Genomic DNA, 63464 nt, shown 5'->3' with positions numbered 1-63464 from the left:
CGGGTTGGCCGCGTGCAAGGCAAACGCCCTACCCACTGTGCTAGAGATAAGAAACAGCAGCCTAAAAGTAGGTCAAGGAAAATCATGCACAATGACCATTGAAGAACAAAAGAAGTGAGGCAGAGCTAGGAGAGAGCTCCATGGGCCATAGTATCTGCTGGGCTTGTTGAAGCCCCAGGTCCAGAGGCCAGTCAGAGCTCATTCAGTTGACTGAGTCTCTCAGGAGTTGTCCCAGGGCCCTCTGAGCGCTGTTTGAGAGCCTCCTCCCAATTTTTTAATAAAGCATCTTTTGTTTCATTTTTTTAAAAAAAGGGTAGACTCTCAACCCACCCCCGGTGCCATCTTGCCGCAGCCATGAGTGAAGAATCCGGGCCGGTGGGCACCACAAGCCAGAGAATGCACCAGACCCCAGTCCGGGCCAACAACACAGGGGTGCCAGACGGAGAAGTTGCAGCCACCCCTCCTTCTCCAGATGGAGTTTCAGTGACACTGAGCTTCTACTAACATGGCTCCAGTATGTGGGACTGGGACTATTTCTCCAAACCGCACGGCCGCTTATGTGGCTGCGCGACCTTTCCTGATATGCAAAAAGCTGCTCAGCTATGGCTCTCCCACCCCTGAGCAGCCATTATCCCAGAGGCACAGAAACCAATCTTGGAATGCAGTGGCTGCTGGCAGATATACTCCTCCACTGTGAACTAAGCTACGGACCAATGCAGACCCGGGAGTGGAAGGGTTTTTTTTTTCTCTCAGCCTTTTCCCCTTTGCAGCAGCAGGGTGACTGCCACATTTCAGAGTCAATTGGAAAGAGAAGTAGGAGCTTGCAGTGATGGGACACACGGGGAATCTCTCGGTGGGGGAGGAGGGACAGAACCGGCCCTGGTCCCCGCCCAAATGAAACGTCGAGCAGCCGCCCACGAACAGCTCCACCACTCCTAATAGTCATGATCCCAGAGGCACACAAACCAATCTAGGAACACAGTGGCCGTGGGCAGAAATACCTCTGGACTTAATTACTAAAATACCAGAATCCCAAAGCTGGGCAGCAGCTTTCGTGACTGTGCAACATCATATGCTCTCTGTTATCAGCAATAGAAAACATATGTTCTAATTATGCCACTTTGATATGTCTGATTGTTGGGAAAAAAACTCCAAATAATAATAGTGGGGTTTCTGTTGAAAATTGAACGTGCTCAAAGTAAAGAGAAAGTAAAGTGAAAATCATCTTCCACACAGACAGAGGGGGAATGGGATGGGGGTATACTGGGGTTCTTGGTGGTGGAACGTGTGCACTGGTGAAGAGATGGGTGTTTGATCACTGTGTGACTGAGACTTGATCCTGAAAGCCCTGTAACTGTTCTCACGGTGATTCAATTAAAAAAAAAAGAAGAAGAAGAACTACTGAAATTAAGCCAAAAGAGGTTTTCCTCCTGCTTAATAATAATTGATTCAAAAAATTAAAAAGGGCAGACTTAGATAAAAGCAAACAGAGCCTCAGAGAGCCGTGGAACAACAACAAACATGTCATTATTTTGTCTCTGGTTCTCAGAAGGCAAAGAGGAGTGTAAGGCTTCAAGTAATATTTGACCACAGAATAACTGAAAGTTTCTAAATTCCAGTGAAACACATTGCCAACATCAAACAGGAAGAGCCCAAGGAAACCCATGCCACCACCCACAACAACGCAACTTTTGGAAACTGAAAACAGCAGAGATGCTCCTGAGGCTTGAAGAACTGATAAAGCGCCTCCAGGATAATCAGAACTGGATGGCAGAAAGGGATTCTCCCCTGAAGCCCAGGAGGGCAGAGGAAGGCACACAGCAGCAAGTGGTAAAGGAACATTAATATTCACAGATGCCTCCACTGGCAATATTCTTCCAGAGTTAAGGAGAGGAGACATTCCCAAAGGAGGTTCAAGAACTTCTCATCATCAATGGACCCCCTCAGACATGCTACATATAAGTCCCCAAACAGAAAGAAAATGAACTCGGAAAGAGGCTTAGGTTCCCAGGAAGGAAAAATCACGGAATAGGGAGACTTTGGTGTAAATGTACTAGGCTATCCTCATGAGGTTTTCTTTTTTTCAATATTTCAGTAATTTTTAGAGCTCAAATAATGCACCTCAAATAATGCTCACTGTGTACAGGAAAAAAATGAGGTAAATTTCTTCATGAAAAACATTAAATGAAAGCTGATAAAAAGCCAAGTTTTTTTTACCCTATCCAAGTTCTAAAATATCAATGGTAGCAGACTAAACATTACAGGTGTATATTCCAGTACCCAGAATAGTCACTAACATGTTATAGATCACATCAAGCCAAAACTGAATTCCGCAAAGTATTAAGTAGCCCATATGCAAGGGGAAATGGAGGACAAGTCCAGACATTCTCACTGATCTGTGGTATATAGCATAACATGTCCAGGGAATGGAAGGTTTCAAAGATGGGAAAAACACTGGCTCTAGTACAGAAACAAACAATGCAGAAAAGGAGAGAGATGGGGGTGGGGAAGCAAGAAGAGGTGGTCTCCAGAAGTGTCATAGGGCAAAGGCCAGGGGCTTTGGGCTTCTCTGCAGTATACAGGCAAGTTATATATATATATATGTATATATATATACATACATATATATGTATATACATATATATAAACAATAAATCGATCAACAGAGTGTCTAGATAATAAAAATAAAGGCCAATGAAAAGGCAGAGATTGCTGGGAATGTGGCTCAGTGGAATCGAGCCTCCTTGCTTGCTTGCTTACTCGTGTGAAGCCCCGGGTGCAATAGCCAGCACTGGCCGGGGGAGAGTCGAGATGATGAAGATGCATTTAAAATAACCCAACTGAAATTATTAAAACTTTAAAGAAAAAAAACGACCTGACTATGTCTTTGAGTGATAATAGGGTGGGGTCAGATGCTTGTTTTGCATGCAGCCAACCTGGGTTTCCCAGCACCCCATATGTTCTCCTGGGCCCTGCTAGGAGTGATCCCTGAGCACAGAGTCTGAAGTAAGCCCTGAGCACCAGTGAGTGTGACCCCAAAATAAAACCAAACCTAAATTAAATAATTAATTTTAAATGCCCAACTACATGATGTCAGTAGGAAATATGCTTCACATATATCAAGAATTGGTATAAAGGTATGGTAAAAGAGTCAAAAATAATAAATCATACAAACTAAAGTTGTAAGGGTGGCATATTAATTTTAAGACAGTTAATTTTAAAACAGTTCTTTACCAGATACATATTTTGAAAATGTTATTTTCTGCTGGCTTCTGACATGACTTTTCTTTTTAATTATTTTACAATGTAATATTGAGGAAATAAATAAGAAAACAGACACAATTTTAAATAGATATTTCATTTAAAAAAGATATACAGATGAATAATAAGCCTGTGATTGTCATTTGTCACTTGTCATCCCATTGCTCATCAATTTGCTCGAGTGGGTGCCACTAACATTTCCATCTGTCCCTGTCGTGTGCTAGTGTAGCCCAATGGCATCTGCTCGCTCCAAGAACACGAAGAGCATCAAACTGTTCATTCAGGGTCTTGAAGAAGAAGTCTGACCATCTCGTAGGTGGGCGGCCAGGCATATGATTAAGGACATAAAAATGAAGCCTCTTGAAACAGCTTGGCAATTTCATAAAAAGTTAAATATAAATGTTTCATGTGACACAGCAACTTTATTCCTCATGTGTTTTTACTCCTTTTACACCCTTAACTCAGACGCACAGAAATGTTTACCACCATGTCAATGGACAATGACCATTGAGAGCTAGGTTAATTAGATATCTGTACACACAACAGTCCACATCACATAGAAAAATTAATCTAAAACCAATCATAGACTTAAATCACAGACCACAGACTTTTAGAAAAAATATGAGAAAATTCCTGGATTTTAGTATTAAGAAAAAAATGTTCTTAAATGTGACATTAAACACTCAGTCCAGAATAAAAATGAGACATTAAAATTGATTAAAATTGACTCTATTCTTTGAAAAACACTAAGAATGAGAAGCTATCATCCAGGAGGAAATATCTATAAACCATGTGTGTTATAATAATTTATATTCAGAATGCATAAAGAAATACCAAATCTCTAGAGAAACAAATAACCCTAGGTATACTCTGAGAACCAAGGGACAGACTGGTGTCTGTCATGTGTGGGATGATCTCTTTCATATGTGGGATATAAAGAAACATAGCAGGGGAATAACCAAGGGTCAAAGACAAAGAACCTGAGGACTGAGTTTAGAGAACTGAGCTTAACTGGGGTGAGGTCACGAGTAGCCCCCGGGGCAATGGTGGACAGAAGTGAACGCTTGGGTGGAGGGTTTGGTGTTGGAACATTGCAAGCCTGAGACTTTCTCATGCACAGTACTGTAAATCACAGTGTTTCGAGTTTTAAAAATTTCAAAACAGCTTCTATAGGATATTTGTTCAGTTTCTATCTGCCGATTGTGTCATTTGCACCACGTACCACTTTGCTTCTCTGAGACTAAAGGGAGAATGAGATGGTTGATGGGAAATGCTAAAGACTTCAAGGTCTATTCCTGCCTATTCAAAAAGGTCATATATCAGTGTCCTGTCCTTAGGGACTAAAGAGAAGATTCAGGAGCAGAGAAACATCTCCCTACAGTTAATCTCTTTGAGGTAACAAAAGCGTCTCCTAAAATAAAACCCCGGTTATACTCAAAATAGCCTACTCTCCTTCCACAAACTCAACAGGCTTTCAAAAGAGGTTCCTCCACCCAGCCCCATGAATGAATGAATGACTAAATCTAAGTTCACCAAAACTGATACAGCCATGAAAAAACTTTAAAGAAACTTCAGACCTGCCTAAATCAAAACTACTACAATCTTACCACTTTGGGATGGGTCCAAATTTGAGGATGCCATTAATTATTCCTACTTAAAACCTTATAATCTCTAACAATGAGCTATCATCTTACACCACAAAGATTGACCCACATCCAAAAGAACAAAAGCAATCGGTGTTGGCGCGGATGTGGGGAGAAAGGGACTCCCCTTCACTGCTAGTGGGAATGCCGACTTGTTCAGCCCTTTTGGAAAACAGTATGGACGCTTCTCAAAAAATTAGAAATTGAGCTCCCATTTTACCAGCAATACCACTTTTGGAAATATATCCTGGAGAGGCAAAAGAGTATAGTAGAAATAACGTATGCACTTCATTGCATTTAACTGCACTTCATATGTTCATTGCTGCACTGTTTACAATAGCCAGAATCTGGAAAAACCCCGAGTACCCGAAAACAGATGACTAGTTAAAGAAATTTTGGTACATCTACACCACAATGGAATACTATGTAGCTGTTAGAAAAGATGAAGTCATGAAATTTGCATATAAATGGATCAAAATGGAAAGTATCATGTTAAGTGAAATGAGTCAGAAAGAAAGGGAGAGACACAGAAAGATTGCACTCATTTGTGGAATATAAAGTAACAGAATGGGAGACTAACACCCAAGAATAGTAGAGATAAAGACCAGAGGTTTAATCCATGGCTTGGAAGCTGGCCTCAAATGTTGGGGGGAAAGGCAGCTTAGATAGAGAAGAGAACACCAAGTAAAGGGTATTTGGAGGACCAACTTGGGTAGGGAGATGCGAACTGAATGTAGACTATAGATCGAACACAATGGCCACTCAATGCCTCTAGTGCAAACTACAACACCCAAAAAGAAAGAGAGAACAAAAGGGAATGTCCTGCCACAGAGGCAGGGTGGGGTGGGGGGAAGAGGTTGGGGATGGTGGGAGGGATACTGGGATCATTGGTGGTAGAGAATGGGCACTGGTGGAGGGATGGGTACTCAACCATTGTATGACTGAAACACAAGCACGAAAGTTTGTAAATCTGTAACTGAACCCCCGGTGATTCACTAATAAAAAAAAATTTTTAAACTTTATAATCTCTGAAAATCAGCAGAAAATACCAAATGAACATTTCCCCTACATTCTGTGACAGGAGGGGGGACTGAGGCTAGTCTTTTCTTGAAAAATTATTGATGCAATTACCTCAACTCCCTTATTCTTGAAATAATTTGCATTTCCATATAGATTTCTTTCTGATCTCTCCATGGTTCTATACACCATAGGCTCCCTTATCAGAATCTGGAATCTGACACTGACAATACTCCTATTTAGGAGAACACCCTTTTCTTCAAAGTCCTACTCAATGCCATTTGGACATCCTTGTTCCTCAAGCTATAGATGAAGGGATTCAGCATTGGCCCCACAATGGTATAAAAAACTGTGGCTATTTTCTCTTGACCAACAGACCCAGCTGGAGAAGGCTTAAGGTACATGAACGCAGATGATCCAAAAAAAAGAAAGACTGCAATTATATGGGAGCTGCAGGTACTAAAGGCTTTGGATCTGCCCTCCGTAGAACGGATGTGGAGGATGTTGGAGAGGATCAAAGTGTAAGACAGAGAGATGGTGATACTGGGCACTATGATATTGATGCCCACCACAATGAAGACTACCAGCTCATTGACATGCGTGCTGGTACAGGAGAGACGAAGGAGAGGAGGGATGTCACACATGTAGTGGTTGATGATGTTGCCATCACAGAAGTAGACTCTTAGCATGGACACTGTGTGGGCCATGGCACCCAGAAAGCCCATTATATACGTACCTGCCATCAGCATGAGACAGACCTGACTGGACATGGTAACCCTATAAAGCAGCGGCTTGCAGATGGCCACGTACCGGTCATAAGCCATGGATGTCAAGAGATAGCACTCATCGATAACAAAGAAGCAGAAAAAAAAGAGCTGAGCCATGCACTCGCCGTACGGGATGGAGTTTACTGTTAGGAAACTAACCAGCATTTTGGGAGTTATGACTGAGGAGTAGCAGAGGTCAATCAAGGAAAGGTTGAAGAGGAAATAGTACATGGGGGTGTGCAGGTGGGGGTTGAGCCCAATGAGGACAACTAAGCCCAGATTCCCCACCATCGTCACCACATAGATTCCTAAGAAAATGAAGAAGAGAGGCAGCTGCAGTTCTGGCTGTTGTGTAAGACCCAGGAGGATAAACTCAGTCACTGAGGAGTCATTTGCTGAGGCCATTCTACTCTAGGATTTATCTGTTGAGAAAAGACAAGAGGTTAACGCTCCAATGAGTGCCCGGCTCTAACAGTGAGACTGAGTTACTCAATGAGAAGGAAATTTAGCCCAGCCTTGCTCTGCTAAATAAAAGCCTGAGGAAGCTTTTACAGGTATTTATCAGGACACTAAAGAGCAAGTTCTGTCAAAATCAAGTTCAAGAGCCCCACGACCGCCCCTGACTCTACCAGCATCTCAGTTCCTCTTCTGTGTGGATGGTCCAAAAGGCCAGCAATGGGCAATGACTAATGGCCATGTCCGTAGAGAGGAGATGAGGCATTTCAAGGAGTCCTTGGCTCTCACAGATGAGTTCTGGAAGAAGGAAAGAAGACACAAGTATTCCACACTCACCCTTCTGCAATTAGTTCAATGATGGATTGTGTGAGTCTTCACCTTGGCCCCCGCTCACCAAGTGGCAGTTTTAGAGGTGAGTTGTCCCAAACAAAGAGGACTCTTCCTGATGTGCGTGAGGTTTGCGTGAGATCTGGACTGAGTCAGAACTCAAAGCTTAGTGCCCCAGGTTCCAGGAAGTCATGAGTGACAGAGTATGATTTCTGGTAGTGGCCCAGCATGTTCCTCTCCAGCCTTGCACAGAAGAACTAGCTTCTGCCAGTGCTAAAAGACCCGTTTGCTAGGCTGGCCCAAGGGGTTTTATGAACTGGGAAATCCTGGCGCCTGATTAGAGCTGTGAAATTAGACATGTTTACCCTCTGTTTTCCCCAGAGAACAGACATTAAAGCAAAAAGGAATCATTTGCCCTGAGGCACTTATGGTCTCAAATATAACAACATTGATTTATAGAAAGTTCACTGGTTGGCACTCACCCTGGTTTGTTGCCAAATAGCAAATCAGGTGAACCTTCCTATGTCATAACCTATTCATTTGTTTCTCTTCACACAACATAGATACACTGAGTCATGCACCCACATACATGAACATCTAAATTCTGAACTAGTGTAGAATTTTGCCTGTTTCCTGAAGTCCTCTCTCTCTCCCCCTCTCTCTCTCCTTCCCTCTTTTCTCCCCTGCCCTTCTGCAACATGGTAACTAATACCTGCCAGACATAGTAGGTACTCAATAAATATTTGTCTTATATAAAAAAGGGGGACTGGGAATTCCAATCCTCCATCTTTCCTTGGACTATACTGGATTAAATAATTCTTGTCCCCTAAGCAAAGGCACAAGTAGTGTCAATGTTTTCCTCAGTACACCTGAGTGTGGACTAAGAACATCACGTAAGGTAGGTAAAGGCCGTATTTGAACTCATTAGTCCACCTAAGTGCAATCTAGAGCAAAGTAACTGAGCTCAGAGAAAGAATATCCCCTACTGATAACAACTCCCACTGAGAAAGCCCCCCCACCCAGCTAGCAGAAAGGTTCCAATATCCCTCTTAGGGACTATAGTGAAGACTTGGGTTTAGAGATAGATCTGGGTCAATACAGGAAGCACTCAAAAGCAAAATTCAAGGTGAAGTCACCATGAGAGACCATTAAGAGCCATTTAAGACTTATTTTAAGTAAAATTTTAAAATAAAGTGCAGACTTAAATGGATTAACATTGATGCCAGCAGGATGGACTGGAGCCTCGAGGTGTCTTCTCCTTTGGGAGGCATTAAAATAGTCAAAAATGGGCTCTAAATATTTTCATTAATAGTGCTACTATTTCCAGGTAATGCATATGCAAAAGATATTGTAAGGACCCCAAAGTTCTAAACAATACTAGCTTAGGTCTCTGCATAAATTATGATGTTATGGCAAACGAACACAGAGTAAAAACATTCATAGAACTGTAAACTGACTAACAAGATAATACAGCAAGTAGGGCACTTTCCTTGCACACAACTAACCTGGGTTCAATCCCTGGCATAGCATGTGGTCCCCCAAGCATAGCCAGAAGGGATTCCTGAGCACAGAGCCAGAAGTAAGCCCTGAACACAATCAGGTGGAGCAACAGGAAGGTGGGGAGAGGGGAGAAGAGGGAAGGGACAGGAGTGCACATTTTATTTTGCATTGCCAGATATACCTCCAAATAGAAATGTACTTGTCCAGTGCAGCTTCATAAATGAAGGAGAAAAAATTGCACTGGAGAGGCAAATGTCATTGCCATTGGCTCAGTCAAATGCAGAATATTCCAAACCCCACAAGACATGGACAGACAACAGCTGGCAAAAATTGGTACAAGCTGAGGCTGGCATAGATTTAACAGGCTGGCACAGATTGGCATGGACTGGCACTAAGTGGCACATGTTGGCTGGCACTGACAGGTAGTTTGGCACCAATTTGGCACATGCTGACACACGCCAGCACTGGTGACATGAATTGAAACCGAGTAGCTTGAGATTTCATGCACCGCACAGGAGGGCATTGACTGACATGGGTGGCAAAGGATAGCACAGATCCGGTGTAGACTAGTACTGACTGGCACAAGATGATGCAGTCTCACATGAGCTGGCATTACCTTGCACTGATCAGCAGTTTGGTATTGATTGGCATAGTCTGGTGCTGCACTGACTCACGTGAACACAGACTGGTATAAGCTGGTATGTATTGACATGGACCGGCATGAGCTGGAATTGACAAGCACAGGTTGGCATTCGCTGGCAATGACTGGCATGGGTTGTCATGACTTGCATGGACTTGTATGGGCTATCTCTAGCATGGGCTGGCAAGGATAGCATAAATGAGCACTGACAGGGGTTGGCATTGACTGGAACAGGCTGCCATCAACTCATATGAACTAGAATAGTATAGACTGGCACTGGTTGGTATGGGTTGGAACTGACTGACATGTGCCCATGTTAACTGGCACCAGCTGGCAGGGCTAACATTGACACATGTTGGTGTGGTTTGGTTGGTACAAGCTGGTACAATTTGGCAAAGACTGGCACTGGTTGATACAGGCTTGCTTCATGTTGAAACTGATGAAAATCAGCTGGATACTGGAGTCAGATGGCATATGATAGCACCATTGGCATGGAATGGCATCAGCTGATACAGGTTGACAGACTAACATGGCTTGGTAGTGACTGACATGACCCATGAGTTGGTATCAACTTGCATGAGTTATAGCAACTGGCATTGATTGGCACTTACTAGAACTGACTATCACTGACTGGCATCCCCCAGCATGCACTGGCACTAGTTGGCATGTGTTGTCATGGACTAGCATGCTCTAGTGTTTCCTGGCATGGAGTGGCACTGCCTGCTGTAGGTTTTTGCTGACTAACCCAGGACAGCAAGGGCTGGCTAAGCATAAGCTGGTATGGGTTGGAATTGACTGGCATAAACTGACACTGACAGGTTAGGATAAACATGCAGAGATTGGCACCAACTGGCATGGATTGGTATGGGTTGCTATAAGTTGGTACTGGGTGGCAGACTGGCACAAGTTTTCCTAAGCTGGCTTGGGTTGGCATAGACTAGAATAGTTGGCAAATGATGGCAGTGATTTTCATAGGTTGGTGCATACTGGCACAGGCTGAAATGTAGCATAAATTGCTATGGGCTAATACAGGCTAGCTTGGGCTAGCACTGGAACAAGTTGGCACCAACTAACAGTTTGCCATCAGCTGGTATCTGTTGACATAGACTGATACAGACTGGTATTGTTTGTACGGATTGGTAGTGATACTGGTTGGCACCCAGTGGCACAGGTTCACACAGACCAACACAAGATGGCACTGGATTAGTTTGTATTTGTATTAATTTGCATTATCTATCACACTGGCACAAACTGGTATCAAAAGGCATATGTATATGTGAACTGAAATGGCAATGCTGGCATGGGTTACCTCAACTGGCATGAGCTGGAATGGGTGGGTATTGACTGGCACTGGCCACCAGAGATTGCATTGATTATGATGGGTTTTCAGTTACCAAAGATTGGTATGGACTGAGAAGTTGGCACTGACTGGCACTGGCTGGCATGAGCTACCATAGGTCTCATCTGAGGAACTGCTATAGCTGGCATGGCCAACAAAAGAAACCAAAGTACCACCTAAGTATGTAAGTCATGTGGTTGGGATTTGGGATAAATGCTCTTGAAAGAAGAGTTGAATGTACAGACAAGACTCTCTTTTATTAAAGATCAGTAAATACAATTCTCAGAATATGACTGTAGCACTGAAACTGTAGCTGGGGTGAGAGGTAAGGGTGAATAAGGAGAACATTCTAGAGGCAGCAAGGAGTGCATACAGACTTCAGGATGAGAATGCCCGTGTAAGCAGGTGGCACAGGAAGGAGAGGAATGAGGGGCTGGGCTAACCAATGCAGGCTGTGTGGCTCACTCTTCCTTAGTCAATAAAATGACATCGCCAGGGGGATGAAACAAGAGCGTGATCAGATCTTATTTGTTTTGTATTTGTTTTGGTTTATTGGGGGCCTCTCAAGCAGTACTCAGGAGATCCAGGGGCCCCACTGCAAGTTTTAACCCAACAATGAGTATAAGTTGGCATATGCCAGGGATACCCTGGCCAGCATGGGAAAGATGAGTAACCACCTGTTTCAGGCCAGCCAGTTGAGAAAAAGAAGATCCTGAAATCACTGACTTCGAATTCACATAGAATAGATGACCTGGAAATAGGTTTAACACTTCCAGGTCAATCACTTGTTCTAATTTCCAGCTGACACCAGTTCCCACTGGATCACCTGAATCCCTCTCAATGATCACTGTGAGGAAGTAAGGATTCTTGAGGAACAATATGAAGAAAGTGACGATCGTTTGCTCACTGCTCTCCCTATTTTGCTGTCCACCAAGTGACCACAGCACTGTTTCTCAAAGGACAGCAGCCAGGCAGGCTGCTACCTGAACATCTCACCTTTTCCACCAGCCTCAACCTCACTGGATGTCTCAGCCTCTTTGAATCCCAATACCCACAGGGGTGACATGAGTCCTGGTTCAGAAAGTCACTCTCTCCTGGGCGCCTCTCTTCTCGTACAAGACCTTGTGCTCTTCTGCTCACACACACTGACTTCACAGCTCACAAGAACCATTCGGTCACACAGAAGAAACAACTGCAAACAATAAGTTGTGGGCCGGAGCAATAGTACAACGGGGAGAGCATTTGCCTTGCATGCGGCTAACCCTGGGCTCAATCCCCAGCATCCCATATGGTCCCCTGGGCACTGCCAGGAGTAATTCCTGAGTGCAAAGTCAGGAGCAACCTTTGAGCATCATTGGGTGTGACCCAAAAAGGGGAAAAAAAACCAATAAATCATTAAATGTTCTCCTTAAAACATGCATTGATTAAGCTTTATATTCCAAAGGTTTTACTGCAAGAATCATAAGCACACATTGAAATCAGATAAGAATTTTGTATTTTGAGCCTCTGACCTCTTGAGCATCACCAGCATGAAATCTGGTAGGTAAGAGAAAGAAATTTCTAGCTTCCCTCTATGCTCCTTTCTCACACCCGAGTCTAGGCCTGAACACAGAATGTCACCTGAGGAACACTCTTGTCAGAGAGGGAGAAGGGAGAAACCACAAGCAGAAATAAAGGAGCAGGAGGCAGAGGCCCACGACACCCCCGAGAGCAGGGAGACAGAGGGAGGGCCTTGGTGGATGGGGGCCTCTCCCTGCTCCTCCTGGGTGCCTCACCAACAAGCTGCCCTCTGGGGTGTCCTGGAACCACTGGCCACAGTAACGCCCAAGAGGACAGGACAGAGGCAGAGGGTGAGCTGAGGCGGCCTTCCTAGCTCCTCAGTTTCCTCGGAATAGGGATGAACCCAAGAGCGTCTGCTCTCAGGAGGGGCAGACAGCGCTGGGGCTGACATGATGAATCTCTGTGAGGTGAAGAAGCTGGTCAGGGAGAATATGAAAGGGATGCCACAGGGTGGTCTACACTCCAGACAATATGCCAGGTGGTCTACACGCCAAGCCTTTGACCCAGGGGGTAGGCCCTCAGAGACACTTAGGGGCAGACTCACTCATGTGCCCAGTCCCCCGGGCAGAACACAGCTGGAGTCAACCATGCGGCAGTGAGCAGTGCCCCGGAGCCCTCAGCTGCTGCTTCTCCGTGCCACAGCCCACTGTAGGGGAGACCTCGGACCTCTGAAGGGCGTGCTGTTGTCTGAAAACAATGACCATTAACCCACGTAAAGAGACTGTTTGAAGGGGCCGGCGCAATAGTACAGCAGCAAGGGCATTTGCCTTACCTGCGATTGACCTGGGTTAGATCCCCAGCATCCCATATGGTTCCCTGAGCACCACCAGGAGTGATTCCTAAGTGCAGAGCCATTAGTGATCCCCGAGCACTGCCAGGTATGACCTCATCTCAAAAATGAGAGACTATATACAGGAAACAAAGCATACTTCGGCACCCCTAAACTTTAGCTATCCTCCCTACTATTCAGCAGGTTAATACTTGTGAAGAAAATCTTATGGGTTATCAAAAAAAAAATAAAGAGGCTTTGCTGTATCTGCACAGCTGACTTTACATCAACATGTGGTCCCGGGACAAGTTCGGGGCATGAGGAAAGACAAGGAGACTCATCTTTAGACTCTGATTCCAAAACCCTCTTCCCACCCCAGCAGCCACTCTAAATACCTCGGGTTTGCTCTAACCCCATCTCTTGGCTCCTCCCCTAAGCCTCTCCCCTCTTTGAGTCTGACTCATGCTCCAAGTGCCTCACCAGCACTTCGGTAAAGTTCAAGTTCAAGTTCATTTCCGTTTCTAGTTCGGGACACCAGAACCGTGCAGAGGTCAAGAACAGCAGAGCAGCCGCTCAGGTCTCCTGACAGAGGTAGGCATCCGGCAGCACCTCTCCTGTTGCCCTCTCACGACACCTCCTGTGCCCACGGCAGCCGCTGCTCAGTGCTCCAGGGATGTGAGCGTGTCCTTCTGCCTCCTCCACAGCCTCTTCATGGCCATGATCACATCCTTGTTCCGCAGGGTGTAGATGGCCGGGTTCAGCATGGGCGTGACCATCGTGTAGAGCACAGACACAGCCTTGTCCATAGGGAAAGTCCGAAAAGGCCGTGCATAGATGTAGATGCAAGGCACGAAGATGATGGTGACCACGGCCAGGTGGGAGGCACAGGTGGAGAGGGCCTTGCTGCGGGCTTCCCACGAGTGGCTACGGAGCATGAGCAGAAGGGCCGTGTAGGAGCCCAGCAGCACCAGGAAGCACATGAGTGTCACCAGGCCGTTGTTGGACACCATCAGGAGCTCCAGGGCGAAGGTGTCCGTGCAGGCCAACTTGATCAGCTGGGGCACGTCGCAGTAGAAATTGTCCAGCTTGTCTGGTCCACAGAAGGGCAAGTGGACTGTAAGTCCAATCTGCACGATGGAGTGGATGAACCCCCCAACCCAGGAGGCTGCCATGAGGATCCCACAGACGGTCCGGTTCATGATAAGCATGTAGCGCAGGGGCTGGGAGATGGCCACGTAGCGGTCATACGCCATGACGGTCAGCAGGAAGATCTTGATGCCACCAATGAAGTGGAAGAAGAAGAGCTGGGTGAGACAGCCCCCAAAGGAAATGATGGGGCTGCCCGACAGCAAGTCCGCCAGCATCCGAGGTGCCGTGATGGTGGAGTAGCAGAAGTCCAGGAAGGAGAGGTTGCCCAGGAGGAAGTACATGGTGGTGTGCAGGCGTGGCTCAGATGCGACAATGGCCACGATGAGGAGATTTCCCGTGACCGTCATAAGATAGACAATGGAGAAGAGAACAAAGAAGAGCAGCCGAAGCTCCCATACCTGAGACAGCCCAAGGAGGACAAAGCCAGTGACCTGTGAAGTATTCACCGGGTTCATCTGCCTGGTGTGAACCTGCTGGGGAAGTGGACACACTCGTCACGGCTCCACAAGCCTCTCGGAAACCAACCAGCTTTCCTTCTCTCCACGCCAGGCAAAGTCTCTCCTACCTCACTTACCAGGAGAGAAAGTGGCGCATGGCTCCTTGGGAGCTCAGAACTAGGCACCAATGCCCTTCAGAGCTGAGTTAGCCCAGCGGAGAGCACTGTCACTTAGGAAAATAATGTCAGGGCTGGAGCAATAGCACAGCAGGGAGGGCTTTTGCCCTGCATCAGTCGACCTGGGTTTGATCCCCAGCATCCCATATGGTTCCCCGAGTACCGCCAGGAGTGATTCTTAAGCGCAGAGCCAGGATTAACCCCTCAGTATCACTGGGTGTGACCCCCCCCCCAATAAAGGGGGAAAAAAGAAAGAAAGAAAAATAATGTTGTGGAAAAGTTCTGCTTGCTGGCACATTATTTTAGGTGAAAAGAGGAGGCAAGAACTGCTTTGTAAATTAAGGATAAACTTAAATGGGATAGGGGTCTCTAAAAGAGAGAGAGGGCTATGGAGGTCGGGGTAGCAGTGGGGTCCTGCTTAGAAGACTGAGGAGACAGGAGACCTTAGGGCCTGGCTGGCCTTTTCTCTCAGGGTCTCCCTTGGTAGACTCAAGAACCACAGGAGGTGCCCAACAACTGTAACTGGTACTAACATGATAGAAAAGGGCACTGGTGCTGAGGCCAGCATGGGTGGGCCCAGCAGTCCCACACACCCCTGGGCCTTGGCACACATGCAAAGTCAACATGTGATATGAATTGCTTAGTTGTTCTGAACCCAATCTGTACAATGTGGGCAAATGATGCCTTCTCTGAGGTTTTTTTTTTTCATCGCAAAATTAAAATTAAAACATCTTGGAGGGTTGGTTTAGGTTAAATTGTAGGAGCCCAGAGTGATAGTAAAAGGGTAGGGTGTTTGCCTTGCACGCAGCCAACCTGGGTTCAATCTCTGGCATTCCATATGGTCCCCCAAGCACCGCCAGGAGAAATTCCTGAGTGCAGGGCCAGGAGTAACCCCCGAGCATTGCTGGGTGTGACCCCAAGAAAAATAAATTGCAGAGAGAATGATGTCGGCCTAATGCCTAGAAAAGCACCAGAGAACATGTGAGATTAATGCCTGCTGTATCTTGAATGGCAAATCATAGCTTACCCATCAGAAATAGGGTAGGATGGGAAGAACAGATTAAGAAATATATGTGGAGATGTGAAAAGGAAGCAAAACCTTGGTAGGGTCACCATGTCTGCTTGAAACAGAAATGATGGCAAGAGAACATACTGGAAAAGCACTTCAAGGGCAAATAGTGACCTCAGCTCCAGATAACGTCAGGTGAATAGTTCCAATTTCCTATCACCTCTATCCTATCCTATCTATCCTCTCTATCCTATCCTATCTATCCTCTCTTAGAAAAGCCGCAGATTTATTCCTGTTAACTTTTCCGAGTAACTAACAATTACTCATTCATTTTATTGGGATAAACGTAGGCTTTATAAGGCTATGAATATTTTATGGGCACAATGCCACACCTCCTAAGAATATATGCTCCAACTATAGAGCTTGGGGCAGGGTGTGAGAGAATCAGACAGTCACACAGCTTGGTTGTGGCACTTGACCATTCCAATGGAGATAGCTCAATGGGCTAGAGGAAAACTGCAAATTTCCCTAGGTTATTAGTATGACATATATTTAAACTTATTATTTAATTACTCTATCTCTATTGAAATGAAGGTGTATGTTTAAAAAAAAAAGTCAGAGGGACCAGAGCGATAGTACAGCAGGTAGAGTGTTTGCCTTGTAGGAAGCCAACATGAGCTTGATCCTCGGCATCTCATAGGGTCCCTGAAACAGTGCTAGAACTAATTCCTGAATGCAGAGCCAGGAGTCACCCCTGAGCATCACTGGGTGTGACCTCAAAACCAAAAACTTAAAAATTGAAAAACGAAAAGCCATAATCTAACCATTACTCTGATTCCTCATCCCAGAAGTGCAGGCACCCCCCAGAAAGAAAGATCTTGGGCCCTACCAGAGTCCCCCAGACAGAGCAGAGCTGCAGAGTTGAGCATGGAGTCTAGCTAGAACTAGTCCAGCCCAGTCCCAGCTCTCCACCACATGCATCCTGTGGGTCAGTTCACGGTCAAACAACCCAAGCAAGTGAGGAAAACCCTAAGAAATGCATGAAACAGATTTTGGTTTACTTACCAGGAATGTCCCCTTCAAGACTCCACAACAGTCTGAAGATATATACATTCGGGTCAACATATTTACGACAGCAAAACCTTCCAGGAGCCCCTGGGAGGAATGGGGGGAATAGGAGGAAGCTAGTTTTAGTGCAAAGGGATTACAGACAGAGCCAGAGGAAAACAACGGTTTGGGGCAGGCAAACACTCTCCAAGTCAGATGTCTGCAGGGACCATGCCCAGGACCAGACACAGAAGGGCAACGCAAAAGAGCCATCCCCAAAGGATAAATTAACAGCTCTCCCTTTAGTTGGGAGCGTCTCTGTACCATACCCCCACCCAGGAATTCAAACAGTTAGCACTATTTACCTCCAAAGTTCTGTTTTCCTACCTGTATGCCACAGCCCCCTACAGCCTAAGTTATTATGCAGATCAAAGATTTTAAATCAAGAAATACATCCGTGGGAAGATCGGATGTATTTGGTATCAGGCAAGAGAGTTCAAGTCAACTACTTCCAACCAGCACCTCAATTATTCTTGTTAAGGATGTAAAGGACTTTGGTACCTATGACAATTCATATGCACAGTAGTTAAGTAAAATTATATCTGGCACAAAATCCTCAAAAGCGTGTAAATTTGCTGAATGATCATTGCATAGTAATATTAGAAAAATTATTCTGAGATATTATGAGGTATCTAAAATAACCACAATCTAACCTCCAAACTATTCATTTTAACCCATTTCAGTTAACCCATTTCAGTTAAATTTTCTAAAAATCTAATTTTAGTGTATTTTAACTATTGACAATAATCCTCTCTTAAAAATTGTTCTATGGGGGCCGGAGCGATAGCACAGCGGGTAGGGCGTTTGCCTTGCACGCGGCCAACCCAGGTTCGATCCCCGGCATCCCATATGGTTCCCCAAGCACTGCCAAGAGTAATTCCTGAGTGCAAAGCCAGGAGTAACCCCTAAGCATCGCTGAGTGTGACCCAAAAAGCAAAAAAAAAAATTCTTCTATGACTTTTCATAGTGATCCTGGTGTCCTGTTTTTAGTTCACATTCACTGTGTGTTTTTTATCTTTTATTTGTGTGTGTGTGAGTCATCATTTGTGAGTCATTATTTTTAAACAAAAGTTTCTATGTAGAGCAGCACATTTATATGTATATATTCATCTGTATATGCAAATATACCATCAGCAGACATACATTTAAGCATATCTATGTGTTAATATGTTACGAATTTTAGTGTTCTTGGGTGTGTTAAAACCACTTTTTTTGTTTTTTGTTTTTGTTCTGTGGGTTTTTTTTTTTTTTGCTTTCTGGGTCACACCCAGCAATGCACAGGGGTTACCTCCTGGTTCTGCACTCAGGAACTACTCTTGGCAGTGCTTAGGGGACCATATGGGATGTTGGGAATCGAACGCTGGTTGGCCGCATGCAAGGCAAACGCCCTACCCGCTGTGCTATTGCTCCAGCCCCCACGACCACTTTTTTTTTGAAAATTTTTTCCATTGTTATTTCTTCTTTTAGAAAGATCTTTCCCATTTCAAAATTCTACATCATTTAGATTGTATCCTAATTTTTTTTTCTTTTTGGGTCACACCCGGCAATGCACAGGGGTTACCTCCTGGGTCTGCGCTCAGGAATTACTCCTGGCAGTGTTCAGGGGACCATATGGGATGCTGAGAATTGAACCCGGGTCAGCCGCTTGCAAAGCAAACACCCTAGCCGCTGTGCTATTGCGCCAGCCCCCAAGACCATTTTCTCTTTGAAAAAATATTTCATTGTTATTTCTTCTTTTAGAAAGATCTCTCCTACTTCAAAATTCTACATCACTTAGATTGTATTCTAATTTTTGTTAATTCATTTACTTTCCACCATTTAGATATGTAGTCTGGAATTTTCTTGTGTCAATATTTTTGAATCTTAAAATGATTTCCAAACTCTACAATGTGACTTACCCATTTGTGGTTGGTTTGTAATATTTCATCACATGATGTATGGGGTGTGTGTTGACTTGCTACAAAAGTGATCACTTGAATCTATTGAAAGTGCTGTCAATTCAGCACTTTTTTTTACTTCATTTGCTTAAAATAATTTATGGGGGCTGGAGTAGGTAGGGCATTTGCCTTGCACGTGACCAACAGGGTTCGATCCCCAGCACCCCATTTGGTCCCCTTAGCCTGCCAGGAGTAAGCCCTGAGCACTGCCAGGAATGACCCCTCAAAAAATAAAATAATTTGTGTATATTTTACCTATGTGGAATTAGCCATAAATCCATAAAAATATTATACAATTGTGACAGTATGCATCTGTTTTTTATTTTAACTGTACATGTAGCTTTTCTCTTTGTTTTGTTCACTTTATTATTAGATTACTAAATATTCTTTATGGTTTGTGGGGTATTTCACTTCATTTTCTTGAAATCACTGGAATGTTCTAATTAGATCAAGTATATAAAATAAATTCTTTCATACAAATACTCTCATATTCTTGGATAAAATTCTCTGTGCTATTGTTGAGGTTCTTTGGTGCAACTTTAAGAATTTCACACCTACATTTGTGAGTGATGTCAGTTTTTAAAGTTTTCTTTTCATGCTGCCTTGGTAAGCTTTGATATCAGGATTATTCCTAAAGAATCAGAACCATGGTCTGGGAAATTTATCGCATGATTCATTTTATAGAACTCACTAGGGTTGGGAACTGTTTGGGGAAATTTTCCTTACAACTTTCATCCTTAAAATGGGGTTTTGAATTCCCCTGATTTGATACTGATTTTTTTTCTTTTTTTTACTAAACTTGGTCCACTTCACTAAGTTTCTCAAGATTACAAAACTCTGGGCTGGAGTGATAGTACAGTGGGTAGGGCATTTGTCTTGCATGTGGCTGCACAGGTTCAATCCCTGGCATCCCATATGGTCCTCCAAGCACAGCCAGAAGTAATTCCTGAGTGGAGAGCCAGTAGTAACCCCTGAGCATTGCTGGATGTGACCCAAAAAGCAAATAAATAAATAAAACAAAGTAGCTACTCTTAAAAAAAAAAAAGATTACAACGCTGTTTTAATACTTTTGAAATCAGTACTTTTTAAATTTAAATGAACCATTTAAAATCGGGAGCATCTGTTAGAAAAAATGAGGTCATGATGTTTGCATATAAGTGGATCAACATGGAAAGTATCATGCTAAGTGAAATGAGTCAGAAAGAGAGAGACAGACATAAATAGATTGCACTCATCTGTGGAATATAGAATAATAGACTATAAGACTAACGCCCAAGAATAGTAGAAATAAGTACCAGGAGATTGTTTCCATGGCTTGGAGGCTGGTCTCTCATTCTGGGTAACTCAGGGAAGGGACCACCAAGCAAAATGTGGTTGGAGGTCATGTGGGGGAAGGGTGAGGCGGGCGGAATACAGACTAGAGACTGAACACAATGGCCACTCAACACCTCTTTTGCAAACCACAACACCTAATCAGAGAGAGAGAGAACAAAAGGGAATTCCCTGCCATAGTGGCAGGGTGGGGTGGGGGGAGACGGGTCTGGGGAGGGGGGGAGGGATGTTGGGTTTACGGGTGGTGGAGAATGGGCACTGGTGAAGGGATGGGTTATTGAACTTTGTATGGGGGAAGCATGAGCATAAAGATGTATGGATCTGTAACTGTACCCTCACGATGACTCTCTAATTAAAAATAAACTAATAAAATTTAAAAAAAAATTAAAAAAAATAAAAAAAATAAAATAAAATCGGAGCATCTGGGGTGGCTCCTGGCAATGGCTGGCCCAGAGGTACAATAGAGCAATGCTGGGGTGATGCAGGGTTGGGCACAGAATTCAGGCCATCCAGTGGCAGCTCTATCATTGAGTCCTATCCCTGGCTTCTCTTTTTTTTTAATAGCTTACTTTTTTGTTACTTTTTCATATTAAAAGGATGAAGATCCTCCGCCCCCGGACACATATTTTTGACTCCACCATTCTTCCTGCACTACCATATGCCTCAGAAACCCGGGCCCTAAGAAAGCAGGATGAGAACGATATTCGGGTCTCCTAAAGAGGAATAGAAAGAGCTATGCTTGGAGTATCACGTTTCACTCAAGTGAGAGAAGGAATCCTGAGTTCGACCTCCATCGACGATCGAGGATCAGGGACACTGCCTCCTTTGCCAAGGCGTCGAAAATCAGATGGACATGTAATGCGATTTGGAGATGACCACTGGACTAGAGCCATTACCGACTGGATTCCACGGGACGTAAAAAGAACACCTGGCCGCCCACCTATGAGATGGTCAGACTTCTTCGTCAAAATCCTGAACGAACGGTTTGAGGCTCTTCCTGTTCCTGGAGCGAGCAGATACCATTGGGCCACACTAGCAGGCGACAGGGATGAGTGGAGACGTTACTGGCGTCCCCTCGAGAAATCAATGAGTAAGGGGATGACAAGTGATACAAGTGATACTTTTTCGTTATCAGAGCCTGGCAGGAGGGAGGAATAGTGAATCAATGTGACTTTATAAAGAAATATAGTAGGGGAATAACAAATGTCCAAAGACACCAGAAACTGAGAACTGGTCTTCTTCAGTAAGAAGCTCCCACTGGGAAATGAGCCAGAAAGAGAGGGATAGACATAGAAAGATTGCACTCATCTGTGGAATATAGAACAACAGAGTAGGAGACTAATACCCAAGAATAGTAGTATATAATACCAGGAGGTTGGCTCCATAGCTTGAAAGCTGGCCTCACACGCTGGGGGAAAGTCATCCCAGATAGAGAGGGGAACACCAAGTAATATGTGATTGGGGATCCTGCGCGGGAAGGGAGATGCGTGCTGAAAGTAGACTAGAGACTGAACAGGATGACCACTCAATACCCTTATTTGGAACCACAAAGGAACCCCCAAAAAAAAAGATGTCAAATTGGAATGCCCCGCTACAGAGGCGCGGTGGGGTGGGGGCATGGGACTGGGGGGTGGGAGGGATACTCTCTGCCTTAAATATTAGCATATTAAAAAGATTTAATTATCTTAAGAAATTCCACAGAATGATGCAAAAAAAATGTAATGTATAAAGGAAAAGTGTGGGGTTAAAGCAAAATACACTCAAAAGATTTTCAAGTGAATATATACCTCAAGCCAACTTACAAAGGTGATTCTGGAAGAAATAATGGTGCCTGAGGCCCGTGTTGGTTGGGTGTAGCAGACCAGTGCTCTGGGTTCCAAGGCTCCTCCTTAGATGCTGCCCACCTGAGCTTTGTGAGGATCTCCCATGAGGACCCAATTTTCTCCTCACACCCCGAATTCCATGTGCTCATCCCATACTAGCACTCTGGCTGCTGACTGCTCACGTCCCCGAGCTTGACTCCTGCTCTTCCCTGATCCCCACCTGGCATCAAAGACTTCCAGGACATGGAAGTGCCCCCACTAGCTCCTGGGGTCAAAGGTCATGGATTCCATGACAGTTGGCAGACCTGCAAGCAGGTTGTCCTCTGCCTATGCGCCATGGCGAGTGGGTCTGATCTCGGTTCCTAGGGTGACCTCAGATTCGGCCACCGCCACCGAGTCCGTCGGAGAAGGGAGTGACTCACTGAGTCAGAGGGGGAAAGAGAGAGCTCGGGATGTGCTCGGCAAGCCGGCCCTCCTCAGTGATGGGAAACCAACAACAATGCAGAAACATCCACGCCATCAACTTGTTTTTCTCCTCCTGGGTCTTAAGCTTTCTGACAATAGGAATTGTCGTGGAAGACTGGGTTCACCTGAAGACAGAGAATACGCCAATCAGTCACAGTCCCTGGAAAAGCGGCAATGATCTGTGGCAAGGAGGTCAGAAACCTGAGATGGAAAGAGATGGCTTGGGAGGGCGGGGGGTGCCTCTCCTCTCTCCTGCTGACCCGTGAATTCTCAGGCAGGTCTTCTCTTAGGGCCCCCATTGCATCCCCCCACCCCCACCACCACCCTCCCACACCCTCTCCTGGCAGAGTACAAAACCTCTCTGTGTGGGGCTGGAGTGGGTAGGGCGTTTGCCTTGCATGCGGCCAATCTGGGTTCAATTCCCAGTATCCCATATGGGGTCTACCGAGCATCGCCAGGAGTAATTTCTGAGTGCATGAGCCAGGAGTAACCCCTGTGCAACGCCAAGTGTGACCCAAAAAGAAAAAAACATTTTCTCTGTGTGCTTGTTTTAGGGAAAGACTTAGAAGGTCACAACTCAGGGCTGGAGCACAGCAGGTAAGGCATTTGCCTTGCATGCAGTCGACCCAGGTTCAATTCCTAACATCCCATATGGTCCCCTGAGAACCGCCAGGAGTGATTTCTGAGTGCATGACCAAGGAGTTACCCCTGTGCATCGCCAGGTGTGACCCAAAAAGCAAAAAAAAAAAAAAAAAAAAAAACAAAGGTCACAGACTCAAAACTGAGCACTCAGGGAGCCTTTGGCCACAGCAGGTCTGGGGTGTGAGGGAGTCAGAGCAAGGTCACCCACAAAGGGGGAAATGGGCCACACCACCAACTGCAGGAATACAGCGGGCGAGGAGGGTTTTTCTAGCTCCATAGCCCTAAGGATAATGTCTAGGGCCTTCAGGGGCTGGAGAGGTACCACAGCAGGGAGGGCATTTAAAGCCTTGCATGCAGCCAACCCAAGTTCGATCCCTCACACCCCATGTGGTCCCTTGAGTCCGCAGGGAGTAATCACTGCATGCAGAGCCAGGAGTCCAACCTGAGCATCACCAGGTATGACCCTAAAACAGCAGCAATAAATCCTGGGCGTCACAGGTACAAGGCAGGCATGCTCCCACTAAGCTAGATCTTTGGCCCCTAACTTAAAGAATTTAAGGAAAGGAGGGCTTCAGGGCCCTAAATTGAAGAAATGCATCTTTAGATTCTTTTTTTCCCCACTCATTTAGGGCTCCTGGGCCCTTAATTATTTAATCCAATCTCCCACCCCTTCCCCAATTTTACCCAGACATTTGTGGTCCTCAGACAGAAATGAGCCTCCCCAAAGCAAGCTGTCTCTCTGCACCCTGGCCTCTGCTTCCCACCAGATAACACCGAAAACATCAGGATCATGATGGCCGCCATCCTCAGCCTCACCTTCTTCCACAACTTCTTCCTGGGCTTGGGGTTCACTCATATGATACCTCAGAATGAATATTCCTGCTTCACCTCTATTGCCTTCAGTTTCCTCACAGGTAACTGCCTGGGCCCCCCGAAACAAGCCTGTCTGTCTACTTCCTTAGCCTAGAGGTCCAGGCCGAAGTTGCTGGCCAACTCAGCCCTTCCTCGGCCTTAGCCTCAGACATGCAGCTTTACCAGCTCTACTGATCTGAGACCGAGTTGAGGAAAAGGAGCTGTGGTACAGATCCTGGGCGGGACAGGCATCTACGAGCCAAAGCTCGTCAGCAGGTCCTGTTCTCTCCTTCTGTCTGGACTTCAGGTATGTTCTTGCTCATCGCACTCCTGGCGTACCACTACAATATAAAGCAAGGCCACTACAGGTACTCTAATTACAACTTGACCTGGATAACTTTCATCAACTACCTGAATGTGATCATGCTCATCACCTCAGGTGAGTCTCCATGGCGCCTCCTCCCAAGAGCGTGGAGTGTGAAAGGACGGGAACAGGCCTGAGCCCATGTGCTAAAGGGTTCACGGTCCCAGGGCCAGGGTCTTCAAGACAGTCCCTGCAAGGAGCAGTGGGAGACAGGGCTGTGGAGGATGTGCTTGTCCCTGGGAGCAGCTCCTGGCTTCCCCCTCCAGTCTTCCGGGCCTCTCCACCGCAAAAGCCCAAACTCAGGGCCAGAAAGATAACCCAGTGTGCTGAGCTCGGGCGTTGTGTGCGGGAGGTCCTGCACTGCAAGATCGCCCAAACACTTCCAGGAGGAAACCCTGAGAACCACTACGTGTGGCCCTTAAGAACAGGGTGGGGTATCCTGGCTGAACGACCACCCACCCACTCCTACCAGTTGAAGCCGCCATGTGGGGTTGTGCTCCTGAGCTCAGGAGCACGCCCTCTTGCAAAATCTCTGTGGAGCTACCCAGCACTTGAGTTATTCGGCATGTACTACTGCCAGTTCCTTCCACTACAAAGTTCCTCTCCTGTGTGGATGCCGGCAGGTGCAAGGGACACCCAGGGCTTCCGGTCAGAGACTCCCCACCACTGCAGAGGGAAAGGTCTGCAGTTCTCTCAGACTCCTTCACCGCCTCCCCCGGCTTCTCTCTCCCCAGGAATCCTCTCTCTCCTGATGTACTCCAGTGGCCCTCTCTGCCTGAACGCCATCCACGTATGCTCCGAACACAAACCAAAAGAAGTGGAAGTCAAGGAGATAAGCACACCAGAGCAGAAGATCCCGCGTAGTATCGTCCACAGGCCCTCAACTGACCAGACTGAACACCAGCCACAAGTCCAAGGGCGCCGGGTAACCTGGGCTCTGTGACTGACAAGCTTGTCTTTGAGTAAAATCTCAGTTTAATGGAAACCAATGTGTGTGTGTGAGCTCTGTCTGTCTTCAAGCGTGCTATCCGCCATCTGCATTCTGCAAATATGGGGTCTAGAAGCAGATCCAGGAGATCTGGAGGGGAATCTTATTTGAGGGGGCTGGGGGGTGGGGAAGTCCTCTTCTACAATAGTCATCGTTAAGAAAATACTATCATATTACTTATTATTGCTATACTATTGACTCTCTACCTTACAAAGACTTCATATGCCTTTTATTTTATTGTGATAGACTTGGATTATTCGGAAAGTACACAAGACAATATAACACCACTATCCATTATTTGAACCACATGTCCTATTTATTTCAGATGTAAAGTATACCTATAAGTGATATTCCTCTAAAATATCCCCTAATCTCATTTTGTGCCTTTGTTTCATATAATATGCTTTCAATGAACATTAGTAATCAGTGCTCGTTTTACTATAATAATTAGTAACAGAATTATTAATATAGTAATATGTTGGTAATATAGTAGTATAGTATTAGTAATATAGTAATTAGTAATTATAGTAATTTTACTATAGTAACTAGTAATTGGTGCTCATTTACTACATGTCTGCATCTACAAACATGTCTTTAGTCTTTATAGGCTTCCTAATTTATAACTAGCTTTTCAATTATCCAACAATAATTCAGTGCCATATTATAGAATTGTGTCGTTGTTGTTGCAAACCACTTTGTTCATGACTCTTATTTTGTGATTTATTGATAAATTTTGTTCCACTTCATAAGAACTACGATTAAGCATTCTTCTGTAGGATCATAAAAGTTAGTACAGGGGTTCAAGTGCTTGCTTTGCCATGGCTGATCCAGATTAGATCCCCATAACACACATGGTCCCTTAACACTACCTGGAGTGGTCCCTGAGCACAGAGTCAAGAGGATTAAGACCCTGAGCACTATTGGGTGTGGCACAAATAGTCAAACACAAAGGCTACTGTAGTGGAGCTGTCATAAAATACTCTTTCTCCGGTTGATGAAAATGTAGCTGTTTCTAAGTGAAATGAGTCAGAAAGAGAGGGACAGACATAGAATACTGCACTCATTTGTGGAGTATAAAATAACATCGCATGAGGCTGACACCCAAGGACAGTAGATACAAGGGCCAGGAGGATTGCCCCATAGCTGGAAGCCTGCTTCATGAGTGGAGGGGAGAAGGCAGATGGAACAGAGAAGGGATCACTAAGAAAATGATGGCTGGAGGAACCAGTTGGGATGGGAGATGCATGCCGAAAGTAGATAATGGGCCAAACATGATGACCTCTCAGTGTCTGTGTTGCAAGCCATAATGCCCAAAAGTAGAGAGAGAGTAGGGGGAAAATAGTCTGCCATGGAGGTAGGGGAAGGGTGGAAAAGGGGGGTATACCCGGGATATTGGTGGTGGGGAACCTGTAACTATCTCACGGTGATTCAATAACATTAAGAAAAAAAAGAAAATGTAGCTGGGGGCGATAGCACAGCTGGTAGGGCATTTGTCTTGCATGCAGCCAACCCGGGTTCGATCCCCGGCATCCCATATGGTCCCCCAAGCACTGCCATGAGCAATTCCTGAGTGCAAAGCCAGGAGTAACCCCTGAGCATCGCTGGGTGTGACCCAAAAAGAAAAAAAATGTAGCTGTTTCCTCTTCTTCTGTTCTAAACAATGCCATAAACATTCTTATGCATACGCACAGCTCCTTCCACACATGGGCAGGAGTTTCTCTACAGTATACATCTAGAACTAGAATAACTATTATCAGAAGTCATGTTCATTTTGAAGTTACTTCAACACTGACAAATGAGCTAAAACATGGCTGTACAACATACTCCTGCCAGTGGTTTATGAGAGTTCTAGTTTCTTTGAGCCTTGTCAACACTTGTGTAATTGGTCTTCGTTGGGGGGTTGGAGAGAGGCACACCCAGTGGTACTCAGGGGTTACTCCTGACTCTGAACTCAGTAATTACTCCCGGTGGTGCTCAGGGGACTAAATGGGATGCCAGGAATCCAACACAGGTCAGCTGCATGTAAGGCAAGCACTTTACCCTCTGTACTATCTCTTCAGTCTGAATAGGTCTTTATTATTATAAGGAACCTTTGAGGTGAAGGGCTGGTGATTCTGGTTGCCACCAAGGCTGCGCCTAGCAGTGCCCAGGGGGCCGTGCAGGGCAGAACGAGCTGATCACCCCAGCCTTACCTCCCACCATCAGTCTTCTCAATCTCTACTGAACAGTCACTGCATTTGTGCACCTTTCCATTTCACCACTAAGGTCTGGGTTTCCTCTTCTATAAATTACCTGCTGATTATTTTCCTTATATATCATTTCTTGGTTTGTAGTTTTTTGGGTTTTTTGGCTTATTATAAGCCGATACTAATTATTTGGTGTCTTGGCCTTAACTTTGATGTCTTTTTGTTCTTACAGATATTCAATTCAACGTACCTGAAAGGTAGTGATCTTATCCTTTTAGTTTGTGCCTATCTATAGATCCCAAATTTAAAAAATACTATCTCCTGAGAGCACCAGGTTAATGGGTAGGGGGAGGTCTCAAATACAACTGGGGGGTGATTTCTGCTTGGTCAGTTAAAGATGGGAGGGGAGGTATGGGGGCAAGGGAAGGACACTGAGTAATTTTCTTCTAAGAAGGAAGCAGCAGACCATGTAGAATATGTGTGCACATACACAGAAAAAGGCCCCTCCTAGGGGAATGACCAACATGATTTTTTTCTGTGTATATGCATATATATTCTTATGCACACACAACTGCAAGTGCCTGTGTTTTGGATTTTTAATTTACCATACTTGGAGAAATAAAATTTATTCTTCACTATATTTTAGTTTCAAAATACTAAAATATAATCAGGATTTCATCATATTTGATAAAAGAATTTCAACCCTTTTGCACTTGTATTTATCATTATTAGATGACAATTTTGTTTTGATTGTAATTTAACTTGACTTTGCCTACTGTTAAGACAGACAGATGCATTTAAAAGTTATCCAACAAATATTCACTTCTATTCCAGACACTTAGGCTATTAAACAAATATTGAAAACAAGGAACCCTTTGTCTTGGGCTTACTAATGTTATTTTTGTTGTTATTAGATTTATAAATTACTCTGAATACATGAAAAATTATTTCTTATATTATCAAAAACTTTCCTTCTTATACACTATTCTTTTTAATATGAAATGTTATCAAAATAACATTGCTTTCAAACATAAATAAGCTCTGAGTGTACAGTATGATCACCCTCGAAAGTCTAACTTCCGTTCTGTACCAAAAATAATTCACTTCGGGGCTGGAGCAATAGCACAGAGGGTAGGGCGTTTGCCTTGCACACGGTTGACCCGGGTTCGAATCCCAGCATCCCATATGGTCCCCTGAGCACTGCCAGTAGTAATTCCTGAGTGAAGAGCCAGGAGTAACCCCTGTGCATCACCAGGTGTGACCCAAAAAGCAAAATAATAATAATAATAATAATAATTCACCTCCTTTCCCCTCTGGTAACCAACACTTGCTCTTCTTCTTATTTTTTTTTTTTGCTTTTGGGTCACACCCTGCAATACACAGAGGTTACTCCTGGCTCTGCACTCAGGAATTACTCCTGGTGACGCCCAGGGGATTATATGGGATGCTGGGAATCGAACCCGGGCTGGCCGAATGCAAGGCAAACGCCCTACCCGCTGTGCTATCGCTCCAGCCCCCCAACATTTGCTCTTATAAGCTCGTGTTTGTTTTTTCCTGTTCAGATGTTTTAATTGCCTTGCACATATTAGCAAAGCCATTCTCTTCTGTGTATTTAGCACTGTTTTAAATATATTCCTAAGGTCAAGTTGTAGTAATTATATTATTTTGGAAATGTGACCACATGACAAGGTGATATTGCCTTATGTTAAAAAAAATAGTTAAGTATGATAAGCCAGAAAACTGTCAGTTCTTCCAAATATACAGACTGCTAAGTAAATACATGCATAAGCCCTAGAGAGAAGAATCCCTGGGGAATTACTGGTCTTTAAAATTCCTGACGGAAAATGCTCGTACTTCAAATCCAAGTCACAGGTTTACTTGAACCCTTCTTGGTAGCTGTGGTTGTGGAGACTGCAGATGATGCCATTTAATTAACCCACCCTCACTGATGAAGTGACTGAGCGGAGGCGAGCCGCCCAGCTGGAGTCTTCGGAGGAGAAAGGTGGGTCTCAGACTCAGGCAGTCCTGTAGCAGGTGTGTTAAAATGGGCTGAAAACCATCCCCTGATTGTCCACACAAGCACCAGCACTGGTGCATGTCTGCAGAGTCACCCGGCCAGGTCTCTGGGCAACAAGCAAGGATGTCCACTGTGTACCCCACTGTGTGTGAGCCACAGACCTGAGCTAAGGACCCGAGTGATCTTCTGAGTTAGTATGAGGTCATTAGTCCCTAAGGAAGAGTTACAGTAGTGCAAGTAAACTTCACAAAACGTGTTCACCCTTACTGTCTTCCTCAATCCGAACAGTAACCTTTTGAAGTAGTTGTATGCTTTATTTAACAGGTTAAAACATGAAACTCAGATTCTCTGATGAGTCAAATGTCACACTGTGTGTCTCAAGGTCGGTGTTGAAATTAAACAGAATAATTCATAGCTCAGGTTCCTGCCACCTTTGTTCTAATGGGAATCCTTCAAGGAAAGGGAGTACAAAGATTAAGGTGCTGACCATGCACAAATCCTGGTTTGATCCCCAGCACCGTATCTGACTTACTGAGCACAATCAAGGGCAATCCCTGGAGTCAGCGTGATAGTACAGTGTAGGGCATTTGCCTTGCATGCAGCCAACCTGGGTTCAATCCCCGGCATCCCATAGGGTCCCTTCAGCACTGCCAGGAGTAATTCCTGAGTGCAGAGCAAGAAGTAACCCCTGACCATCACCAGGTGTGACCAAAAAAACCCAGAAAAAAAAAATCCTTGTGGGGCTGGAGAGATAGCACAGCAGGTAGGGCGTTTGCCTTGCACTCGGCCAACCCGGGTTCAAATCCCAGCATCCCATATGGTCCCCTGAGCACGGCCAGGGGTAATTCCTGAGTGCAGAACCAAGAGTAACCCCTGTGCATCACCAGGTGTGACCCAAAAAGCAAAAAAATAATAATAATAATAATCCTTGAGCACAGAGCCAGGAGTAAGACCTAAGCACCCCCTGCTAGGTGCTCTAAAAAAACAACACAATGAAACAAAGAGAATCTGAGTCAGTCAGAGTTAGAAAAATCTTCTACCCCCCACTGCCCTGAGCTGCAATCTCTATGTACCTGTGGCAACTGGGCTCTGAAGTGAGGTTTATTTGATTTGAGAAGTATAAAATATAAAACGTCAACAACTACAAGCATAAAAAATTTCTAATAATATTATTAGCACTGTAGCACTGTCATCCTGTTGTTCATTGATTTGCTCGAGCGGGCACCAGTAACGTCTCCACTCTGAGACTTGTTGTTACTGGTTTTGGCATATCAAATACACCATGGGTAGCTTGCCAGGCTCTGCCACGCGTGTGGGATACTCTCAGTAGCTTGCTGGGCTATCCGTGGGGGACGGAGGAATCAAACCCAGGTTGGCCATGTGCAAGGCAAACACTCTACCCACTGTGCTATCACTTGGCCTTTTGGCTAAGATCAAGTGTGTAATGATATTATTAGAATACATAAATAATATTAAGTTACTATATGCTGAAAAAATACATTTTTCAAGAGTTGAATAAAATATTTAAGTTGATTCCTTTTATTTTTCACAAAATAATCATATAGAACATATTAAGCTGCTTATATCTCTACATTATATTTCTTCATTATATTTTTACTAAGCAAAGTTGAACTAGACAACTTTGTACAATACTGAAAACTATTATCTTAATAATACTGTGAAATGCACTGAATTGTTTTTTAAAAAAACTTTTACATTGCCTACTTTTGAATTCTTACAATTACAGAGCACGTTAGGTATAGATTATTTTAGAGGGTAGTCAAATATGCAACCAAATAAAATGTTAGCCCTACACTTGTAGAAATAAAGTGTTTATTTGTTGTTTAGATAAAGCATTTAGATAGTGCTGCTCAGCACTTTTTATATGGATTAACTTAACATAACTTACATAACATTTCTTCCAATAAACACAAAAATCTATAATTCAAAGGTCATGCAAAAGGTTTATCTCAGAAATTTCCAAAAATGGGCCTGACAGGATCGATGGCTTCTTTCCAGCACAGAGAAACAGAGGTGGTCCCAAGGAGACATTAAGAGTGAAGACAAACGATTTTAACCCCAGGTAAAAACACCCACCAGCGCCTCTCCAATTAGATGCGCACATGCCTTCGGGGGTCTTAGAATTAAAGAACCTGATTCATTTGGGGGGTGGGGGTGGAGCCCAGGATGCACATATTGACAAATTTTCAGCTGGTGTTTTCACTCATCTTTGGACCAGAACTGAGAACTAAGGAGCAACAGGCACCTTGGGGGAGTCGAAGAAAGAGGAAAGAGAAATCAGACTGGCTTAAAGAGAAGACAAACAGGTTCAGGACACAAAATGCAAGAGAACTCAGATAGTTGGGAAGACACGCTACTTTAGAAGAGCAGGAAGGGGCCGGATTCTTAGGGAGAGTCAGACTACTGATGAGAGCAGTTACTATGGCTGTGACATAGGTGACACAGGACAGCATAAAGGGATGCAGGAGAGCAGTTACTATGTCAGGACAGAGTCGAGCTTCGCATGGCAGCAGTTACTACGGCTGTGACACTCAGCACAGGCTGGTGGTATGCATAAAGAGAAAGGGAAAACAATACGTTGATAGTAGTTCTTAAGCACTTCTGCGCTATTTCTTTCTGCGGTGTCTTGGTGATGAGTCTTCCCTGCGGCCTGGTGATAAGGAGAAAGGATGACCGGGGGCACTGCCATCACCAGGGGAGGGCAACTAAACCATCTCTGACTCCTTTAAAACAATTCCCCCAAGTGTTCCCACAAGAGCAGTTCCAGGAGAAGAGCGTGCTGCAGATTCAGAGCCCATCTGAGAAAGCAGCCGCCTTTCCAGGGCTCACAACAAAGACGCATGGGAGGGCAGGAGGTCTGAGACCCCCTGAACTCAGGGCCCGTGCCCAGCAATACCACGCTCCAGGGTGGGGGGACCCGTGGGCCCTGCCAGTCTGCTTCTATCCTCTCATCTCCACAGGTTCTCAGGAGACGATGGGCATACGGAATCATTCCACCGTGACCGAGTTCCTGATCCTCGGACTCACAGACCAACCGGAGCTGCAGCTGCCCCTTTTCTTCCTCTTCTTGGGGATCTACCTCGTGACGGTGCTGGGGAACCTCGGCATGATCGCCATCATCGGGCTGAGTTCGCAGCTGCACACCCCCATGTACTACTTCCTCAGCAGCCTCTCCATGTTAGACTTCTGCTACTCGTCAGTCATCACCCCCAAAATGCTGGCGGGCTTCCTGTTCCGAGACAAGTCCATCTCCTACTCTGGCTGCATGGCACAGCTCTTCTTCTTCTGCATCTTCGTCATCGCCGAGTGCTACATGTTGGCGGCCATGGCCTACGACCGCTACGTGGCCATCTGCAGTCCCCTGCTCTACAACGCCATCATGTCCCCCCGGGTCTGCGCCCTGCTGGTGGCCGCGGTGTTCTCGGTGGGCCTCACCGACGCCACGATTCACAGCGGGTGCATATTCAGGCTGGACTTCTGCGGCCCGAACGTCATCAAGCATTACTTCTGCGACATTGTTCCTCTGATTACCCTCTCCTGCTCCAGCACAAAGGTGGATGAGCTTCTGATTTTCATCATTGGCGGCTTTAACATGGTAGCCACCAGCCTGACCATTGTCATCTCCTACGCCTTCATCCTCGCCAGCATCCTCCGCATCCGCTCCAGAGAGGGCAGGGCCAAGGCCTTTGGCACCTGCAGCTCCCACCTGATGGCCGTGCTCATATTTTATGGCTCTCTCATGTCTATGTATCTCAAACCTGCTTCCAGCAGTTCGGTGACCCAAGAGAAAGTGACTTCTGTGTTTTATACCACAGTCATTCCCATGCTGAACCCCCTGATTTACAGTCTGAGGAACAAGGAAGTGAAGAACGCACTGATGAAACTCTTTAAAAGAAAAATCGATTCGTGATGAGTGTGCTACTCAGTAGATTCATGCAATGCGATTATGCATGTATATGTATCTTTCTATACTGATTCTCAAAACGTAATTTGAATGTGAAATTATATGTATATATGAATAATATGTATATTCATATTGTCAAAATATGCTGGCATAGTAAGACCCATAAAATAGAAAAGGCCTAGCAAACATTTAAAAGTTAAAATTAAATACACATGCTGAGGTTGCTTATTAATTTTTACCTTTAGTTTCCTAAAACTAAGCCAAAAAAGGAAGGTAAAATCACTGGGTAACAACACAGTTATATGAGAGAAAATCATACAAAATTATTTTGATGAATCAATTTTTATCTCACTCAAAACCAGATTTCTCTGAATGGAAACATCAAAGGAAATATTAAGGTATGGGTAAAAGTCACAATGACAACATATAATAAATCTGAGAGAATTTTTTTGTCTTCTTTCTTTTAAAGGGTTTTTTAAAAGGTCAATGTCAGGTCAAAGCAGTAACCATGAAAACAACCCAGTGAATAGAAGATGACACAGCCCTGGTACTTGGTATCTGGAAGTAAAAATTTGAGACCTACGCCTAGGCAAAGAAATCATATTCATATGTTGGATCTATATATTATATCTTGGGTTTTTTTCCCCTCTGAGACCAGATGGTCTCACAGGTGCCACAGGTGCTGATCTTTAAAAAAAACATAGTTTTTGCAACTTTTTATCCAGAAAGTGATAATATCATCTCTAGGTGTAATTTTAGGGGTTTTTTTTTTCATTCTTACATGTTTTGAACTAAAAGATTTAAAATTATGGTTTTAAAGAATAAATGTTCACACTATATACTAAAAATGCTGCACTGTTTGTGGGCGTCTCCTGACCAGAGACACATTCACGAAGCAGAGAAGACGGAGGGCTGAGGAGACGTGAGAGAGGAGGAGGAGGAGAAGCGAAAGGGGCAGGAGAAGGAGATGCCACGTGGTGTGGGAGCTGAGTCTTTATTCTCGGTACCCAAAGAAGCCACTGGAATGTTTAGAAGCAGAGTGATGCCATCCACCATCTTATATTTGAAAACTGTCTTTCTATTACTAGCAAGAACATATATAGATGTTTGTTTTGTGTTTGGGGAGGGGGCTTTATAGGAGATGTAATTAATCAAGCAGTAGGGAAACAAAGGACATGTTTTAATCTATTTAGATGGTCTCTGGAGCAGAGCCAGGAGTAAACCCTGTGCATCGTCTGGTGTGGCCCAAACCCTCTCCGCACCCCACAAAAAAAATTCAGAAACTAGGGAAGTATAAATATTAAAATGACTTCATCCTAGCCAAAGGAAAAAAATAACAGCACAGCTAAAACCCTTGGTCATCAGTGATAATATCACTGTATCGTTCCTAATTAGTTCAAACAAAGAGAATAGCAGCTATGTGATTCTTATTATTAAAAAAACACTAGTGCAATTATTCATGGTGACAGTTTTTTTTAAGTTCCTCTAATATCTTTCATTACCAAAAGAGTTTGGGAAACTTAGAGAATTTCTACAGGGGTTATGACAAGTTTCCATTAAATAGAGCTTTTGGAAGAAGATAAAATGTGGTGTTTTTACGTTATTTATATCTTTGGACTGAACTGATCTTCTGGAATGCCTCACCCATATCACTGAGTTGCTAAGGTGAATCTTCTCCTATTTGAGACACAGTTTACTTGCAGTAGAAAATCACTTTGGAAGACCACAAGAGAGGGGCTGGAGCGATAGTACAGTGGGTAGGGTGTTTGCCTTGCACGCAGCTGACCCGGGTTTGATTCCCAGCATCCCATATGGTCCCCTGAGCACTGCCAGGGGTGATTCCTGAGTGCAGAGCCAGGAGTAACCCCTGTGCATCGCCAGATGTGACCCAAAAGAAAAAAAAAAAGACCATAAGAGGGGCTGGAGCTATACTATAGTACAGCGCCTAGGGCATTTGCCTTGCATGCAGCCAACCCAGGTTTGATCCCCAGCATCCCAAATGGTTCTCTGAGCACCTCCAGGAGTAATTCCTGAGTGCAGAGCCAGGAGTAACCCCTGAAAATCACTAGGTGTGACCCAAAAAGCAAAATAAAAAGTAGAAGACCACAAGAGGAGGCGGTCAGTGGCTGAGCCAGAGACAGGCACAGGAGATATTCATGTCCTCCCTCTCTCACCAAGGAAGGGGCTTTAGGGCAAACACCGAGCTCTGCAGCTGGACTCCTCAGACTAAATTCACCTGTGTTTGATATTTCTACAGCTTACACTGTTCCACTTTGGATGACAACGAATCTAGATGTAGTCTCAGAATTCTTTCAAACCCTGTATTCTGGGCTGTTACTGTCACTGGAGCAAACAGGAAGCTAGGAAAATAATTCCCTCAGAGCCTTTACTAACTTTTATTGATTTTATTTGCAGCTGTTACGCAGAATGGCAGAGTTCACCAGGTTGAGCCTAACAGAAATTTGAACACAATATCCTAGTTCAAACTCAAAAGTCTGTGTGTGTACCTTGAATATTCTCTTTGCATACATGTGAATTAAATTGGGGGGCTTGAGAGGGGCAGGTTGAAAGAAATAGAGAGCTCCTGGGTCAGACCCTCTCACATTTTATTAATAACTATGATTAATGATGATTTTAAATACAAATAATATCACTGTATCACTGCCATCCCATTGCTCATCGAATTGCTCGAGCGGGCACCAGTAACATCTCCATGTGAGACTTGTTGTTATTGTTTTTGGCATATCGAATATACCACAGGTAGCTTGCCAGGCTCTGCAATGGAGGACAAATAATATGCTTGTATTAAAAGTTGTACTCTTCTGAAAATAACATTTTATTTCTATCTTTGATGTTTCAAAATGATTTACATCAGTTTCTGGGGAAAAGAAGTTAATTCACAACAGCAGAAATGTCACTCTGCACATGATAAAATGTCGTATCATGAGGTGCAGCTAAAGGATGACAGACTTCATATTTTATTTATTTATTTCGGGGTCACATCCGGTGATGCTCAGGGCTTGCTCCTGGCTCTGCTCAGGGACTGCTATGGCAGTACTTGGGGGCCATATGGAACACTGGAAACCAAACCCAGGTCAGCCATGTGCAAGGCAAGTGCCGTTCCTGCTGTCCTACCACTCTGGGCCCCCATCTTATATTTTAGACATTTTATAAAACAAAGTCAGACTGGGAAAGTAGCTCAGGGATAGAACATAGGCCCTGTGTTTAACTCTGGCCCTGACAACAAAAACAAAAGCCTCCTCTGCACAGCTGCTGAATCAAAATAATGAAGAACACACACAAATAGTCTTTAATATCAGTATTCTAGAGTAATTGGAACTAGATTCAGTTTCTACCGTAAGCATATGATACCCTGAGCACAAACAGAGGAGCAAGTTCTGAGCATTGCTGGATATGCCTCCCTAAAAACTAAAAGTTTTATATTTAGGGTTTTGTAATTATTCTCAAATATTTGTACATCTCAAATATATAATATTTATATATTATATAAATAATACTTATATATCTCAAATCAAAAGTATAAAGAAAAGACAAAGTGAAATTAATTAAAGTTGATTTTTTTCACCAAAGGACATTACCTTTGTCTTAAAGAACAACCTTAAGGGCCGAGGGTGATAGTACAGCGGGTAGGATGCTGGAGTGATAGTACAGCGGGCAGGACGTTTGCTTGCACAAGACTAACCTGGGTGTAATTCCCAGTACCCTAATATGGTTCCCTGAGTACCAGCAGGAATGATCCCTAAGCACAGAGCCAGGAGTAACCCTGAGGACCTCTAAGTGTGGCCCAAAAACAAACAAACAAAACCCCCTAGAAAACAAGATAAAATACTGCAAATAGTATAACTGGTAAGTATTTCATATTCAATATGAAATCACACTCAACCAAAACACAATACTCATTTTTTTAAATGGTCTAGAGGCTAGGAATATGGTTCAAGTGTAGAACACATACCTTACACCTGTGAGGCCTGGATTTAATCCCTAATGTCATGTAGTGTCCTTGAGCACCACCAGGAGTGGCCCTGGGCCCCATGTACTGCCAGCAGTAACCCCCCACAAAACCAACAACCAAGTGTGTCTTGATGTAAATACCCATCGTTCCAATGAAGACAAATAACTATATGATAAGCAAGAAACATGAGCACCATCATCAGTGATTAGGAAAATGTGAGCTAGACCCACAATGAGAAACCATCTTACAACCATTTGGAGAGCTATCATTTTTAAATTAGATAATATAAGTTTCGGTGAGGGTGTGAGGAAAATTAAACCCTCAAACATTGTTCATGAAAATGTAAATCAGTTCAACTGTCATAGAAAACAGTTGGCAATTAAAAAATAATAAAATTACCAAGTAATGCAGCAATTGCACAACTATATGTATACCCCCAGAAAATTGCAAACAGGTATGCAAACCAAATCCCTGTACACATACATGATACTATGCTGTTCATAACACGGAAGGTAGAACCAAACAAGTGGACATCAAGAGCTAAAGTTTTAAACCGACTTGGGCTAAGTCCCTCAGTCCCTCAGCACTTAATTGTTTTGCACAGCCATGCACCACACAACCAAGGTTCCAAATGCACAGTGATGCTATAACTGCTCTGCTCTCTTACCTCAGCCCAGCATCAAGCATGCTGTATGCAGGACATCTCTTGAAAGTATCAGGCTGGAACTTGTGGTGTCTCATTCATCATGGCACCTCGCAAACAAAAGCCACTGCCATGAGTTGCCAGGAAGACACCCTCTTCAAGTTGAGAGGGAATGAAGATGATTAAGGATGACCACTATATCACTGCCATCCCGTTGTTCATCGATTTGCTTGAGCGGGCACCAGTAATGTCTCCACTGGGAGACTTGTTGTTACTGTTTTTGGCATATTGAATATGCCATGGGTAGCTTGCCAGGCAGGCAAGATACTCTCGGTAGCTTGCCAGACTCTCTGAGAGGGACGGAGGAATCAAACACAGGCCGGTCGCATGCAAGGCAAATACCCACTGTGCTATCACTCAAGCCTGACTAAGGATGATACAAGCTGAAAATCTGAATCAAACATCTCCATTCCTGCAGACCTACCATCCCAAGAAATAAGAACAAAGTGATGGAAGACAGGCAGGAGTACATCTCACTGGAAGACAGAAATTTCAGGAGGCCTGAATCTGATAGATATAGAGAAATGTCTAAGGATCTGGCTTAAAAACTGAAGCTTCTCCCTCTCAGCACCAAAAGGAGCATAACCAAAGCAAGAAGTCTGTCCACAATGTTGAAAGAAAAGGCTAGACACCTCACCACAACCTGGATTCACTGCTGGGTCTGGGCGGTTGGAATGCTTCGAGAATAGCTATGTATGACAAAAGCAAACATGAGTGTTGAAGATACGCACGCAGAAAAATTGAGATAAATAGATTATGGAGGGAAATTTTTTCTCTGGAAAATCTTTAATATGGATGAAAATTCCTTTTCTGGAAATGGATCTCTGAAGGACCTTTCATCCGGAAGGAGGCCTCCCACGCCAAGGGGGCAAACTACATTAACTGATAATAAGTCGTGGGCACACTGGATTACAGAACGACAAATTCCAGTTTGGGTGGATGGGTGAGGCATGAAGGATAGACTTGAAGTAATTCAAGGGCATTAGTGAAGAGTCTTGGGCACTTTTGTGATGATATTACACAAAAGCATGAATGCCAACACTGGCATGAACTTACACATAAGCTAAGCTATAATTATTATTTTTAGTTTCGGAGGTGGAGAAACAGAGGTGCTGTGATAGTGATCTGTGTACATCAGAACTAAAATCACCAGTAATTTCATAAATAATTTTAATTAAATGAAAATCTATAATCTGAATTGAAATATTCTCTAAATCAAGTCAGTAATATGTCAGACCAGGGTTTCTGAAACGGATGCTATCACCCCCACCTGGGGCACTGGAACAATTCATGGGGGTGGGTGCCTAACTGGGTGCAAAGGGGGTTACTTTTTGGGCGGATAATTGAGCAAATTCTTTTTTTTTTTTTCTGAAGAGGGGTCAGTAGACCAAATAAGTTTGAGAACCTCTGTAGTAAATGCTACATAAGACACAGTAACAGAAATTTTGGGGGGAAGTGTGAATAGATAAAAGACAGTTTCATGGTATAATATTAAGCAATATACATGGAAATGGAGGTCTAGGAGGGAGGGTGCAATAAATATTTGTAGAAAGATAGTTGGAAATGATCACTCTGGATAATAACTGTGTGCTGAAAATAGGTAAAGGAACAAACATGATAACCTCTCGGTATCAGTACTACAAACCCCAAAAGGAGAGAGAGAGAGAGAGAGAGAGAGAGAGAGTGCCTGCCATAGAGACAGACTGGGGAGGGGAGAGGGAAACTGGGGACATTAGTCATTAGTGTGGGAAATGTACAGTGGTAGAGGGTTGAGTGATGGAATATTGTATGACTGAAATGCAACCATGAACAGCTTTGTAATTGTGTGTCTCATGGTGATTCAATGAAAGAAAGAAAGAAAGAAAGAAAGAAAGAAAGAAAGAAAGAAAGAAAGAAAGAAAGAAAGAAAGAAAGAAAGAAAGAAAGAAAGAAAGAAAGAAAGAAAGAAAGAAAGAAAGAAAGAAAGAAAGAAAGAGAGAAAGAAAGAGAGAGAGAGAGAGAGAGGGAGGGAGGGAGGGAGGGAGGGAGGGAGGGAGGGAGGGAGGGAGGAAGGAAGGAAGGAAGGAAGGAAGGAAGGAAGGAAGGAAGGAAGGAAGGAAGGAAGGAAGGAAGGAAGGAAGGAAGGAAGGAAGGAAGGAAGGGAGGAAGGGAGGAAGGGAGGAAGGGAAGAAAGAAAGAAAGAAAGAAAGAAAGAAAGAAAGAAAGAAAGAAAGAAAGAAAGAAAGAAAGAAAGAAAGAAAGAAAGAAAGAAAGAAAGAAAGAAAGAAAGAAAGAAAGAAAGAAAGAAAGAAAGAAAGAAGAGAGAAAGAGAGGAAGAAAGAAAGTTGATGTTGACATCAACACTAAGCCTCTGTGGAACTGATCCCCAGGAAGACAGAGCAGCTGGCCTTCCTTGAAGCGGAATATGCAGTGGGGACACTAAGGTCAGTTTAGTTACCCCGGTGACTTCTGGACCTGACCCACGGAAGGGGGGAGGGGGTGGTCATCCGAAGCAAGCCTGTGACTAAGGCTGAGTCTCTCCCAGAGATTCTGGCAGTCCAAGGCAGCTACTGAAGTGTTTCAGAGAATTTCTCTTAGGCATATGAACAGATGGGAAGAAAGCAGGTAGGACAGAAAACTAATAGTTTCCTATTAGTTTTTAACTAATGGTTCATTGTGAACCATCCTTTATAAGCAAAGAGGTCAAAATATTCCACTAAAAAAATCCTACCTTCATAGATAATGGTATCTATGAAGGTAGGATTTTATATATATAAATATATATACGGGTGTATATGTGTGTATGTATGTATACATATACACACATTTTATGTATGTATGTATGTATGTATACATATATACACATTATATATATACATTATATATAATTTATATTTATAGTAAGGCTTTATTTGATTGAATCTGAAATATCCAGCACCAAACTCAATTGTTTCCACATTGGGGAAAAAAGAAATGCCTAAACCCAGAGCTGGGAGTGGTCCCTGAGAACTGCCAAGTGCAAGCCACACCTTGCATGTCGCAAACCCAGGTTCTATTCCTGGCACTATGCATGGTCCCCAGATGTGTCCACAGATGTGTGATCTGTAAGTGCAGTGCCAGGAGTAAACCCTGAGCACAACACCAGGTGTGGCCCCCAAAACAATAAAACCAAACCCTAAAATTCAGACAAAACAGCTATTAAATCTGTATAATCGATAGATAAAAACTTTGGCTCATAGAGGTAAAATAAAATACTCAAAAGCTTGTAAATAACAAAAGGTGCTCCTAATGTGTCTTCAAATGAGAATCAATCCCTCTCCTTCTCCCTCTCTGCCTCTGAATATCTACTCCATGAAGATAATTTGCCATCAAATCACTAGGGTCCAGAAGAGAAATATGCAACAGACATTACACGAAGCACATCATTCTAATAACAGATAACCATGAAAGGCCTAGTAAAACTTAGATCCCCTTGGGAGTACATACACAAGCGCAAATGATCTCCCACTCGGTACAGCTAGGACTTAGGAAGTCTAATACTGTAACTAGCATTCGTGATTGCAACCTTCACTTACAAATAATAGAACATAATCCCATCTGGGGCAATTAAAACTTTTCCTAAACACAATGACCTCTAGAGACCAAAAGGCAAGTAATAAATCATTATCTAAATCAGTGCCTGCCCCACTTACTAGCCTGATTAGGTTCGACCTCCAGGGTCCGAATAATTTTGAAAAATGAGGAAGTCAGTCTTCTGAGTCTCTGTCTCATGGGACTGGGACTGGATGAGTCTTTCCTTTTCATGTACCTAGTAAGCTCACCTGGATACTTGCTTCATATTATTCATTTTTGGCAAGGGCCACTACCAGAGGTTAGCCTGGTGTTGGGGAGAGGTAGGGAGGTCATGTGGTGCCACAGACCAAACTCCTGGCTTTACAAATACTAGGCCTGTGTTCCACCCCTTAAGCTATGTACCCTGGCCCAGCCTCCCCTTATTATTTTCTTTGCCTTGAGTTGATGCATTTAACAAACTTCACAATCATTGCCATATACCTGCATTACATCGCCAGTGTGCCCCTTTCTTTTCCTTCCAAATGCATGACAATTCCAGCTATAACCTTCCCTTTGGGGTGAAGAGATCATATGCTAACAGTTTTTCCCACGGAGACCTGGGCAGTCAGATTCCTGCTCCAGGGAGCTGTACTCAGAGCAATTCCACATCAAGTGCCCTGTAGCGAAAAGCAAATCTTGCTTTCTGCAGAGCAAGGCACGAAGCGTCCACTTAAAACCTGAGTGTGCAGGTCCCCTCCCTCCTGTTGGTCCTCAGGAAGGAGTGACCACTGGGCCCGTGGGCAGCATGCAGGAACAGTCTCCATCTGTGCTTCTTCATGTCCGTTGGCTTCTCTACCCCTTCACATCAGGACATCTCCAGAGCTGGCCTGCTGCATGCAAGAGCAGGAGTCTGCCAGCTTCTTGCTCATCAGCCCTACCGTCTAGATAGGAGATCTGCATGCATCTGGAAAGAAGCCATTGACCACTTGCAGGCACAGAATCAGAAGTTCAGGAGCTGAGCCCACATACTCCAGCCACCCGTGGGTGCACAAACTGCTTCCAGTGACGGCAAGGACCGACGCTGTGGTGGTCGGTCTGTGCTGTATTCTTTGGTCCCTTGGTCCCTTCACTACAGGGCTCACATTTTCTGACACGAAATGCAGGAGCCCCCTCACTAGTCTTCAAGCTACGGGCTTCTTTTCATGCGTCGCCTGAATAGCTCTGAAAAATGCTGAGTCCGGAGCATTATCATCGAGAGGGTCAGTGACAAAAAGGTTGGTGGGCATTTGCCAGCCACATAGATGAATCTCTACCCCAAATATATGACCATCCTCAAATTGTGCACCAGATGCCAAAACACCCAGAAGACACCACACATGCGTGTGTATGCGCGCGCGCACACACACACACACACACACACACACACCCCTCTTCCAGAGATGCACACAGGGGAACTGTTTGGACAAGGCTTTCCTGGATTCTCTGCAGGCTTGGCTGCTTTGGGGCTGTGGCCTTCAGCTAAAGTCCTGAGCTCCAGGACTCCTGACAAATAAAACATGAAAGGGAACATTATCACATAGAGGAACAGCTCCCAGCCTCAGAGTCAGGAAGAGAATTCTGCTGAGCACGTGGGGAAGCCCCGCAGCACCCCGAATGTGCGAGCACTACAACAGGGAGGGCAGGCCCAGGTTAGCACCCACCAAGTGTGCGAGCAGCGCCAGCGGCAACTGCCTGGGCACCGGGTCTGCATACGCATGCTCACAAAGACGTTTCTTTCCTTCACTACGACTTCTAGCATCCTGTATCACATGAGTCTTGCAGTAGGTCATTCTGGAGGCTGATCCAACACTCAATATAGAAAATTTAGCCCCAGAACAGGAAGATAGTCCAGGGACTGTGTGCCTTGCATGCACAAGGCCCCAGGCTCAGCTCCCAACGCAGCAGAGGCCCACAAGTACAGGGGATGAGGCCTTGGATATCCCTCAGGCTGTGGTGGCCCCTCCATCCAGCTCCTAACACAGCCACTTTAGGCTGCTCAGCCAAATATCACCAGAAGTGGCCCCAAGACCCCCAAATACTGCACAGGAAGAAACTGAATGAAAAAGAAAATTAAATCACCAGTAAATACATTGAAAACATTGTAGCTATGTAGTATATCCTTTTTTATGAAGATGGGGCCAAAAGCCAAGAGGGAAGCCCCTCCCAAAGTTGGAAGCAAGGCCAGAGCTCTGAAGGCCAAGAAGGCAGTGCAAAAGGCGTCCACAGACACAGGAAGAAAGCGATCTGCACGCCACCACCTTCCCAAGACCCAAAACACTGCAGCCCAGATGCCCTTGGAAGAGAGCCCCAGGAGGAACAGGCTCCACCGTTATGCCGTCAAGTTCCCTCTGACAACCGAGTCAGCCCTGGAGAGAGAAGATAACCGCACACTGTGTTCAGTGTGGACTCAAGGCCAACACGCTCAGATTCAACAGGCCATAAAGAAGCTCGAGGTCAGCTGCCTGATTAGGCCCAATGGACAGAAAAAGGCATCTGTTTGGCTGTCTCCTGACTAGGAGGACGCCTGGGGTGTTGCCAATAAAACTAGGATCACCTAAATAGTCCTGCTGGATAATCCTAAAAACAATTTTTTTCACTATACAAACAGTAGTATATAGAACACACATAGGTAAATGTTAATATGAACAAAATAAATATAAAAGAAAATAGATAAAATAATTCTTTTTTTTATTTTTTAAATTTTATTGAATCACCATGAGATAGTTACAAGCTTTCACATTTGGGTTACAATCTCACAATGATCAAACACCCATCCCTCCACCAGTGCACATTCCCTACCACCAATATCCCGGGTATACCCCCCCTTTCCCCACCCTCCCCCTGCCTCAGTGGCAGACAATATTCCCCATACTCTCTCTCTACTTTTGGGCATTATGGCTTGCAACACAGACACTGAGAGGTCATCATATTTGGTCCATTATCTACTTTCGGCATGCATCTCCCATCCCAACTGGTTTCTCCAGCCATCATTTTCTTAGTGATCCCTTCTCTATTCCATCTGCCTTCTCCCCTCCACTCGTGAAGCAGTCTTCCAGCTATGGGGCAATCCTCCTGGCCCTTATAGCTACTGTCCTTGGGTGTCAGCCTCATATGATGTTATTCTATACTCTACAAATGAGTGCAGTCCTTGTATGTCTGTCCCTCTCTTTCTGACTCATTTCACTTAGCATGATACTCTCCATGTCTATCCATTTATAAGCAAATGTTATTACTTTATCTCTCCTAACAGCTGCATAGTATTCCATTGTGTAGAAAATAATTCATTTTAAATGAGTAAAATTGTCCCTGTCCTGGCCTCTCCTTTGGAAAGATGTCGAACATGGCAGTAGTGGACACTCGGTGCCTGAACTCAAAGCCACAGGACCTAACCGACGCTTACAGACCGCCAAGTAACCTCCTGGAGATCAACATCTTTAATCCACAGATGGTGAGCGTAGGCCGGGCTCACTTCACCACCAATGAGGTTCGAACGTGGACAAATCGACCTATCTTCAAGCTGAAGGAGTCCTGTGTACGACAGCCAGCGCTGCAGTGATTTTGAGTGGCTCAGAAATGAGCTGGAACGTGATAGTAAGATGGTAGTACCACCCCTTCCTGGGAAAGCCTTGAAGAGGCAGCTCCCTTTTAGAGGAGCTGAAGGCATCTTTGAAGAGTCTTTCATCAAAGAAAGGAGACAGGGCCTTGCACAATTTATTAACAAAATTGCTGGGCACCCACTGGCTCAGAATGAACGCTGCCTACACATGTTCCTGGCAGGAGGAGGCAATGGACAGGAACTAGGTCCCCAGGAAGGTGTGCCAGTAGGAGGTCTTCTCACCACTCACCCTCTCCTTTCCTGCTGAAATGACAATGGTTTTTACACTAAGCCTCTGTCTCTTTGATCTGACGTTGGCTACCCAGCCCCTGGCCTGATAGACTGTTTGGCACTGTGCTTCTTGGTACCTGACTACACCGTGGGCATTCTGCTAGGATCCTCTTCCCTGAGGAGAGGTGGGAAGCTGCAGGCAGATGTTCTCTGCTTGGGGGTAAGGGTGGGGGTGGGGTATTGGACTGGAAGGCAATTTCTTGGGCATTTACCCCTGCCAGAAGGCTAACTTTGTGGGATGGGTGTCTTGTGCTAGAGGGGCACTCGAATATATACTGATGCTGCAAGCCCCGGGGATTTTTCTTATTCTTAGATTTAACCAGGAACGCTGAGCAGGGAACAACCTTGCCTTTCCTACCTGCATGTACTTTTTCCTTTTGGTGAAGATGGTAGAGACACAGAAGCTGTCCTTATTTGCTCTAGGTCTGCTCCCGGTTTTCTCAACCATTTCTTTTGTTGCTATCTCCCTCCTTTATGGTGGTAATCCTAGAATAGAAACAGTCTGTTGTGTGGAACAAGTGTGTGGGTTTCTGGGCTTATCATCACGGCTACTTCAGAGTCAGAACAAAGCTGTAGGTCAGCAGGGGAGCTGCGGTTGACTAGCCCTTCCCCTTTCTGGTGCCCCATTTTGGCTCCCAACTTTTGCTCACCAGCAGGGAGTGAATATAGGCCTGCAGTTCTCCCTTTGCAAGCCATCACTACTTTAGGGACAGCTTTGCAAGTTTGGTGGCATCCAGGTAACTACCTGACGGGTGGGAATGAAGATTTTCTAGGTATTTCCCAGTGGCAGGGAATGGCATCACTACACTCTTCCTTCCATTTTTCCTTTTCCCCATGCTATCTTGTTGCCGCCATAAGGCAGAAGCACAGGACCATTCACATAGTTTCCTTCCAAAGCACTTTGAGCTGTTGGATGGGGCTCAGGGGCTGCCTTCCCCAACTGGGTCACAGGGTTACTGAACTGCCTGCACTTGTTTCCCACGGGACAGCAGCGCTCTTCCCAGAAGCCAAGCTAAGGCTAGCAGCTGGGGGTGGGGTTCCCAAATTTTTGAGTCTGGAGTAGCTTCTTTGTGCTGGGCTACTGTCTGGTGTGTGTTTTATTTTTTTTGCTTTTTGGGTCACACACGGCGATGCACAGGGGTTATTCCCTGGCTCTGCACTCAAGAATTACTCCTGGCGGTGCTCAGAGGACCATATGGGATGCTGGGAATCGAACCCCGGTGGGCCGTGTGCAAGACAAATGCCCCACCTGCTGTGCTATCGCTCCTGCAACAGCAGTGATTTTTCCTTTTTTTTTTTTTTTTTGCTGGAGCCCATTAGCTCTCTTGCACGTTGATAGGATGGGAGCAAATGAATTCTGTTATCAGGTAAGACACGGGGACTCATTGCTTAGACTGCCTGTTACTGAAAGATTAGAGTTCTCTAAACATGCCTTGGGGGAAAAAGGATGGCCCATGCTGAGAAAAACCTGTTTGGGGAGACGAGAATTGGATTTTGATAGGATTTGGAATTTATCTAAATATTGCATTCCCTGAGACAGATCAGCTCTCCAGGTGCTGGGCCTATCCCGGAGAAGCCCTGTTCCCTTTTTCCACCTCCCCAGTGTTGGTATCGGTGCTGCCTTTTTTATTTGTATCTTCTGTTCATTGATTTTTAAAGGTTTCTTCTTTCATTGGGCACAAATGCTGAGAGCCTATGGCCCCATTTCTGCTGTGTATATATCCGACTTAGGGGCTTTTATTTGGCGAACTGTTCATTCTTCTGCCAGACAATGTCATATTCAACTCTGTCCATATTAAACCACTGTGGAACAAACAAACAAACAAAGAGTAAAATTAATTTTTAAAATTTAATTAGGTAAAAAATAAATTTAAAAACAGCAAAATTAAATTATTTGTTAAAGAATACAAATCAAATTAATCAAAAGAGTATAAGCCAGTAGAACACAATAAAGTAAAATTAAATTGATATAATAAAGTATTAACTCCGGGGCTAGAGTGATAATACATCGGGGCGGGCATTTGCTTTGCACATGGCCAACCTGGGTTCGATTACCAATATCCCATATGGTCCCCCAAGCAATGCCAGGAGCAATTCCTGAGCGCAGAGCCAGGAGTAACCCCTGAGCATCGCCAGGTGTGACCCCAAAAAATGCCTAAATAAATAAATATTTAAAGAAAAAAATATTAACTCCACTAAATATATAAAATAAAAGACATAAAACAATACCACCAAATAAATTAAATTTTTAAATAAAGTTTTCATAGAAGATCTTTTCAAAGATGGATTTTACATATTAGTTCAATTAACAAGTGAAAAATACATAAAATTTAATGGTATAAATTCAATAAAATTTAAAACCCAAAAATACATGATTAAATGAAATTTTTAATAAAAGTATAGTAAATTAATAAAATTAATTAACTACAGTGCATAAAATAAATAACAAATATTAACATAATTTTAAAATTAATTTAGTTGAAGTAAATTGATAAACACAATCTAATAGTGTACAAAAATAGAAAAGTAAGTACTTGTTATTTAACAAGTAAAGCAATAAATAGAACAAACTAATTAAACTTTAGGACCTGGATAGATAGCACAGCCAGTAGCACATTTACCTTGCAAGCAACCAACCGGCTTCAATCCCTGGCATCCCAAATGGTCCCCAGGAGTGATTCCTGAATGAGCAGAGCCAGGAGTAAGCCCTGAGAATTGCTTGGAATGGAATAAAACCAAGAAAAAGAAAGTTAAATATTAAAATCAGCCTTAAGAAGTGAAATGCGTGAGATTAATCAGATCATTTAAGTTTATAGACATTTTCAATGAATTAACAAAAATTGAATAAGAAGATTCTACTTTGATGTTTTCAAAGATGGGCTTTACATAGTCACACGGTGCTTTCCACTAAAGAGAAGCAGCGGAAAGGATCAGATGAGAAACCAGAAAGTTGAAAGACATTTTCTTTTGCGATTGAAAATAATCTGGGCAAGGGGGCTGGAGTGATAGCACAGCGAGTAGGGCATTTTTGCCTTGCACGCGGCCAACCCAGGTTCAATTCCCAGCATCCCACATGGTCCCCTGAGCACATCCAGGGGTAATTCCTGGGTGCAGAGCCAGGAGTAACCCCTGTGCATTGCCAGGTATGACCCAAAAAGCCAAAATAAGTAAATAAACAGAAAATAATCTGGGCAAGAGATAGTACAGAGGATAAGGTACTCGTCCTGCACATGGCCAGTGGTTTGAATCCACAGCACTTCATACGATCCCCAAGCACTGCCAGGAGTGAGATCTGAGCACAAAACCAGGACAAAGTCCTGAGCACCACTGGTATGGCCGAAATCCTCCCAAATTAAATTAATAAATTTTACACTAACTAAAAGGTATTAAATTATATCAAGTGAGTAGCACTGTCATCTCGTTGTTCATCGATCTGCTCAAGTGGGCACCAGTAACGTCTCCATTGTGAGACTTGTTACTGTTTTTGGCATATTGAATACGCACGGGTAGCTTGCCAGGCTCTGCCATGCGGGCGGGATACTCTCGGTAGCTTGCCGGGTTCTCCGAGAGGGACAAAGGAGTTGAACCTGGGTCAGTCGCGTGCAAGGCAAATGCCCTGCCCATTGTTGTTGTTATCAAGTGAGTAGAAATATAAATATGTAACTAAAAACAAAATAAGTACAAGATGAATAAAATCAAAGAAACGGAAGAACCCACATAAAAATAAACAGAATTTGGGGGCCAGAGTGATAGATAGTACAGTAGGTAGGGCGCTTGCCTTGCATGTCGCTAACCTGGGTTCAATCCCAGGCATCCCATATGGTCCCCTGAACACCACCAAGAGTGATTCCTGAGTGCACAGCCAGGAGTAATCCCTGAGCATCATTAGGCGTGACCCAAAAACAAACAAAGTAAATAAATGAAATCAAATAAAATCAAACAACAAACTGAACAAAACCAATAAAAGAAATACAGTAGGAACACAGGCAGCACTCCCATCTGTCATCAAGAGAGAAGCAGCTATGTTAACCCCCCAGTGCCAGTCCCAGCCCAGGGGTTCCTGAGAGGACCACTGACCTGAGGGAGTCTGAGAACCAACAGTTGTAGACACCAGCCCTGATCACGTGACGAGCAGCACCAGAAATTCAGCACTCCACCTCGCTCAAACAAGCACCAGGAAAGGTGGGAAGCGAAGGGGTCAGCTACAGCAGCGGATGAGGACAGAAGCCGAAGGAAGGCCTCAGGGGCATCAGAACTTCCAATGCAACCTGAAGATGACTTCAGAGAAGTGAGACTCTTAGTGTTCACTGAACTGAGTAAGAATTGAAAGAACATTTGGTGGGGGAAATGAAAGAGCTCATCCAAACAGAACTGAAGGAGTAAAGGAATACAAGGAGCAGAAGCCCAAAACCATCTCCATCACTTAGAGGACATGGTACATGATGTCACAAATAAGAAGAGTTTATAGGAAAGAGGTTTGTCTGGTTTGGGTTTGGGGCCACACCTGGGGTTGCTCAGGGCTTAATCCTGGCTCTGTGCTCAGGGATTACTCCTAGCTCTGTGCTCAGGGCTTACTCCTGGCTCTGTGCTCAGAGCTCACTCCTGGCTCTGCTCAGGGATCACTGCTGGCTCTGTGCTCAGGGATCACTGCTGGCTTTGTGCTCAGGGATCACTCCTGGCAGTGATCAGGAAACATGTGAGGTGCTGGGGATTTAACTAGGGTTAGCCATCTGAAAGGCAAGCACCTTACCATCTGGACTATCTCTCCAACCCACAAAAGAGATTCACTGTCACTGTCATCCCGTTGTTCATCAATTAGTTTGAGCGGGCACCAGTAACGTCTCTCGTTGTGAGACTTATTGTTACTGTTTCTGGCATATCCAATACGCCATGGGTAGCTTGCCAGGCTCTGCCGTGCGGGCACAATACTCTCAGTAGCTTGCCGGGCTCTCCGAGAGGGGGCGAGGAATCGAACTTGGGTCGGCCGCGTGAAAGGCAAACGACGCCCTACCGCTGTGCTATTGCTCCAGCCCACAAAAGAGATTATTCTCTTTAATGAAGAAAATTTGAGAAAACTGAGGGACAACATTAAGAGAAATAATCTCCAAATTATAGGAATTCCAGCAGGAAAAAAAGAAGGGGAAGATTGGGTAGTGGGAGAGATGATGGAAGAACTTTCCCATGTGGCTGCTCTATCAGTGATGAATTATGTAAACAGATGCTTTGCACTGATATAAGACTCACTTTGTCTTGATTTACACAGAATGGGATGGCATGTAAGTTCAAAGGCAACAGGATAGGGCTGGAGCGATAGCACAGCGGGTAGGGTGTTTGCCTTGCACACGGCCGACCCAGGTTCAATTCCTAGCATCCCATATGGTCTCCCGAGCACCACCAGGAGTGATTCCTGAGTGCAGAGCCAGGAGTCAGCCCTGAGCATCCCGGGTGTGACCCAAAAAGCAAAAAAAAAAAAAGCAACAGGATATAAAGTGCTGTCTTTGTCAGTTTTTAAACTTAATACTTATCAAAATGAGTTTAAAATATCAAAATAAATAAGACAATGAAAAGACACTACCTAATGGTAGAAAATATTTCCATATAATACATTAAATAAAGGGCTAGTTGAATGAGAGATGTGAGCTGAAAGTGGATAAAGGACCAAACATGATGGACTCTCAGCATCTGTATTGCTGTATTGTAAACCATAATGCCCAAAAGGAGAGAGAGAGAGAGAGAGAGAGAGAGAGAGAGAGAGAGAGAGAGAGAGAGAGAGATTGAGTGTTGGGGACAGGCCTAGGCACCCTCTGCCTCTGTCCCTGTAAACAGGGACTTGGGTGAGGAGGGGGCCTAGGCACTCCCTACCTTAGTTCCTGTAAACAGGAATGAGTATGGAGAAACGTGGCATGAGGGCGAGTCATCCCCTGACAGCCAACCTTGACAGGCGGCCAAAGGGCCACCATGCTCTGGCGGCCAGCCTGGAAAGGGGGTTGAAGGGCCACCGTGCTCTGGCGACCTGCCTCGAGAGAAAAGCTGAAGGGCCACCATGCTCTGGCAGCTGGACTCGAGAGGAGGCTGAAGGGAGGATTGGTTCATATCTGCCATGGCCATGCTCAAGGCCACATCTGCTTTCCCATGTTTCTCAAGGCTGAAAGAAGGAACCGAAAAACAAGTAATATTGGCAAAAATAAAGTTGCCTGCACCGCTTGATTAATAATGTTTATGCCACTTATGTAACCTGCTGATCATTGCTAAGCTAAGACTATATAAACCCGCTTGGATTTCAATAAACTTGCTGTATGCCGTATATTGCATGCAGTCCTCCCTAGCCCACTCAACTCTCATTCCCTCTCTCTGGCCGAGGTTCAAGTTGGCCGCGCAGGCTGCAGCAATTGAGGAACAATTGCCTGCCATAGAGACAGGTGGGAGCAAGGGCAGGGGGCAGAAAGGATATGGAGGAGATTGGTGGTGGAAAATATACACTGGTGGAGGAACGAATGTTGGAACATTGTATGACTTAAAGGTAATCACAAAAGCTTTGTGATCAATAATATATAAATAAGGGCTAGTATCCATGATACAAAGCACTCTGGCTCCATTCCTTCTTGTTGGGCCCTCGTTCTGGGGTTACATTATGCCAAATAGAACCCGAGGAGAGTGTGATGAGGCTTTTACTTCTGGTAGAACTGAGCCCTGAGCAGCCGTGCTGATGCCGTGGAATTGTCCTGAGCCTTGTGTCCAAGAAGCTTTAGAGGCAAAACGGTATAGTAGAGATGGCATATGTATTTCTATGTTCATTGCAGCACTGTTTACAATAGCCAGAATCTGGAAAAAAAACAGAGTGCCCCAAAACAGATGACTGGTTAAAGAAACTCTGGTACATCTACACAATGGAATACTATGTAGCTGTCAGAAAACATGAAGTCATGAAATTTGCATATAAATGGATCAACATGGAAAGTATCATGTTGAGTGAAATGAGTCAGAAAGAAAGAGACAGACATAGAAAGATTGCACTCATATGTGGAATATAATGTAACTGAGAAGTACAAGTTGGCAACGATGCAACTTCTGGCAGATATCCCTCTGGACTTAGTTACTAAAATACTAAATTACAGAAACCCAAAACTGAGAGGCCGCTAAGTGTGGTCACTCGACCTCATACCTCTTCATCCTCAGCAATGGAAAACATATTATCTAATGCTTCCTTTTCAGCAGGTCTGACTTTAGGGGAGAGACTCTCCAAACAATAATAGTGAGTTTTGTTGAAATATTGTATGCAATCAAAGTGAAAGTAAAGTGAAATTTATTAGTTACACAGGCGGGGGGGCTAGGGGTGGGGGGCTAGGGGTGTGAGGGTTAGGGGTGTGGGGGGGCAGGGTGGAGCTATACTTGGATTCTTGGTGGTGGAATATGAGCACTGGTGAAGGGATGGGTATTCGAGCATTGTATAACTGAGATTTAAACCTGAAAACTTTGTAACTTTCCACATGGTGACTCAATAAAAAATTTAAAACAAACAAACAAACAAACAAACAAATAGGGGCTGAAATGGTTAGTACAGCCAGGAAAGCATTTGCCTTGCATGCAGCCAAGCCAGATTTGATCCCTGGCATCCCATAGAGTCCCTGAGTGCAGAGCCAGAAGTAACCCCTGAGCATCACCAGGTGCAACCTGGAAAACCAAGGAAAAAAAATACACCAAATATGGGCTGGAGAGCAACAGCACAGTGAGGAGGGCATTTGCCTTGCACGCAGCTGACCTGGGTTTGATTCCCGGCATTCCATAGGGTCCCCAGAGCACCACCAGGAGTGATTCCTGAGTGCATGAGCCAGGAGGAACCCCTATGCATCACCGGGTGTGATCCCCCCAAAAAATAAAATAAAACGGGTTGGAGCAATAGTATGGCAGGGAGGGGGTTTCCCTTGCATATAGCTGGGTCCAATCCTCAACATCTTCTATGGCCCCATTCACCACTAGGAGTGATTTCTGGGTACCGAAATCAGGAGTAACCCCTGACAGGAGGAGTCCCCTAAAAAAGCAAAACCAAAATAACCTAAAAACTTACATTTATTTCAGGCCTTGTACACTGCCAGGCTGCCAGGGTCTTGGCAGCTTTGTTTCCTTCAGGGGCGTCTCTTCTTTCTGTAAATAGCAAGTGATGCCTCTTCGGCCCTATGTGTGAGAGTAGGGCGCTCATTACTCACCCCTGAGTACTTGGATGAGAGCAATGAGAGTCTGATACTCCACGGGGTGGCGGGGGGGGGGGGGAGCCAGTGGTCTCAGACCTGGGCCACAGCTGGCCCCACTGTCCAGCCTCCCTCAGCTCTCAAAGGCCAGAAGTCAGGCTTATGTGTATCCCTTTCAGATTTAAGAAATGGGTTGGGGGGTGGGGCTGGGGCCATAGCTCCTGGGAGGGTGTTTGCCTTGCACGCGGCCGACCTGGGTTCGAGTCCCAGCATCCTATATGGTCCCCCAAGCATCACCAGGGATGTTTCCTGAGTGATTCCTGAGGTTGGCTGCCGATCTGTGCCAGCAGGTCCCCTGAAGTAAGCAGGACTTCCCTCTGAGAGGGAATTCTTGAACTAGCCTCCCCAACTCTGTGAGTTTGTCCTAAATATCACAGCTGGTTGGCTGTCAATTTTTGATTTAACCTGCTCACAGGAAGTTGTAAAAATGGTATGTTGGGGGCTGTATAGTAGAGCGGGTAGGGCATTTGCCTTGCATGCGGCCGACCCAGGTTCAATTCCTCTGTCCCTCTTGGAGAGCCCGGCAAGCTACCGGGCTTGAATCCAGTGAGCCTCTCTTAGCATTTTGATTTGTAGTTTCCCAGTTGTGACACTAAACTCTTTTTCATGGGTCTGCTGGTTATCTGTATGCTCTCTTCCTGGGAAGGAAGTCGCTCATCTTGTGGAAGCAACCCGGAAATTTACTTCTCTTCTCTTCCCAAATTCTAATGTTTTTAATTTTTTGTTTGTTTGTTTTTGGGTCACACCTGGCAATGCACAGGGGTTACTCCTGGCTCATGCACTCAGGAATTACTCCTGACCGTGCTTAGAGGACCATATGGGATGCTGGGAATCGAACCCGGGTCGGCTGCGTGCAAGGCAAATGCCCTACCCTCTGTGCTATCACTCCAGCTCCTGTTTTTTTTTCTTTTTAATTTTTAAAAGCTATTTTGTGATTGATCTTTGTGAATGTTGGGACCCGAATAATAGTACTGTGGGAAGGCATTTGCTTTGCATGTGGCCAACCCATATTTGATCCCCAGCATTCCATATGATCCTCAGAGCACTGCCAGGCGTGAATCCTGAGTTCAGAGTCAGGAGTAACTCCTGAGAATCACCGAGTGTAATCCAAAAAGCCAATAAAAGAAAAGAATGGTCACACCGTCACTGTCATCCCGTTGTTCATCAATTTGCCCAAGCGGGGCACCAGTAACGTCTCCATTGTGAGACTTGTTACTGTTTTTGCCATATGGAATACCCACAGGTAGCTTGCCAGGCTCTGCTGTGAGGGCGGGATACTCTTGGTATGGCATGGCATGACTCCAAAGACCAACTGGTGTTGGCGTGGATGTGGTAATAATAAGACCCTCCCCTTCACTACTGCCGAGAGAGATGCCTGGGTCAGTACTCTGTAACATGGTATGGAGTCTTCTCAGAATAAAAATAGAAGGGTACAACTGGTATCAACAGGATGGTATTATGACAGTGTCGCCTAGAATGGAAATCACTACAGATGCACTCTATCATCACTGATCAAACACTCATAATTATACAAGTGATATTATAGATCATCATGATTATGATAAAACACTGACTGTTTCAAACACGGGGCACAGGAGCAAAACGTGACATGCATTGAAACATGTATAAGCCCCTGCTCCTGAGACACAGCTGGTGGTGAAATGGCTGATACTTCAAAAAATTATTTTAAGTAGCTTAGAATTCATTTCAATACACTGTCAACATGGACTGGAGCAATAGCACAGCAGGTAGGGCTTTTGTCTTGCCCGAGGCCGACCTGGGTTCGATTCCTCTGTCCCTCTCGGAGAACCCGGCAAGCTACCAAGAGTATGCCGCCCTCATGGCAGAGCCTGGCAAGCTACCCGTGGCGTATTCGATATGCCAAAAACAGTAACAAGTCTCACAATGGAGACGTTCCGGTGCCCACTCGAGCAAATCGATGAATAATGGGACGACAGTGCTACAGTGCTACACTGTCAACACTATTTTTTAATTAAGGGTTTAAACCTAATGAAAAAGAACATAATAACTTAACTCCGGATGAATACCTCTAACAAATAAGTGACTGCCAGTGAGAGTAAAAGGGAAGGGAGAGGAGGAAATTAAAAAGCTACTTAATTTTATTAACTGGGAGGCATGTCGAACAGATGGAGTGAAGGCTATTCCCAGCTCGCTGCGTGAGGGCCACTGCTGGCTATTCTCAGAAGTGAGGGGGCTCTGAGGCTCTGAGCTGGGCCGCAACTCCCTCTTACAAAGCATTCATTCCCTCCAGCACTTTGGTCTCCTTGGACCAAAGTTTTTTCAAGTTCTAACTCCCTGAGGCTGGAAAGTAGGTCTCTAACTTTTTCTTTAAAGAAAGGAGGCACCCAAGAGGGTCTCCCACGAGGTCTTAACTTTTTACCTCTGATTAGTTACTTCAACTTCAACATTCTGTGACTGCAGTACTAATGATTAATATGTCATGCACAGTCCCAGGAGGCGTTCCACAGGCAAAACAAAAATTCTTACAGGTCTGCAGCTCTTCAGGAGTGTGGCCACTTTAATGGAGACATGACAATAGTACTTCCTGGAGGAAGTGGCAAAGCAGGTGGCTCAAAAGGCGCAATGTGGTAATAAATGAACAGCTGTGAGTGCATAGACAGTGGCAGGACAGAGTCTCGGGGGCTGAACCAGGATCCTTCCACCGACTGAGCCAACTCAACAAGGGATGCGCTGAACCACAGCTTATGGGGGCTTCAGCCTCCACAGGGCCAGGTTCAGAGACCCCTGGAAGTCTCGTCTTGACCATCTGCGGTATTGAGTAAGTCCGATCATCCGGGAGGATCCACAGAATGCTGAGAAATTAAAGGAAGCCAAGGGAAATGGTGGTTCCCACACAGCTGAGAGAGCCCTGAGAACCAGAAGCAGCCGGCCCTTTCTCGGAGGCTGCATGGAACCCAGGTCAAGGGCCTGCTCTCATCGGTCCTGCCTGCCCGCCATCTGGATTCCTTGCCAGCCCAAGCACTGCTGTGATGTAGAATCGCTTCCTGTCAAACACATAGGAGGAGCCTCAGAGTGAGAGGCACAGGCCATGGAAAAGAAAACACGGAATAGATAACACACATCTTCATCTCAGCACCGGTCAAGACTGAGACTTTTCAGTGGACATAAGAAAAGATCTGAAGGGCTGGAGCAAAAGCACAGTGGGTAGGGCGTTTGCTTTGCACGTGGCCAACCCGGGTTCGATTCCCAGCATCCTATATGATGTCCCCTGAGCACGGCCAGGAGTAATTACCGAGTGCAAAGCCAGTAGTGACTCCTGTGCATCGCCAGGTGTGACCAAAAAAGAAAAAAAAAAGGAAGAGAAAGAAAGAAAGAAAGAAAGAAAGAAAGAAAGAAAGAAAGAAAGAAAGAAAGAAAGAAAGAAAGAAAGAAAGAAAGAAAGAAAGAAAGAAAGAAAGAAAGGAAGGAAGGAAGAAAGGAAGGAAGGAAGTGACAGGGAGGGAGCTATTGCTCCAGCCCCCAGACCAAGAAATTTAAAGAAATGTCTTTTAAAGTACTATTACTACTACTACTACTACTACTACTACTATTATTATTATTATTATTATTATTATGGCACTTTGGGTCACACCTGGTGATGCTCAGAGATCACTCCTGGCTCTGTGCTTAGGAATTATTCCTGGAAGTGCTGGGGGGATGGGGGGGCCCTTATGGAATGCAGGAGATTGAACCCAGGTCAGCCACATGCCAGGAAAATGCCTGGCATTTTCATCACTGTGGCCCCCTAAGCTCCACTATTAAAATCAACAAACCAAATTATTTAGCTGCACTGAAATCCAGAATGTCTCTCAGAAGGAGAGAAACCACTAGGTATCTATAAGAAATTTACTGAGCTCTCAAGAAGAAAGGTCTAGAAGAGAAAAGAAGACAAAACCCTAGCACTGTAGCACTGTCACATGATGGGGTGTGCGGCTCGCGCCTACCCTTCCCACTGGCACCCTCTGCAGTATAGAAGAGAGGAGAAGACAAAACCCTAATTATGAAAATTCCAAAGAAAACCTTCATGTGTGGGGTAAATGACGATGAACAGAATTGAAGACCATGGGGCCAGAGCAATAGTACAGCAGGGAGGGCATTTGCCTTGCATGCAGCCAACCCAGGTTCTGTCCCCGGCATCCCATCTGCTCCCCTGAGCAACGTGAGGAGCGATTCCTGAGTGCAGAGCCAGGAGTGATCCAGGAGCAATGCTGGGTGTGAGCCCAAAAGCCACCCCAAAAAAAGAATTTTTTAAAGAAATGAAGATCAATGCAAGATACCATTAAAAAAAAGTCACCATTTTTTTTCACATACCAAGTCTTTAAGTGAAGAAGTCCAAAGGGCTAAAAACAGTTGACAGGATCTACTTCTCCCAGACAAAGCCCCTGAGGAAAATGCCCTCCTTTAAGGAGAAACACGACAGGCTTCAACCTCAGAAGGAACCGAGCTCAAGGGTCAGACTCTGTCGAGTCAGTGAAATGCATCAGTCACAGGAAAAAAAAAAATCCACCTGAGGGCAGTGCGTCCATTCAACAAGAGTGATGGGGAAAGTGAGCAGAACTCAAACACCCCCTTCCTGTCTCAAATGCTCTCTGCACCCACCGTCTCATACTGCCATTCAAACCCTATCTGCCAATCTGCAATCTACATTAACCATGGGAGAAACCCAGAGTTCCCCAGGAAGGGCTAGGGAAGGATGCTTTTAGACATCGCATTGCAAGGAACAAACAAAATCACAACCACCTCACTTCTGTCTCCTCCAACACAGCTTCCAAAGCATCACTGTCACAGCGGTGGAGAGTTAGATGCCTGTTCACGCGGCTTGGCATCCTTTGTACCATTTCAGACACGGCTTCCCACATGGCCTTGGGTGCGATGGACACCCGGAATCAGACCACGGAGTTTATCCTGACAGCCTTCCCGGCCCTCCAGAAGCTGCAGAGAGCCCTCTTCATGGTCCTCCTGCTGACTTACCTGCTCACGCTCACCGGGAACTTGGTCATCATCTCCCTGATATGGGCCAACAGTCGCCTGCAAACACCAATGTATTTCTTCCTCAGCAACCTGTCCTTCTTGGACATGTTATACACCTCCACCGTGACCCCCAAGATACTGGACTGCCTCCTACAGGGCAGGAGAAGCATCTCGCTCGCCGGCTGCATCACCCAGACATACTTCTTCTTCTTCCTGGGGACGGTGGAGTTTATCCTCCTGGCTGTGATGTCCTTTGACTGCTACGTGGCCATCTGTAACCCCCTGCGCTACACCATCATCATGAACAGCAGTGTCTCCTGCTGGTTCTGGGCTGCTAGCTGGGCTCTTTCCTATCCGTGCTGTGCCCCACGATTATGGTGTCCAGGCTGCCTTTCTGTTACCAGGAAATCAGACACTTCTTCTGTGACCTCGCCCCCCTGCTCCAGGCGGCCTGTATCAACACACATCTCATCGAGATGATCAGCTTCCTCCTGTCCACCCTGGTCCTCCTGACCTCGCTGTTCTTTACCATCACGTCCTATACCTACACCTTTCTTCACAAGAGAACCTGAGCCCGCTCCGGGGGAAACTGTCAAGATTGAGATCGGTGAGTTCCCACCCCTGGACTCTGGAGGGACAGGGGCTTGAAATCCACATGGACACGTGGGTTGGATGAAAATGTTTCATTCCACATCAGTGAGAGACATTATAGTCAAGGGTCAGGGAGGCAATTCAGCCATGGAGACAATGTTCTCGGCACTATGACCAGCCTCTCTCACTCACAGGCTATCACAGCGCTGTGAAAAAATGCTCGTTAAAAAAATCTGGACCTCGACTTGACTCTCCCTCAACTCTTCTCTCTCGCTTTTTTTTTTGTAACTGGAGCAATTTTCTCATCTGGAAAGTAGAGGAAGTCATTTGTGCTTTTGTTCTTCTCTTTGTCTTCGGGGAAGTTGGCCCAGAGACACCAAGATACGAAACCACTCGTAATGAGGAGCAGACGTTACTTATGTTCTACCAGAGGACTGGCCTGCATGTCTGCTGCCTCACGTAACTCATGCAAGATGGGGTCCTGAGTGGAAAAAAGCTTAAGCCCTGTCATCGATAATAGTGATCATGATGATAACAGTCCTAGCACTGTCGTCCCATTGTTCATCGATTTGCTCGAGTGAGCACCAGTAACATCTCCATTGTGAGACTTGTTACTGTTTTGGGCATATCAAACATGCCACGGGTAGCTTGTCAGGCTGTGCCATGCAGGTGATACTCTCTGAAACTTGCCGGGCTCTCTGAGAGGGTTGGAGGAATCGAACCCGGGTCGGCCGCGTGCAAGGCAAATGCCCTAACCATTGTGCTATCGATCCAGTCCACATGATAACAGTAACAGCCCCCCAAAAAAGAAGAGGGATAACAGATCTTAGGGTTGTTTGATTCAGTGTATTCCAACAGCCTTGAGAAGCTGCTATCAGCTTCTCACAGAAATGCAAAGGGGAAGAAAGTCGGGGGGGCGCAGAAGGTCACCCCCAAAACACTGTCCTTTCTCCGCACCAGACAGTTCCAATTCACACACAGACCACACGTCAGCATTGCAGCAGCAATAAGAGGGAACGGTGTGAGAGGAAAACTGTTCACAGAAGGATCGATGACCCATAATCAGAAAAGTTACTGCAGCTTAAACAGGACGCCCCTCGTGTTCAGGACTGTCCTGACTGCAGTTTGCAAAAGTGCAGCTATTGATGAAAGTGCTGGAGTGTCAAGTAGATGGACATTTCTCGGGTTTTTCATCTGCTGTAGTTTTGTCTTTTTCTTTCTATTCTCATTACATCAGGCATACTGCCCTATAAATTGTGGTAGTGGTAGCTGGAATCTTTTTTAAATGAAGGAAATTTTGGGAGGAGTGTTCGTGTGTACATATGTGTATGTTTTTGGTCACACCTGGCAATGCTCCAAAATTACTCCTGGCAGTGCTCTGGGGACCCTATAGGATACTGGGGGGTCGAATCTGGGTCAGCTGCGTACAAGCAAATGCCCTACCTGCTGTACTATTACTCCCACCCTGAAGGAATTTTTTTTTAATTTTATTGAATCACCGTGAGATAGTTACAAGCTTTCATGTTTGGGTTACAATTACAATGATCAAACACCCATCCTTCCACCAGTGCACATTCCCCACCACCAATATCCCCAGTATAAGCCCCCTTTCCCACCCTCCCTGCCTCCATGGCAAACAATATTCCCCATACTCTCTCTCTCTAATTTTGGGCATGATGGCTTGCAACACAGACACTGGGAGGTCATCATGTTTGATCCATTACCTACTTTCGGCACACATCTCCCATCCCGACTGATTCCAGGGATTTTTTTTTTTTTTTTACAGAAAAGAAAACCTTTTTCAGGGGCCTGAGCAATAGCACAGCAGGGAGGGCGTTTGCCTTGCACGCAGCCGAGCCAGGTTAGATTCCCAGCATCCCATATGGCCCCCTGAGCATTGCCAGGAGTAATTCCTGAGTGTGGAGCCAAGAGTAACCCCTGTGCATCGCTGAGTGTGACCCAAAAAGCAAGAAAGAAAAAAGAAAAAAGAAAGAAAACCTTGTTCAAAGGCCCAGCAAAAGTCACTGCAGCCTGGGCTGGTCTCTGGCAGCTAAGCAGAATAAACAACCTGTACCCTGAACAGCACTTGGGTACCAGCTTGGGCCTGGGTGGGCCTGGTCGGAGTTTCCATCCAGACTCCTGCCTACAGGGCTGGGGCTCAAGGGGCAGAGCCTGTGGCCTGTCTGTGGGGCCCTAGGCTTGGTCTCCGTACTCCAACAAACTACGCTTCCTGGAACCCCAGAGTAGCCAGTCCTGTGTGGGGCTGAGAACTAGGTACCAGCCACCCTACAGGAACCAAAACAAACCCGAGCCCTGGGCCCTTCCTCCCTGGGGTGCCATGTGAGGCTGAGGCCCTCCAGGTCCCTACAAGCCCTCACCCCTGAGCTCCGGGGCGCTGGCTGCTAAGGCAGAGGGAATTTGCAGGAGGGGCTGCAGGTAGAGCTAGGGTCAGCCCGCCCTGCTCCGCCCAGACTGGCTCTGAGGAAGTTTCTTAACCCCACGTCCCCATGTCCCCCTCACCCCGCCAGCACCCCCGCAAAGCTATCTGCAGCATGGACCGCGGGTGCAGAGGTGGAGGCTAGGGCCGGAAACTCCCAGGGGCTTCGGGGGCGGCAGAAAGGCCAGGGCAGAGGCATGTGTGTGACCCCAACGGCTAGAAAAGGACCCTCCGGGCCCTATTCCTGCAGTTGGGCACCGGTTACCCGAGCCCGAGCCCAGGGGCGCGTCCGTTCCGCCTCTCTCCGCCCTCCCTGGGGCCTTTGCAGCGCGTCCCGGAGCTGGAATAAGCCTCCTGGAGCTCCTGTTGGGCCCCTTCGAGCGCAACCCGCGGGTCCGCGCAGGGCGCTGCTCGACGGCGTCCCCTACAGTCCTTCCCGCAGCGACGCAGCCAGGCCGGGGCGGCTGGGGTCCCATCACCGCCCGCGTCAGATTCCTGCATTCCTGGGCTCTGGGAGAGCCTGAGGCTGTTTCCATAGGAATCTGCGGTAATTGGGGTTTGGGTTTGGGGGTTGTTTCGTTTGGGATTTGCTTGGTTTTTTATTTTTTGTACATTTGGGTTTATGAAAGCTTTGCAGGAACACTTGCAAAAGTGTTCATATCATAGATGTGAAGCTTACCTATCACAGACATACAGTCTATATACACAAATAATGAATACATTGGTATGTATGGAATTTTTGTTGTTGCTTTGAGGTCACACCCAGCAGTGAGCATGGGATGACTCATGGTGGTGCTTTTAAGAGTAGATGCTGTGGGTGCCGGCTGGAACCAGATTTGGCACGTGCAAGGCAAGCTCCTTACCCCTGTATCTCTCTCTGTCTCTCTCTGTCTCTCTGTCTCTCTCTCTCTGTCTCTCTCTCTCTCTGTCTCTCTCTCTCTCTTGCTCTTGCTCTCTCTCCCAGTACATATGGAATTTGTGTGGATATACATTTTAAATTCTAAAATCAAATTTCTGCATTTGGAAGAGTCCCTGGGCTGTGTGTGCTAAAGATGCCTCGACTTAGGGCTGTTCTCGTAGCAAGTATCTGACCAGAAACATTGAAAACGGGGAGACTGTGCGTGTGGGATCCTGGGAAATCTGTGCCTTCTTCTCAATTCCACTGTGATCCTGAACTGCCCCCCAAATAAAAATATCCTGGGATTCATGTTAAGAAAAGTATTTTTCAAAACATAATTGGGATGACCTTCTAGGTCAACACTGATCAATATTAACGACATGATATTATAAATGTCACAATTCATTTAAGAAAAAGGTATATTTCTGTGCAGCAGGGATAGGAGGAAGAAACTGAGCAAGCAGCTTAAAGCTTATCTTT

At 45.2% G+C, this 63464-nt stretch overlaps 6 protein-coding genes and 1 pseudogene across 6 annotated transcripts; 5 read left to right on the top strand and 2 right to left on the bottom strand.

The window, feature by feature from the left end:
• Window positions 1–6160: 6160 nt before the first annotated feature.
• LOC101557049 (olfactory receptor 145-like) lies at window positions 6161–7093 on the bottom strand. The gene has a single exon (XM_004604766.2). The coding sequence runs from the start codon at window positions 7091–7093 to the stop codon at window positions 6161–6163; it is 933 nt and encodes a 310-aa protein (XP_004604823.1).
• Window positions 7094–13938: 6845 nt separating this feature from the next.
• LOC101556782 (olfactory receptor 4D5) lies at window positions 13939–14883 on the bottom strand. Its single transcript, XM_004604765.2, has one exon. The coding sequence runs from the start codon at window positions 14881–14883 to the stop codon at window positions 13939–13941; it is 945 nt and encodes a 314-aa protein (XP_004604822.1).
• A 7818-nt stretch (window positions 14884–22701) lies between these two features.
• Window positions 22702–28007, top strand: TMEM225 (transmembrane protein 225). Its single transcript, XM_004605102.3, has 4 exons — window positions 22702–22906; window positions 24124–24270; window positions 24516–24647; window positions 27979–28007. Exons 1-4 carry the CDS (start codon window positions 22702–22704, stop codon window positions 28005–28007), a joined length of 513 nt encoding a protein of 170 aa, XP_004605159.3.
• A 4751-nt stretch (window positions 28008–32758) lies between these two features.
• Window positions 32759–33694, top strand: LOC101553593 (olfactory receptor 8D4). The gene has a single exon (XM_004605101.2). It carries the CDS (start codon window positions 32759–32761, stop codon window positions 33692–33694), a length of 936 nt encoding a protein of 311 aa, XP_004605158.1.
• A 10372-nt stretch (window positions 33695–44066) lies between these two features.
• Window positions 44067–44450, top strand: LOC129403504 (60S ribosomal protein L23a-like). The gene has a single exon (XM_055132185.1). It carries the CDS (start codon window positions 44067–44069, stop codon window positions 44448–44450), a length of 384 nt encoding a protein of 127 aa, XP_054988160.1.
• Window positions 44451–45265: 815 nt separating this feature from the next.
• Window positions 45266–45685, top strand: LOC129403675 (sorting nexin-12-like; annotated as a pseudogene).
• Window positions 45686–58959: 13274 nt separating this feature from the next.
• On the top strand, window positions 58960–60048 carry LOC101553332 (olfactory receptor 6M1). The gene is given in 3 exon segments (XM_012931864.2): window positions 58960–59365; window positions 59368–59593; window positions 59967–60048. Coding segments are annotated over 3 exon segments (714 nt in total).
• Window positions 60049–63464: the final 3416 nt, after the last annotated feature.

This window comes from Sorex araneus, chromosome 3, assembly GCF_027595985.1.
Source record: "Sorex araneus isolate mSorAra2 chromosome 3, mSorAra2.pri, whole genome shotgun sequence".
Taxonomy (NCBI): Eukaryota; Metazoa; Chordata; class Mammalia; order Eulipotyphla; family Soricidae; genus Sorex; species Sorex araneus.
The sequence above is the reverse complement of the archived record's forward strand: the minus strand, read 5'-3'. Positions and strand labels throughout refer to the sequence as shown.

Coding starts and splice junctions, on each gene's coding strand:
- LOC101557049 (XM_004604766.2), bottom strand. CDS start 7,093: ATGGCCTCAGCAAATGACTCCTCAGTGACTGAGTTTATCCTCCTGGGT.
- LOC101556782 (XM_004604765.2), bottom strand. CDS start 14,883: ATGAACCCGGTGAATACTTCACAGGTCACTGGCTTTGTCCTCCTTGGG.
- TMEM225 (XM_004605102.3), top strand. CDS start 22,702: ATGTGCTCGGCAAGCCGGCCCTCCTCAGTGATGGGAAACCAACAACAA. Junction 24,271..24,515: donor TGCCTTCAGTTTCCTCACAG/GTAACTGCCTGG, acceptor TCTGGACTTCAG/GTATGTTCTTGCTCATCGCA. Junction 24,648..27,978: donor GATCATGCTCATCACCTCAG/GTGAGTCTCCAT, acceptor TTGTTCTTACAG/ATATTCAATTCAACGTACCT.
- LOC101553593 (XM_004605101.2), top strand. CDS start 32,759: ATGGGCATACGGAATCATTCCACCGTGACCGAGTTCCTGATCCTCGGA.
- LOC129403504 (XM_055132185.1), top strand. CDS start 44,067: ATGGGGCCAAAAGCCAAGAGGGAAGCCCCTCCCAAAGTTGGAAGCAAG.